The 66,564-nt window shown below is 32.7% G+C and overlaps 7 protein-coding genes and 1 non-coding gene across 9 annotated transcripts; 4 read left to right on the top strand and 4 right to left on the bottom strand.

The window, feature by feature from the left end:
- Positions 1–8,629: 8,629 nt before the first annotated feature.
- LOC131607826 (photosystem II core complex proteins psbY, chloroplastic) lies at positions 8,630–9,493 on the bottom strand. Its single transcript, XM_058879781.1, has one exon. The coding sequence runs from the start codon at positions 9,363–9,365 to the stop codon at positions 8,763–8,765; it is 603 nt and encodes a 200-aa protein (XP_058735764.1). The 5' UTR covers positions 9,366–9,493; the 3' UTR covers positions 8,630–8,762.
- A 6,670-nt stretch (positions 9,494–16,163) lies between these two features.
- On the top strand, positions 16,164–18,608 carry LOC131607824 (glycosyl hydrolase 5 family protein-like). The gene is made up of 3 exons (XM_058879780.1): positions 16,164–16,635; positions 17,171–17,418; positions 17,510–18,608. Exons 1-3 carry the CDS (start codon positions 16,213–16,215, stop codon positions 18,504–18,506), a joined length of 1,668 nt encoding a protein of 555 aa, XP_058735763.1. The 5' UTR covers positions 16,164–16,212; the 3' UTR covers positions 18,507–18,608.
- Positions 18,609–27,544: 8,936 nt separating this feature from the next.
- LOC131603282 (actin-related protein 3) lies at positions 27,545–33,140 on the bottom strand. Of its 2 annotated transcripts, XM_058875584.1 has the most exons (10): positions 32,639–33,140; positions 31,976–32,435; positions 31,386–31,532; positions 30,974–31,066; positions 30,617–30,736; positions 29,896–30,006; positions 29,200–29,325; positions 28,741–28,839; positions 27,965–28,076; positions 27,545–27,762 (listed from the first exon to the last, which is right to left on the bottom strand). In XM_058875584.1, exons 1-9 carry the CDS (start codon positions 32,686–32,688, stop codon positions 27,996–27,998), a joined length of 1,287 nt encoding a protein of 428 aa, XP_058731567.1. In that variant the 5' UTR covers positions 32,689–33,140; the 3' UTR covers positions 27,545–27,762; positions 27,965–27,995. The 2 variants fall into 2 exon arrangements, with proteins under 2 accessions (XP_058731567.1, XP_058731566.1); XM_058875583.1 differs by having other exon boundaries at positions 27,545–28,076; positions 32,639–33,139.
- Positions 33,141–39,365: 6,225 nt separating this feature from the next.
- LOC131603281 (uncharacterized) lies at positions 39,366–40,176 on the bottom strand. The gene is made up of 2 exons (XM_058875582.1): positions 39,963–40,176; positions 39,366–39,726 (listed from the first exon to the last, which is right to left on the bottom strand). Exons 1-2 carry the CDS (start codon positions 40,065–40,067, stop codon positions 39,640–39,642), a joined length of 192 nt encoding a protein of 63 aa, XP_058731565.1. The 5' UTR covers positions 40,068–40,176; the 3' UTR covers positions 39,366–39,639.
- A 6,234-nt stretch (positions 40,177–46,410) lies between these two features.
- On the top strand, positions 46,411–48,220 carry LOC131603278 (protein JINGUBANG). Its single transcript, XM_058875581.1, has one exon. It carries the CDS (start codon positions 46,787–46,789, stop codon positions 48,083–48,085), a length of 1,299 nt encoding a protein of 432 aa, XP_058731564.1. The 5' UTR covers positions 46,411–46,786; the 3' UTR covers positions 48,086–48,220.
- A 12,884-nt stretch (positions 48,221–61,104) lies between these two features.
- On the top strand, positions 61,105–62,337 carry LOC131603277 (uncharacterized). The gene is made up of 2 exons (XM_058875580.1): positions 61,105–61,219; positions 61,760–62,337. Exon 2 carries the CDS (start codon positions 61,768–61,770, stop codon positions 62,194–62,196), a length of 429 nt encoding a protein of 142 aa, XP_058731563.1. The 5' UTR covers positions 61,105–61,219; positions 61,760–61,767; the 3' UTR covers positions 62,197–62,337.
- LOC131608518 (small nucleolar RNA snoR137) lies at positions 61,506–61,646 on the top strand. Its single transcript, XR_009285773.1, has one exon. It is a non-coding gene; the product is annotated as a small nucleolar RNA snoR137 (small nucleolar RNA).
- A 532-nt stretch (positions 62,338–62,869) lies between the features above and the next one.
- Positions 62,870–66,246, bottom strand: LOC131603276 (protein SIEVE ELEMENT OCCLUSION B-like). The gene is made up of 7 exons (XM_058875579.1): positions 65,938–66,246; positions 65,778–65,864; positions 65,243–65,694; positions 64,957–65,066; positions 64,681–64,823; positions 63,802–64,293; positions 62,870–63,702 (listed from the first exon to the last, which is right to left on the bottom strand). Exons 1-7 carry the CDS (start codon positions 66,130–66,132, stop codon positions 63,085–63,087), a joined length of 2,097 nt encoding a protein of 698 aa, XP_058731562.1. The 5' UTR covers positions 66,133–66,246; the 3' UTR covers positions 62,870–63,084.
- Between the last annotated feature and the right edge of the window lie 318 nt (positions 66,247–66,564).

Genomic DNA, 66,564 nt, shown 5'->3' with positions numbered 1-66,564 from the left:
ATGTATTTTAATAAATTCAATATTTAATAGTTAAAAACTGTTCATGATGCATTCAGAATGAATTATGTCGCCAGAAATAACACTGTTGTTTAATATTTCATTAATCAAAGTAGTTTTTAAAAAAAATCTATTAAAATTTCAAAATAATGTGAAAATATTGTTCACGTATTTGTGAATAGTATATCGGTGTAGTGTATGGATTTGACGTATGAATATCATTTTTCAATATTATTAGACTTTAAATATGGTCAAATTAAAAGTTTATATATATATATATATATATATATATATATATATATATATATATATATATATATATATATATATATATATATATATATATATATATATTACCAAAAAAGAAAAAGTTCATATATTTATATATTTCATTCATACTTTTTTTTGAAGTTCTTTTCATTATTAAAAATATTTTTTAGTTTTTTTCAGCATCAACTTTTTAGCTTTATGATGGAGTAAGTTAGTAACTTATATGTTGTTTTTTTAATTTTGACAAAAAAACCAATATTTTAGTTTTAATAATTAATTAAGTTATGCTTTTTAATATATATATATTATTTAACTCTATTTTCTTATTTTTTTTAATTATTTTGAAAAAAATATAATTCTTCCTAATGTGAAAGCCGTTTGATTTACAAGTATTAATTGTTAATCCTACTAGCAAAAAAACATTTGAGCTATTCAAATCACATTTGTTGTTGTTTCCAATAACCTATTATATTTATTTATTTTCAATATTTTTATTATATTCCTTTTATTTTATTTTATTCTATTAATAAAAAGAAATTTTTTCCACTAACTTGTCAAAAAAAAATTCTAACTTTTTCCTGATAATTATATTATATTTTTTAATTATCATATTTTTATCAAATGTCACTAACTTAAATTTTTTTTTTCAATTATTTAATAAATCTAACATTTCTTCCAAAAACATTCTATAAAAATCCTTACTTTTTCTTACTAACTATATCATATTTTTATTAAGAAAAATTATATAAAAGTTTTTGCCAAAATAAACGCATCTTCTGGTTATGTTATTTTATTATTTCTTTTAAGAAAATAATTTTCCTTTATCTATTTATATTTGTGCCCTTAAAAACATTTTTTTATTATATTTTTTAATTATCTTATTTTTTTTAGACAAACATTATATATATATATATATATATATATATATATATATATATATATATATATATATATATATATATATATTTGTCTACTAATTTTTAATATTTATTCTATTTTAATTTTTGTAACATTCTTATTATTATTATAGAATTTTTTTTACAAGATATTAGTTTATATAAAAAACCATTTAACTCTTGTTCTTTAATGTAGTATTCATTATTATTTTGACTGAATATGTATAGAGCTTAAGATTATTTATTTGAATATGACTTTTATTTTCTTTTTGATTAATAATTATATTCTATAAAAATTTATATAAGAATGTGATTATTCATTATATATATTTCTATTAAAATTTTAATTTTATATTTATTAGTCATTGAAATTAACTTTCTCTATATCACTGAGTAAAATACAAGTTATTACTAATTATATCAATTTTAAATTAAATAATTTGGTAAAAGGGTTTTAACTTAATATATAAAATTATTAATTGTAAAATCAAAATAATATTTATTTATTTTTAAATAAGAAACTGACATTGTACATAGCGTCACAATTATGAAAAAACAGCAATGTTAAACAATTTTTCAAAATAAAAAGTTAATAATAAAACAAAGTTGAATGAAAATTGATGTAATAAACAAAATGGACATGAGAGTGAGTCTTAAATATTTAGAAAAGGGTTTAATGGTGATCCATTGACCTTGTAAAAATATTTTACACTGTCATTCAATAAAAATGTAATAAACTATCCTGTCATCTTAATAATTTAAATATAACAGAATAATTTGTTGAGATATATGATTGTGATTGGTTCACAATATAAAACTTTTTTATACTGTCAGTGTATCATTCATTTTATTTTAGTAAAATTGATCAAAATTTCATATATTCTTTTATCGAATTCATACTTTTTCGATTCTTCGAACTATAGAAATACTTTTTGAAAAAACTATTTTTTTCAACACCAAGTTTTTATTGTTAACATGATCCTAAAAATAATAGTATTAAGGTATGAGCCGTCCCACTTTCATTTTTGTCCCACCTACATAGATTATGAAAAGGTCAAACAAATTTTTTTTTATGAAAGACTTGTGTGGATAAAACTCAAAAGGGTTCTATTACAGTTTTAAATCTCAAAATTTTGAATAAAAATGATGTCTTAGAAAATTTTAATTTATTATAAATATAAACATTAATTGTATATATTACTTTATAGTTGAATTGATAAAAGAGAGACTTCAAACAATAAAAAAAACCATTTTTCAAATATATTTTAATAATTTTACTTTAAAAGTAGTTTTAGATTTAGGTTGTACAAGACTTTTTTTAGTGAAATTTTATTAAAAAGGAAAAATTATAAAAAGGATGGAATTACAACAAAAAAAATCCATCAAGAAAAAAATTTGAAGTTAAATATTCCTAATTTATTTTGTACAAAAACGTTTTTAATGTCCAAAGGGATGAAATTAAAAAATAAGAGAGGTCTACAATTAAAACATATATTTGCCATAAAATTGATGCAAGAATTACTCTGACGGTAAATATGTGAGATAAAAAACTGTCAAGAAGAAAATAAAGATTTATACATTTGTTCCAATTAATTTTGGATCGGTTTGTTTCAGTTTTAAAGAAATTTTTTTTATTTTTGAAAATAAATTTTACAAAATTGTTTTTTAAAATATTATAAGTTTTTTTATATTGAAACATTATTTTTGATATTCAATAACATAAACAAACATTATTGAAGTTCAAATCATAGTCAAAATTATAATTTTTTTGAAAAAGTGGTATTTCAAAAATGATTTTTATGAAAATCTATTTGAAATAGTTTCAAAATTAAGTGATTTTTTGAAATTTTGATATTTAAGAAATGCTTTAATAAAAAAATAAAATACTTAAAATAACATTTTTAGCATAACTATTCAAATTAAATTTTTATTTAAATTTTTTATGAAAGAAATTTTAAAATTTTTTTTATACAAAATTATATTACACTATAAAAATCATTTAAAAAAAAATCAAAATAAACTAGTCTTTTGACTTGACAAGAAATTAAAGAGGATTCAGACAAAACTTGAAACACCAAACTTGCTATTACATTTACATACTTATTATTGTAATTAATGATATAATAAAAAATAAATTGTGTTTTTTATTATTAAATCAATAGAAATATTATTTAAAAAAAGTTATCACAATTAAACTTTTTTTTAATTCGAATACACTTTTAAGTGTGCAGCTATGTTAAATCTTTTGAAATTTTTTATTTTTTATATTATAATTCTCTCAGTCTTAAAGAATCTTTACAATTGCGTGAAAATGATGCCTAAATTATACAAAAAAATAATCTTAAAAAAAATACAAATTGTCTATTAAATACAAATCATTAGATTATTAAAAAAAAAAAGCTACAATTACAAAATGACTTTTTGGCCTTTTCTGGGAATGAGTAGGGGGCAATTCCAAAGCTGGAAAAGAATCACCATCGATCACGGGATGTTAAGCACGAACGATCAAAAATTGCATTGTTGATGTGAAGTTACCGAACAAGAACACCAATGAGGTGAAATGCATAAACTGCACTCTTGTATACATGTTTCGTCAATCACCATTCATGTATTGCATCGTATAGGAACAGTAATATTGGTCCCAGGCTACTCTGCATCAATAGCATTTCATTTCAATACACCCAATCTTCAATCGGCACTCTTTCCAACATAACATATACAAATGCAAAATAAAATTGTCTTTTTGTGAGAGATTTTGAAAGGAGGGTAGGAGGGGGTTTTACATTTTAAATCAAGCAAATTATAACATATTTTTAAAAAAGAATTAAGTGTGATTAAATGTGTATCAATATATTTATTTTGAGAAACTCTAACCTCATCATTGGGTACTTCGACATCATGTGCTTTCAAAAATGTTTTAGGTTTTTGGAGGTATATCTCCAAAAATACTTTTTTATTTAATATTAATTTATTTCGTAGGTGTAATTACGGAACCTTCTCTTAACTAAATTATTTTGAAGTTTTTCTCAATACTTACTAGCTTAAACTACTTCGTATATGTAGTTTAGTTTCAAGAAAAATTTAAATTTTGACAAAAAAGGTATTTCCTAATATGTATCTCCGGAAGCAGGATTTTAAAAAACTAAGAAAAGACCTAATCTTTTATAAACAAATTTAGTTAAAAAGATTAGACCTTAAACTTAGAATATTCTTTTAAGTCTATCAGGTTGTCCTATTTAATTAAATATAAATAATTTCATTTTTATTATTATATTGTACTTTTTACTTTGAATTAAAACACAAAAATAATTAGGCTTTTAGTAAGCGCAAATAACTGAATGCAAACAAACATTTAGTATGATTGATCTTTTAGTTTCTTTTAGTTTGTATAAAAATAATTGAATTTACATATGTTCAAATGAATTAGGCTTTTAATTAGGCTATCAAGCTAATTAAGCATTCGAAGGGGTCAAACTCAGGCCTAAAAATAAATCTATCGCGGGCTATAGGCCAAACTTAGACTTTAATGTTTTTAACAGAGTAGATTTAGGTTTAGCAAAACTTAACCTGACCCAACATACTCTCACCCTAACCTTACAAATTGGCTGACTCGAATCAAGCGTATAAGTGAAATTTGGAAAATGATGACGCAGGCTTGATTCAAGTCAGGGTTTTGCCTAAATCGAATCAAAGGCAACTTGACTTGAATCACAAATATGGTTGATTTAAATTATGCATGAACAATTTTTTGGAAAATCACCTCTACTTATGTAATTCAAATCAGATAATTGCTTGACCCAAATCACACAATGAATATCATGATTCAAATCAAACATGCAAAATCCAGATTTTATCATCTTGGTTCAAGTCACTCTTTCACTTGATTTAAATCATAATTTTAGGATCCGAGTCAAATCAAATTGCTTGTTTTTCAACTATTTTGTTCCTTGTCTCTTGCAAATTTATAAATAATTTTATTTATCTCTTTATAAGAATTTATCCATTTTTTTCACAATCCTTAAAAACTCAAGAGGTTTTTCCTTTCACAAACACTTCCTCTATCAATTCAAACTTAAATAAAAACTTCATTAAGTGTTTAATTTGTGTGTTCTAGTTAAGTGTTGTGTTAGATTTTTCTGAACACCAATCATCTTCAACCTTTAGCCAAAATCTCATTGTTATGGTTATTCAACTCTAAGATTAAGAGTGATTGGTAGTTGCAAGATACATTATGGATTCTGGTGTTTTTTGAAGTATACTCTCATGGGGAAGATATATCTTCTATCTAACTTAGGGGGAGTTTAATATCTCAAAATATAACTATATTGTTTATTTTACCACCTCTCTAAATAGATGTGTTGTCATCGTCAAAAAGGGGGAGAACGTGTAACCTTATTTTGCAGGTAATATGACATATACTTTTGATGATGACAACCACCATGATGACAACACTGATGACAACTATGATAAGTCAAGCATGAACGATTAAGCGCTTAAATATGTAAACCTAATTATTATGATTTGATAAACTTGACTATCCAATGAAGGCTAATTAAATGGAAATAATCTAAAGCCTCATATCAAGAGATCTTAAGCAGTGCCAACATAAAGAGCAGCACATGGCAACAGCTTGTAGAAAATGAGTAACCTCCTAATTTAGTAAGTGAGTGAACATATGTAAAACAAAGAAACTTTTCCATAAAAGCACAAGGCTAAAACAGACACACACACTAAAATTATTTTTCAAAATAATTTACCGAAAGAAAATACTTTGAAATTTTTTTGGAAGTTGTATCATATGAATTTGGAGGAGTAAAATAAGGCATTAGCAAAATTTTGACATTTCTAATCGATTAGAGCATATGCCGAATCGATTAGAAATGCACAAACTTAAGGTCTGAGCTAGTTTGAATGTGCCTGGATTCTGTGAAACGACTAGATATCTTAATCTTCCATTTTGAGAGCTTACAAACATGTATTTGTATTATCTAATCGATTAGGAAATTTCTCTAATCGATTAGCTAAGGGTAAAATACGTTAAATGCAAATTTCTTTTTGAATCAACCTCATGATTGTAAATAGAGGTCTCTTTCGCATTTCAAAACATCCAGAATCGTGTTTTAACACTTTTATCTCTTATACTCTCTCTCTCTCTAAAGTTTTATTTAACTTTCTCTCACTAAATGTTTTAGCAAAATATGTTTGTAAGAAAACTTCATTTGTGAGGATATATCTGTAATTCTGGAACGGGTAGAATTATAAAATTCACCAAGAGAATTTCTTGTACACACTTTTATGAATGCTGTCCATTTAGGGATTTATTTGGGTTATAAACTCATCCTATAAAAAGCTTATATTTGGGGATTGTGCGATCAATCCTAGGTTTAGTTGAAGATTACCAGTGTTAAAATCTTCATAGGTTCTTGGTCAACCCGATTAAAACCAAGATAGGTTGAAACTCAGTCCAGTATTAAAAGCTTCATGGATTTGAGATCAACCCAGTTAAAATCTCATAGATTTTTGGTTGACCCGGCTTAAACCAAGGTATTGAGCTTAGTTTTTTTGGAACTTGAAGACTAAGCGCTCCAAGGTCCGTGTTCGTGGAAAGAAGACTAATTGTTTTAATCCACTGTTGGGAAGGAAGATTGGTCGTTTCACTCTCAACAATATAATGAAGAAAAGACACAAACACCCATATTCACCGTCTCATATTATTTGGTTGAAGATCAACAATCGTTTCCTTGTATAAGAGAGGTCGTGAGTCTTTCCTACTAAAAACTCTCAACTATTATTGGAAACTCTCAAGATTAATTATTGGGGAGAGGAGTAGGTTCTTATATATGTGACCGAACCTCTATAAATCTTGGTGTTCTTCTTCTTTCCTTAACTCTTTAAATTCCGCAATTTATTTTCTACTATTTATTTTATGCTGCCTAAGTTTTTCAAACTCTATTTTTAATTTGAAAACGTTTTAAAATTAATTTTTTTCAAACCACACAATTCAACCCCCTATTGTGTGAAGTCTCAAGTTCAACAATAAAGACATCACAATCATTAGAGTGGTTGTTAAAAAGACTAGAAAGTCTGATGGATTTGGAATGTATCTCAACCAATTGTTAGAGGGACTGGGTTTCGTGGTGTAGGAGTTGAATGAGAAGTCACTGATATAGTATTTTCCTCGGTCATAGGAAGAACCAGAGTCTCCCTTGCAAGATCGGGAACATTGATTTGCAGCGACCACAACGACAATGTTGCGTTGAACAGATGATCGAGTAGCCTTCGATGTTACCATTGTTTCACGAGTTTCATCAATGATCCGTGCATGGAGGAGATTGATGATTTAATAGGAAAAAGATCGGATGTTTAACGACTTTCAATTTAAAGAAATATTTTTCGTGGAGTTTCACAGAAATCGATTCGCATACACGACGCTACTGTTCGGTTTTGGAATCAGAAGTAGTTGACGATGAAGTGAAATAGAGTTCAAATATGGTGTATTTTGTTTCTGATACGGCAGAGTGGGGTTGACTTGTAAGATTAGCTCTCCAACGTCTTAGTCAGTCAGTGAATGAGAACTAGGTTGGCTGTGAGAGTGAATAGAATACTTGGATATGGCGCATGTAGAGCTTTATATAGTCTAGACAGTTATAAATGCTTTCGCTTAATCCAACGCTTCGTGTTGATCACTGTCTGATTAGATCCAGCAATGAAAAATTAGAATGAGGTTGGAATTATATGTTCTATGTTTGAGCGAAGTCGTGCCTGTTCCTCGCGTCTTTTCTCATATTGCTTGTAATTACACCTTTATGTATTGACCTTGTGATCGACCCAAAACAATATAAAATATTATTAGATGGAGATTTTGACATATCTGTATCTTATTCATTAATATTACAGATTAATGATTTATCAGCTCTTTGAAATTGACCTATAAGTCATTTAAATGCTTTGGCTGCCGATTTTATCACATTACTGGCTATCAATTGAGGTAACTAAAGGATGACATTTTAGTAGCATTCAGCTACATATCATGCGCCATTATGCTGGTCAGTTTCACTAAATTCTGTCAAAGCTTATTTTTTCTCTTCCAATGTGTCCCCAAAAAACATTGCAAAATTTGTACAATGCACAACTCTCATAACCTGAGCAACTTGAAGAAAACGACTATGTAATCCTTCAAATCAGTGTTCACATCGCAGAAAAATCAGTGTTCTCATACGTATCGCTGTATGGTATCTGATACCTTTGCAGTGTCAACACGCTAGAAAAATCAGACAAGGTGTCAAAATCAATCTAAGATTAATCTCATTGTTATTACCAAGCTGAATGCTGAATGAAGCAGAAACAAAAAAAGTATACAAGAGTTTTTGGAAAAGGAAAATCACAACTCTCTCACTTGAACACCAGAACTAACAATAGTTAATAATTTGCAAATCTAAGCACATGCATGTTCCAAACACAGAAGATCAAGAAAAAACAGATATAACATTATAGATACACGTTACAAGAGAATTGAATGGTATATATATCCAACAACAGAAACAAGAACAACAACAAACAACAAAAAAAACTAAATTTATTTCATTATAGGAAAAAGTTTCAGTCTGATCTCATTCTGTTGATTTGGTTAAGAGCAGGCTGCAAAATATTATAGAGAACCCAAAGAATAGCAGGTGCTACAACAAACAAAAGAAGCTGACCCCTATTATCACTACCAGCTTCAGCAATAGCAGCAATTTCACTAGCCATTGCATCTTGCGTTGACACAAATCCTGAAGCAGTTAATCCACCAAGACCCAAGCCAATAATAACCCCTTTGTTACGCATACGGTTGATTTGGTTAAGTGCTGGTTGAAGAATGTTGAACAGAACCCAAGCTATGGCAGGAATTATAGGTAACAGAAGTGCTAAACCACGGTTATCTGATGATGCTTCAGCTATGTCAGCTATTTGTTGTGCTGCAAAAGCAGGGTCACAGGCTCCGAGGGTTGAGAATATTGCTCCTGCAAGTGCTGTTCCTGCTATGGAAGATGATAGTTTGGTGTTTTCTGTTGAGGGAGTTGCTTTTGGAAGAAGGTTCTTGAGGGAAAGGAGTGAGGTGGGTTTTGTGATGAGTTTTGTTGGGTTGTGGAGCTTTGGTGAGGTTGTAGTGTTGAAGCACTTTGTGTTCATCATGGTCATTGCAATTATGGTTGACGCCATTGATTGATGAAGGAGTGGAAGTGTTTGTGGTTAGAGTGTGAATGATGTGTGGATTTTGCAGGTTAGGAGAAAATTTTGGTTTGGAATTATATTTGGTAAAGTAAAGTTGGAGAGATGAGAACCAATGGAATTGTGGTATTAAGATTCTTTTCTTATCCGAATTGATATGAGATTTGGACCTTATATTTTGAGTGCAACTCTTATCACTTCACTTTTGTGTGTTTTCTCTCAAAGAGATGTGATATGAAAACATAAATTGTGACACGGGAAATAGGACACATACACATTCATGTATTGTGATTGTAAAATGGAACACATTCATTGTTCACTAAAATGAATAGTGTTATTTGTTGTTTATTATAAAATGAGTGATGATCCGTTTTGGTCTCTCATAAAAACTATACAACTTAAACTAGTCCTTTACAAAAAAAGATTCGATTTAATCCCTTACAAAATTTAACTGGACTATATTAACTCTTCTATTAATATTTTTTTCAAACCGGTTTTTTTGCTACTTTTAAACAGTGACTGGACTGCAGTTTTTTCGCTATTTTTAAACGGTGACTGGACTGCCACGTTGATTTTATTTTTTAATACTAAATTAATTTTTATTTTTAAATTTATTTTTAAACAATTCTGATTTAATAATTTCAATTTCATTTTTAAACAATTTTGATTTTATAATATCTAAAAAGCCAAAATTGTTTATTATAAGGAATCCAACCCAAGTCTATCTTAAGTCTTTACCACTAGGCCAATATGCATTCATGACAAATAAATCCCAAAAAATTTTAAAATATTAAATAATTTTGAATTTAAAACAAAAATTATAAAATATGTAACAATGGGGTCTCGAACCTAAGTCTGATAAATGATAATCACTTTACAACTATACAAATTAATTTCTATTGTTAATATTCAAATAAATATTTACTTATTTTAAAATAATTCAAATTAAATAATTTAATAGTAATTCAATTAATTGTTAAAATATTTAATTAAATTAAATTAAATAATCAATTAATTTTTAAAATAATTTAGTTAATTCAAACTAAATAGTGATCAATTAAATATTTACTTATTTTAAACTAATTCAAATTGAACAATAATTAAATAATTTAATAGTAATTCAATTAATTGTTAAAATATTTAATCAATTTAATTAAATAATCAATTAATTTTTAAAATAATTTTGTTAATTCAAACTAAATAGTAATCAATTAATTTAATAGTAATTCAATTAAATATTAATTAATTTATTTATTTGATTAATTATATTTTGGAATTATATTTTATTAATTTTATTTTTAAATTTTTATATTATTTAAATTAATAAATATTTATTTGTTTGTTATTTAAAATAAGTAAATATTTTGTTCTTAATTATTAATTTAAGTATTCATTAATGAGAATATTAACAATATAAATTGATTTGTATAATTGTAAAGTGACTATCATTTAACCTTAACAGACTTGGGTTTAAGACTCCATTGCTACAAATTTTAACTTTTTTGTTTTAAATTCATAATCATTTAATATTATTAAAAATCATAGGAATTATTTTTATGAATGTACATTGGACTAGTGGTAAAGACTTAAGCTATTTTTTAAAGGTCTCGGGTACAATTCCATATAAAAAATAATTTTGGCTTTTTTGATTTTATTAATTCAGAATGGTTTAAAAATGAAATTATAATTAAAAATCAATTTAGTATTTAAAAAATGAAAAATAAAAAATAAAAGCAAACGTGGCAGTCCAATCATGGTTTAAAAGTATGAAAAAAATCGGCTTGAAAAAAATATTAACATAAGGACTAATATGATCCGGTTAAATTTTATAAGGGATTAAATTGAGTCCTTTTTTGTAAGGGACTAATTTGAATTGTGTAATTTTCGTGAGTGACCAAAATTGGTCTTCACTATTATAAAAATAGATAAAAATTCCTTTTGTAACACACGTACGTACTTAATTGTGTGATTAATTATTTTTATTATTTTATTTTATAAACAAAAGAGAATTCTTGAATAAAATAAATTAGCCACAGCCCACAACACCTATTGGCTATTACGATACAGTTCTCACAAGAAATTTTTAGTCTTTGAGCACTACAATAATTATTGGATTGTTTGACTGATAATAATTATTGGATTGTTTGACTGATAAGGTTTGAGATTTTTTTTTATCAAGTGTCATCACCATAAGCTATAAGCTTTACTTGGCATTTGATATCAACTCCCAATGTCACAAAAAAGTGAAAAACTCTTAACATTCAAAATTTGTTTAACTTATAGAATTTTCATCTTTAAAGATGCTTAATTAGTTGTTATCATCAAAATTAACTGGCAATTATACTTGCAAGTATATAGATATGCACAACATAAAATATTGTTTCTTTTAGTATAACTGGTAGAATTTTCTGAAGTCACCACCGAATATAACTACTTTTCCTCTAAATATTTGCTTAGGTGCATCTTATCATCATTCATAATAACCTTCAATGATTTGTGGATAGCCTCAAAACAAAATTTATCTGCTATTGGGGCATTTCGCATATAATTAGTTTTGTTAGTTGCAGAAACTCAACAAGTTTAGATTCATTCTCAATGTTACAAATGGAATAATATACAACTCCTTAATACTTTAAAATAACATACAATATATTAACTATATTGTAAGATATGAAATCTTTAATTAATAGAAGAAATTTACTTGTAAGCGAGCAAACAAATTTTGGGATATTTCATTCTGAACAATAAGATCATATTGTCTTTAGGCAAGGGGAATATGAATCCTTATTTGATGATTGAGAGAGATTTAAATAACTATTTTTACAATGTCCCCACCATGGGATACCCCTTTTCATTCAGCTTAAAACCTTATATAACTGATTTGTCCAAACTGATGTGCTCTTCCTAGAGGGCCTTCGGCTCTTGGGAATGAAGGGTCTTCTCTTCCTCAAGCTATGTCTCATCTACCAGGAGTCTTGAAGACGAGACCTCCAACATATGTTCCACTTCACGAGAACCTTTCTTCCCTTCTTCAAGAGATCACTCTAGTTGAGGCACCCGATTTTCCAAGGTCGTAAGAGACACGAGTATGTTCACCTCCTTAGGGAAAAGAGATATTTGGTCCAAGCGTTGACGCAACTCAGAAGACTTCCCTTTAAAGCCATAACTTTCAACTCGGCTAGTCCATAACGAGGCTTCAAAGTCTCCACCTCTTAAGAAAGAGCGCCAAGAACCATTAGCTCTTCACGAATGACCACTAACAGAGTCATGATGGAAGTTGCTCGCAGAAGGTAAAAATCCAACTTCGCCAATAATCCGGATTTACCTGCTTTGTAGAGTTTACGTACATGGTCATAGTCTTCAGTAGACACACATTCCTTTATCTATGGCATGGTCTGAGGCATCCGACCAGCCTTCACGGGGTTACCGAGAGAAGAGGATTCCCAAGATTTTGCGACAAGTGATTAGCAGGAGCAGACCCATACTCTTCCGACCTTTTAGAGGGACTCCCCAATTAATGACATTACCAAGGTCCTTTTTTTCTCGACCAAAGCAATTATATCATGGTTCTTCTTGCTCCGATGTTTAGAGGACAATTGAGTACGTATGTGGACTCCCTCTATAGGGGAAAGAATTTCCATCCGCTCTTACAGGAACGACAAAATCGACCAGAGCCGAGGAGCTTTTTCTCTTCTCCCTCTTAATCATATTTGAAAGGAAAGGAAAATTGACGAGATAAGCGCGACAAAAATCAACAAACAATCAAGTAAAACATGGAAAGGCCAAATACCATAGAGGTTTTCATTTCCTTAGAAACGTTGAACCAGCAATATCCCGACTACATATTTTATCAGCAAAGAACGAAAGCAAGGTCACCTTCATAGTTTTCTTTGCATCAGTAAGAGAGTCGTACAACGCATAATATAAACAAGTTGCATCTATAAAGTAGTCGAAGGACCAAAACCGTCTAACTTGGTCGGTACACTTGGCCGACCCCAATGAGGGAGGAGGAACAACACAGAATTCCGTATGAGCAGTGGGAGAAATAGTGGTATCTAAGAAATAGTCCAGCTTGAAGTTCTTCCAACTCTCTATGTAAGCGTGGAAGGTTTTGTCGGCAGCGTAACATATGGAAACTAAATCATGACCAAGTCTTTTCATTGAAGGGGGTTAACATGAAAAAGATGGAAGAATACGCTCCTCGAGGTTGAATCCATGTGCCTATGTTTTATTTAATTCACTACATCAATTAATTTTTTAGAAGTGATCACTTGTATTTTGATATTCTTCCATTTACACGAACTCATTACTTCTCCTTTAAGATTGAAGTTTCAATTTCTTCAACTTTTTTCCACAATCATGATACTTCTATAAGATGTCTCATGCTTCATTTGTTCATAAGAAATGACTTCATCGCTGATTTTCAATTTATTCATTACACTCATTAATTTAAAAAAATAACCATTTATCTTTTAATCTTCTTCCATCTAAATCAATTCATAACTTCTTGCTCCAAAATTGAAGTTTCACATGCTTTATCTTTTCTCAACCATCATGATATTTCTTTACGATGTGTCATGCCTTCTTTGATCTTGTAACCTTTGATATTTTTTTCAAAATGATAGAAGTTCAAATTCTATTGAATGTAGGAGCAAAGTTTGTAATCTTTTTTATTTGAATCTTTGAATGTTGTCCTTTGTACATTTGAATTATTTCAAGCACTTATTTGAGATCCAAAAAGTGATTTCATCAAAGCAATCCATTGTTAATAATGCTTCCATCAAGAACCAAGATGTCCGACAGAAAATCATCATATATATTCATGATTACGGAACAAGAACATTGAAAATCACTCACCTCAACACGTGTTTCTCAATTATAATCTTTTACTGGCCTCTCGTGTTTCCCTAAATTGAAAAATTAAGCTCTCAATGTGAATTATTATCGCAACAATCAAATGAACATACACAAGCATAATGATGAATTTAGCTCTCGATGTCAATTGTTATCGCAACAATCAAATGAACATACACACATTGTGATGAATTTAGGAGTGAAATGATAAGAAGATGATGATAATGTTGTAACTATGATAAGTTGTTAATCAAATTGTTTACAATGTGTGTGTGAGTGTTTGCGTGCGGCAATTATTTGTTGGTTAAGTGACAATCTTAACCAACTAAAAAGTTATTTATAAGTAGGAACTAACACGTGTTGTAGATTAAGTAACTAACATCAATTAGATTGGTAAAATTTTAAATTAAACAATTTCTGCGGATTAAAAAGAAATTAAAAAAAAAACTGTTTAATTTTCTTAACTATTTATCATTTCTTTTTTTAATATTGTTCGAAATGTATTACTTCAACTATATTCTAGTTGGAAATACTGTCCTTTAAGCCAGGTACGCAACCATAGAAATGCAAACAAAATATTTAGAGCTTGTTTGAATTACTTTTGCTTTTCAATTTCTAAAATTTGTTTTATAAATCAATTTTATAAAACTGTTTGTAAGAAGAGAATAATAAAAAATAAAAAAAAAAGTTGTTTGGTAAACTTATTTTTAAAACTGTTTTAGAAATATAAAATTAAAAAGATTTGTTTGTTGGTCTAAGTTTCATATACTTATTGTTAAAAAGACTAAAAAATTTATTTGGTCAATTGATTTTAAAAATCTATTTTTATATGATTAATAATTAAGTTTAAAGGTGCACATGAATATAAGTAAAAGTTAAATTCAGTGACTCAATAACTAAATTTTATTCATAGCAAAAAACTAAACAAAAATTTTATCTAATAAAAGTTATTTTAAAATATTTAAAAAATAATATTAACGGACATCTTAAAATATTATTACTTTTATTGATATTTCGGATAGATGCATATCATATAAGTATACAAATATTTTACTATTTAAAAATATTGTCGAATATATTTGAGATACGACGCTATTGAGGGTGATATAGACAACCTTAATTCAAGAATTGCAATTTACATTTTATAATAATTCACTTTTAATACCTTATTAGACATATAAAATGATATTTATTTTGACACATTTTTCATATTTTATATTGATATTTATTTTGAAATAAAGTACTTTTTTTAGTTTAAATTTTTAATTGTATGAATTTGTAACAATAGAATGGAAGACAATGCTTAGTAAAAATAAAACATTATTCGTTACCAGCTATTTAAAAAAAATATATTGTAAGCAAAGCCTTAATTGAGAAAAAAAATACTTGTTTATATTACATTTTTTCCATATTAATAAAAAGTACTAGTTTTAGCTTGTTTTCAATCATATAAAATCACAAAACTGAAATGGAAAACAGGTTGAAGCAGTTTTTGTTTTTTAGTTTTAAAAACACGAAAATTGAAAACTACTTTTAAATACAGTATTATAAAACATTACATTCAAACAAGTTTTTTTGAATTTTGAATTTTCAAATAATTATGATGCATTTGCATTTTTGTATAATACTACTCCGGCCTGATTTATAAGTAAAAATTCTCTTTTTAGATTCATTAAATAATGAATGTATGTAGTCTAAATAAAAGACCAAATACATTCATTTTTCTACCATATCATAAAACTTGTGTCTGTAATAATTATGATTTAAGTGAAAGTTGTACCAAAAGAAGTGAAAGACATATACAAGTAGAAGACTATATTACATATGCTTAAAAGGAAAAACAAAGAAACATACAAGAAAACGTCACCTGTCATTGATAATGCATGTTGCGTGTTGCCGCATATAGATACCCCAAATCTTATAACTTCTCTTTCTCTATATATATAAATGACAGTATCATAATTCATAAGAACATAAACACAAAATGTGTAGTTGGTGGCAGTGCATGATGGTTTTCATCAACTTTCTTTTGATCGGAGCAACCATATTGATGGTGGAGCCGGTGGCGGCATTGGAAGGTGTTCCACTTGTAACAAATTCTCGATGGATTGTTAACCAAAATGGACAGAGAGTGAAGCTTGCATGTGTGAATTGGGTGTCTCATTTAGATGCTGTTGTGGCTGAAGGGCTCAGTAAAAAGCCTGTGGATGAAATATCGAAAGGAATAAAGAGCATGGGCTTTAACTGTGTTAGGCTAACATGGCCTACTCTTCTTGCCACTGATGACACCATTTCTAATCTAAAGGTTAGACAATCATTGGAGAAACATGGTCTCAAAGATTCTATTGTTGGTTTTCAATCCAATAACCCTTCCATCCTTGATCTTTCACTCATCCAAGCTTTTCAGGTACTACTCCTTCAATTATTTATTGTTTCTTAATTTAGTTTATTAATTATTCTTTCACTCATTTTTTATTTGGTAAAAATCTAGTGATGTACATGGTTTCTAGTTGGATTCACACCTCGATTTAACCATTATCGTCACGGACTTAAAATTAATAGTGGTAAATAGAGAGGCATTATGATTATGGTGTCATTTGACTTTATTGAATATATAAGTGAAAAAACAATAGACTTGGAATTTAATCTCATAATTTAGTTTCCATTATTGATTTTTTTTCTATAACAAGACGTGTTTTATCTCATTCAAACTGCAATTGAAAATAGAATGTGTGTGTATAAATACTCTTTACTGATTTGGTTGCAATAGTAATGAAGTCTCTTTGAACCAACTGTCTCATTTATTAACCTCATAAATTCAGACTTTGTTAGAAGTTACCTAAAATAACTTACTTATCTTGATTAGAAAAAACTTTTTAAAGAAACACAATTCAAATTCAAATTCTGAGTTGATTGGGATAATCTATTGTGATGATTCCTAGGCAGTTGTAAAAAGCCTTGGGAACAATAATGTGATGGTGATTTTGGACAACCACCTAACAAATCCAGGATGGTGTTGTGGTAATACCGATGGCAACGGGTTTTTCGGCGACCAATTTTTCGACCCGAATCTATGGGTTCAGGGCCTAACCAAAATGGCCACTCTTTTCAAAGGAGTCCCTAATGTGGTAGGCATGAGCTTGAGGAATGAACTCAGAGGCCCAAAACAGAATGAAAACGATTGGTACAGGTAACAAATTTAAGACTAAACAATGTAAAGAAAAAAATGAAGAATGTTATGTTGATGATGATACTAAGTTATTGTTTATCATGAATTAAAGGTATATGGTACAAGGAGCAGAAGCAGTTCATGCAGCAAATCCAAATGTTCTTGTAATTTTATCTGGATTAAGCTTTGACACAGACTTATCCTTCATTGCCAAAAGGCCAGTGAACCTATCATTTAAAGGGAAACTAGTATTTGAAGCACATAGGTATTCATTCACTAATGGTCAAGAATGGGTAAATGAAAACCCAAATCAAGTATGTGGACGAGTAACTCAAAATTTGAAGGACACATCTGGTTACTTGGTGGATCAAGGATATCCATTGATTATGAGTGAGTTTGGAGTTGATTTGAGAGGTACTAATGTCAATGACAACCGTTATCTTAACTGCTTTATATCATATGTAGTTGAACTTGATTTGGATTGGGCCTTGTGGGCATTGCAAGGTAGTTACTACATTAGAGAAGGGGATATTGGACATGAAGAGTTTTTTGGTCTTCTCAATTTGAATTGGACACAAGTTAGAAATAGTGGCTTCTTGCATAGAATTACTTCCTTCCAACTTCCATTTCAAGGTCCAGGCATAATACAAGGAGATCCATACAAACTTATATTCCATCCTTTAACGGGACTTTGCGTCATCTCGAATTTTTCGGAAAAACATGTGTTGAAATTGGGTCAATGTTTTTCTTCAGATGGTTGGTACTACACGCCACAAAACATAGTATTAAGAAAAGGAACAAATAATTGCATAAAAGTGGTGAATGAAGGGAAGCCTGTAACACTTAGCACAAATTGCTCTGGTGATGACTCTAAATGGGACATGATCTCAGATTCCAAGTTGCATCTTTCATCAAAAACTAACGGTAGATCACATGTTTGTCTAGATGTGGATGGTGACAACAACATTGTGACCAATGCTTGTAAATGCTTGAACCAAGATAAATCATGTGACCCTGTAAGCCAATGGTTTAAAATTATTGATAGTGGGAAGAGGTCAATTCAGTCAACCTCTACATTATCCAAGACTTTTATGAAACCATTGATCTAACGTAAGTTTATTTTAAGTATGTTAGGGTAATTTTATTTACCATGTGAACTCAATAAAAGTTCCATCTACAATTATTTTAATGGAAGAGATGTTTTTAAAATATTTATTTTAGGTTTATAATAGTTTTATTTATTCAATATATATAGATTTCTTGAACATCATACAGATGGTCGAGTGGTAATTCATGTTGGTTTAATGCATGCGTTGCAAGTTTCATGGCCGGCCCAAGAGTAAACCTTCGCCTTGGACTTCAAAAAAAAAAAATTTTTAAAGGTATTTTAAGCCTCAAAAAATTAAAATTCAGTATATTTCTCTAAAAATGAAAATGTGTATAGATGCTTGTTAAGCTTAGTTGGTAAGAAAATGATGTTTTATTAATTGTTTTTGAAATATATATATATATATATATATATATATATATATATATATATATATATATATATATATATATATATATATATATATATATATATATATATATATATATATATATATATATATATATATATATATATATATATTCTTTTATTTAAAAAAAAAATAAAAATAAAATATGATATATAAACAAAAAATTATATTTCTCATAATTTAAATTTAAATAAATATTGATAATTATAAATTTTATTTTTAATTTTATAAAAATTCATTTTTACTTGTGTTACTCTTGCTTATTTAAAAGCTTTAAAAAATACAAAGATTTTTGTTTAATCAACATAATATGTGAGAGTGGACAACATGACTCACCGTATAAAAAGGATTTCATATTCAATTTTATATTTGAAAGATAATTCAACCTTGATAATAAAAATATATAAATATTTAACTACCAAAATTAACATTAGTTTCCTAGTAGATACTAAAAAATGTAGTCGTAAAAAATCTTATAACTTCTTCTAAAAATCAAATATTTAATTATAGTGGATGAAAAAAATCTCATTTTAATAGTCGTCTTAGGCCTCACATTATGTTGGGCCGGACCCTGTAATTATGTGTCATATTAATAATTTAATATTCATTGACCAAACATATCTTCTTATTTATCTAAAAAAATATATAGTTCCCTAGTCAAGTTTTGAGGAATTATGAAATGTCAAATAGTGTAATATTTGATAAAGCTTATCAAAAAATTTGTTGAAAAATCAGTGTGAAGAACAAAATAAATTTGTGAGAAAGGGAGTTTCTTTATCAAACAAGAAATCGTTCAATTCAAGAAGAAATAAAGAGAAGAGTTAAAGAGAGAGAGAGAGAGAGAGTTGGTTATAGTGGTTATTCAATTCACTTTCTCAAAGAGTGTTACTCCATCCGTCTCACAATATGTGTCCTCTTTCTTATTTTTATTTGTCTCAAATTATTTGTCCTTGAAGTTTAATAGTGATTGCTTGACCTTGAAGTTTCAATTCTTTAGCAAACCCTTCAAGCCGCAATGCTTCTTTTACAGCTTCAATAAGGACAACATGTTCAGCTTCAGTGATTGATAAAGCTACAACCTTTTGAAGTATCGTTTTCCAACTGATTGTTGTACCAAACATAGTAAAAACATATCTAGAAAAAGAGTTTATGGTATCCATACACCCTAAATAGTCAGAGTCAGCAATTCCTTCAACTTAAACTATGTTATCATTACCTTTGGCACCACCCTAAATCAGAACTCTACTCAACAATCCTTTTAGGCATCTTAGAATCCATTTCAAGGCTTGCTAGTGCGCCTTTCCAAGGTTGGTCGTGTACCTGCTTACATGGCTCATTGCATATGGTACGTTATTCCTATAGGCTCTTTGGACTCCAGTATCAGGACTTTGAGTTATACTAAGCTTGAATTGTTGAGTTGTTGATGTTATAACGGGCTTTGAATTAGACATACCAAACCTGTCAAAAATCTTCCTTAGATATGACTCTTGAACTTGCAGTATTTGAGCGCCATTAACTATAAGCTTGTGGTATCTTTCTGGTGCCGCTCCCGATGTTAGGCTGGATGGTACATTTCAAATCTTCAGCCTGGTCTTCATGAAATATGCCTTTTGACCCCGTCATTATTCCGTTCGAGAACCATAAATGGATGGATGCTTTAGCTCCGCTTAGGAACCAGAAATGAAGATAGTTGGGTAGTTGTCGATCTTGAACGGTGACTCTGATCTCCTTTACGGTGGCGCGGGATGGAATTGCATGGTTAGCACTTCAATGTTCAATTTAGGTAAAGTTTCAAGATGAGTATAGTAAAATTGGAGATCAGAAATCGAAACTTTGGATCATGTACAATGGATTTGAGATGAATTGAGTTTTGATCAATTCAACCTTTAGGTAATCTAAAACATATATATTTCGGATGGATTTGATTTATTGTATTATATAGTGCGTCCGGATTTTAAAATTCTTTCAAATTTTTATAAGAACAAATATTAAATGTGCAATAATTAACCCTTAATGTCTTTTTATTATATTGCAACTACATGTATTTTAATCTAAAAAGAAAGTGGAATTAAGTTGGGCCAATATCCTAAATAAATGGATCGAATACTTGAGACCCTAAATATTACAATTTGGAACTAGCCCCTGTTCCTTCTTTAGACAACATCAACAACAACCGGAAGACTCAAATTTTATTTTGAGCAAATTTCCCACTATAATAGCTCAAAAACTAACCAATAATAATACTCTAAAATTAAAACTAACCAATAATAACCATATATTCCTGTAAATAGTCAAAATCTGAGCAATGGCTATCCACAAACATAGGAAGAACTTTGAATTATTTTGCATATATATAACGAACCCTTTCCAACATCTCTTCCACCCACAAACAAAACCCACCTCTACATTGAACAACATCAACAACAACAACCGAGACAAACAAACACATACACAAATGGCACGTTCACGGCATGTTGTTGTTCTTGCCCTAATAATGTTGGCCATGATTGGCCTTTCAAGTGCTGTAGATCCACCAATGCCTTCCGAAGATGACTACGAAGAAGATGACTCAGACTTTCTCATTGGAACCAGAAGCGGTGACCCTCCTTCAGCAAACGGCGGTATCGTCGCCGCACCCATCGGTGGACCAGTGCCACCGGGTGCATTCGATACTCCTCCACCAAGTGGTGGTGCATCTTCCATTCAATTCTCCGCCGTCGGTACGGCTGTCGCCGCCGCTGTCGCCGGAATCTTTTACTTCTGATCGTGTATATGATCATTGAGTATTACTTATGGGTTCCTTAACTTTGTTGTGGTCAGTCGTGCATGGTGTTTGCTTAGTGGATCTCGTCATTTATAAAAATGTGTCATGTGTTTGTCGTGATGATTGTTCAATTTTATAAGAGCATGGAGCTTTCCTTGAATGGTTAAGTGAGTCATGTATTACTTATTATGATTTTGTGTAATATTTATTATTTAATGAACTTCAATCTATAAATTTATGAGGTAGGATGTGTGAAATGTGAAAAGAGACAGATATCACTCTTTTCTTTTTCATAAGCACTCCACTTTTTTCTCTTTATACTAGCCGAGTTAATGAATATTTATATACTATAGAAATTGTTGAGATGCGGTGAAATTTTTTTTTTAACGCATTAGTTTATTGAAACGTATTAGTTTAATTTGACAATTACAACATTAAACATTATGGAGTAATAAAAAAAAGGTTGAAGGAGATGCATATTGTAAAAAAAATTCAATCCATATAAAATCATTTAAAACTACCAATATAATTTGCCGAAATATATCTGGTTATTAGTTAATAGTATAAAATTAATTTAATAAAATATTTAAATTTTTAATTTTTTTATTAGATTTTTGATTATGGAACCAAACGGAATCTAAATCATGCAAATGCAACAATTTTTTTCTTTATCTTTTTCCTTTTCTTAATACTCTCACGCAAAAAATAAATAAATAAAAATGTCAAATTAACTTCTCTATGAAATTATAACTCGGGAATGATATTCCTGATAATATTATTTTCGGGAATTTTATTCCCGTCTACATGTTCTGTCAGTGCACTACCTTTAAATTCTTTTTATAAAATACATTTAATTTAAATTTTAAAAGAAAAAATAAATAAATTAAAATATTTGAAAGTGAGAAGTTATAGGTAGTTAGTTCTTATTCACAAGGAAATAAAAGATTTTCACCGAGAATAAAAAGTGATGAAACTATGTTCAAAATAAGTTCCTCGGTTCCTGAACATGATTTTTATTAAAACTTGAAATAAATATTGGAAAAGAAAATATTCTAGCCTATATTCCTAGAAATAAATTTGTAATCCGGGAAACAAATCGTCCCCTTAAAATTAGATTCTTTACCTTTTAACTTTCTTAAATTATTCTAAATTGTTTATAATAAATTGTCATTATTTTATCAGATTTATTCTTATTTTCTTAATAAATAATAATTAAATACTAATTAAATAGTTTATGTTGTTTTACATATCAATTAACTCAATAATTAATTTTAGTAAATATTATAAATTCAATAAGATGTTTAATCGGATTTATTATTTTGTATAAATAATTGACTTTTTAATTACATGAAAATGAGACTTTCAACTCATTATTAGGGCCAAATACCTAGTTTTAAAAAAAATAATGGGACCTTCAACCAATTCCGTTAAGATGGATTTGCTAATATAGTACATTTTCTTCAAAATACAAATTAAACATTTTGGCAGAAATGTCAATGTAATCAATACAATTTATTATATAGAGATGGTAATCAAAATTGGACCAGATCGCGTGTAGAATCAGAAATCGAAACTCTAACATATCTATTTAGACTTAAAAATTGGATACAAAAAATCAGAATTTAACCAAAAAATCGGTCAAAACCAAAAAAACATATGTTTAAGTAATTTTTAAGGTCAGATAAAATTTTATCTTTAATTTATAAAAATATGATTAAAAAATTTCGTTTTGAATTAAAATTTTGCTTGATTTAATTTTCTTCTTCCTTTTTTAATCATTGAATGGAGAAATCAAACAGAAAAGCTAAAATAAAAATTATTCTCAATTTTTTTTATCATTCTCTAATCTATTTATTTGATAAATAAAAATGAGTTTTGTATATTAACAATACAAAATACACGATATCTAATTAATTTACTATTATTATTATTATTATTATTATTATTATTATTATTATTATTATTATTATTATTATTATTATTATTATTATTATTATTATTATTATTATTATTATATTAAAATGAAATGAGACGAAAAACATCATATTATAAATTTATTCAATACAGTTTCATACATTTTTAATATTTAAATATGACAAAAAACATCATATAATATTTAATAAAATCCTTTCATATATCATAATATTTATTAACATTAGCAAGATTTTCAAAAAAACACATAATTTTTATAAATTTTATAAAGCAACATTGAAATGAAAAATTAAGAAAATATTTGTTAGTAGTTGTATCTTAGTTTTCCCTTTTTACTAATATTTGTAATAAACCTATGCAGATTATCACGGATAAGGATATAATCCTTGTTGAAGTGGTTAGAAGTCATCTTTAAGAATTTTGTTTGGAGTGGAGACTTAAATGTTAGAAAATTAGTAACTATGTCTTGAAAAACTATATGCACCCCTATTGACTGTGGTGGATTAGGCCTCAGATCTCTTTCCCACTTAAATGAAGCATCTATGTTGAAGCTTTGCCATGACATGTTCAACTCTGAAAATCAATGGGCTACATTCCTTAGAAGTAGAATCATTAGAGGCAACAAGTGTATCAAATATCACATGTATTCCTCCATTTGGTTAGGTATCAAATCATATTTTTAAACTTTATTGTCCAACTCTTCCTGGCTCTTTGGCAATGGAAGCAAAATCAATTTTTGGACTCATGATTGGTCAGAGTTAGGAAGTTTAATGAACCACTTTAAATTACCTCAATCCTTTGGTCCTATACTACAAGGAAAAGTGGCAGATTTTATCTTCAACCACCAATGGTTTTTTTTCTTCTGAATTGCTAGCTTTATTTCCTGGGCTCAATGTTGCTACAATTAGCATTGTAATTCCCATTGAACCAAAAGAGGACAAGTTAATATGGAATCATTCAACTACAGGGCCTCTAACACTTCAGAATGCCTACTCCTTCACTACTAAATCACATCAACCTCACCAATGGGCCAAGCTTATCTGGAATGCTGCCATACCTCCCTCCAACTCATCACTTTTATGGAGAATCATTCATAGGAAGATGCCTACATATGAGAAACTTGCCATCAGAGGTTGTCAGCTGCCTTCAATGTGTTCATTGTGCAACAAGAACTCTAAGTCCTCTAGACATCTATTTCTTGATTGCATTTTTGCCAAAAATTTGTGGAACTGACTGTAGAATATTCTGAACCAATCCATTGATTTCACCTTTGCAATAACCATTGTAAATGTTAGCAAAAAAGGTTGGAGTCCTCAATGTGCTCTAGTCATTACTGCAGTTGTGATGGCTATTTATAAAGCCATATGGTACTGCAGGAATCAGCTCAGAATCAAAGGTAAACTTGTGTCTCACCATGCAATTATTTCCTCCATCACTACTTCTGTTGCTCTGACAATAAATCATACCAAGCTTGCTACAGGGCCTTCTATTACTGATTTCAGTATCCTCAAAGCCTTTAGTGTTCAAACATGTCATCCTAAGGCTCCTTAAATCTTAGAAGTCATATGGTGCCCTCCGTTTGGTCATTGGCTGAAATGTAACACAGATGGTTCGGCTTTAGGCAGCCCTAGTTTATCTGCTTGTGCTGGCATTTTCAGGAATAATATTGGAGACTGTGTTGGATGTTTTGCTTCTAATCTTGGCATCCAAAATTCATTCTATGTTGAGCTTATGGCTATCATATTGCCAATAGAAAAGGCCAAGAATAACAATTGGAACTCAATATGGATTGAATCGGATTCCAAAATTGTTGTCATGGCCTTTTCTAATCCTATGTTGGTGCCTTGGCAATTAAGCAACAGATAGTGTAACTGCATTACTATATCCAAAACCATGCATTTCTGGATTTCCCACACCTATAGAGAAGGCAATCGATGTACCGACGCTTTAGCTAATATAGGCCTCTCTATTGAAGGATTCCTCTTGTGGAATTCTCCTCCTTTGGTTATTAGAAAGGAAATCACTTTGAACAATTTAAGAATGCCCAATTTTAGGTTTGCTTAACAGCTTTTGTTTTCCTTCCTTTGGCTTCATTGTGAGTCTGGCATTGCCCATCTTTTTTTCTTTTCATATTAATATATGAGATTTATATAAAAAAAAACTAAGACTCAATCCATACAAATTATATCGAGTTGGGTGAAGTAAAATAATCACTCACGGTATTATTGGATCAATTTGAATAAAACCATCAATTTATGGATTGGATTGACTTGAATAAATAATGTGTCACATTTTTTACCTAGTAGCGCAATTTTCTTAAGCATCAAATGTCTAAATGCATCATAAAGCTCATCATAAATATTTGTAAAAAACAAAATTACATTACAATAATATCTAGAATAAAATACTTGAAACTTTAAAGAATTAAATTGAGACACCCTAAATAAGTTAAAATTATTACTCATAAAATAAACAAATTTAAAAGGTTGTAATTGAAGCAACCAAAATTAAAGTCATCATTCGTCAAATAAGAAGAAAAAAAAGTAGAAAAAATAGTTACCCATTTACTCATGATTTTGTGGGTTGGTGGTGAGATTATCCAAAACCCAATTATTTTGAATGGTTTTTCATTTTTTAAAATCATGTTCACTTAAAATCTGTCATTTCAAATTTTAAACCTGGCACCACCCATATTTGCATACTGCCAAAAATGACCCTGATAAAAAAAGAACAAAATGGCTGAACGAAATTTCTGGTAATTCATTCAAAATTTTCAGAAACATGTATTTTAAAAATTTTGGAAAAAAATACAAGAGATTTTACCCTAAATTTTGAAATTTCCATTAAAAATGCACACATTTTAAAATTGCTTGTAAAATTTTCATTAGTTTTTACCAAAAATTTCAAAATTTCCAATATAATTTTAAAATATCCGATAAAAACTCGTGGAAATTTCAAATTTTCTGGTGTAGTTTTGAAATTTCCAAAAAAAACTCATGTAAATTCCGAAACTCGATATTTTTTTCAAAAATTTTGGTATAGTTTTAAAATTTCCAATAAAAACTCATACTTTTTTAAATTTGATAACTTTAAACAATGGTATATGGTAAAAGCATGCAAAATAGAGGGTGTTAAGTATAAGTCAGAAGATGGCAAGTTAACTTCTCGTTCGCATAATAACCCAATCCAATTATTTATTTTTTGTCATTTTGAATGAGTTTGTCCAATCTAACCTATTTATTTTTTGTCATTTTGAATAGCTATACCTAATTTATTAAATTTACCCAACTCATATACACAGTTAGATCAGATACACCTCTAAATAAATAGATTCAGTAATTAGTGAGTTTGGATCGAATATCACCGTTCATCCCATACATATGAACACCTCAATTCTCAATTCTTGTAAGAAGAAAAAAAACTTAAAATTATTTGGTTTAAATAAATATTAGCACAATTCAAATGCTAATATTATAATTAATATTGTTATTCCTAATTTAACCTTGAATTAAGTTATGATATATGTTTCCAATTTGAAATAGTATATTCCTAAATTGGCATGTTTCCAAGTTCATTTTCCAAAGGCGTGACTTATATATTGCCAAAGTTTCAAGGGTCATGAAAGAAGTTACTGTTTAACAAAATATACTAAGTCAGTGACAAAATGAGAAGCAATGTTATTTTTTCATCATTTAAATGCAATTAACCAACTTTTTCAAGAGGTGTCCATTTTATTTTATTTTTGCATAAATACAACAGCGGAGGGATTGTTATATATTAAAAAAAATATATGTTACGAGAATAGTTTCAAACTACAAGAGTGTATCTCTGCCTCATATGAAGAAGAAAAAACTATATATATCAGATCATTAATAGTTCTGAAGTGTGCCTTACATACTTAGAAAAATGCAAAAAATATGTGTAAATTAACATAAACAGAAAATCTGCACTAGTGCTTATTAGTATTACAATTCAATTCCAACGAATTTAATTTCCGGCCTAGAGAAGTTACTTAATGTTATGAGTCCCAACAACAAATGAAAAAATGCAACATTACCAAACTCTAAGCTGAACACTAAAAATTGCCATTCAGCTCAGCCAACATTTTGTCAAAAATAAAATTCTACCTACCAATAAGTACATCATCTGGACCTGCAGGCAACCGTATTAACCATATGATGACATGAAATTGGCTTCCTAGGAATTAAAACTGGAAATGCATTTTTTTTCACTGAATATACATATTTTACACTCACTTCTCCCATCCAAAATATAGATCGGAAGATAGACGGTGAGGAGAATTGAGAATCAAAACAACCAGACATTAATTCTTTTATATAACAAGAGAACATACAGCATCTGTGATCAGCTAATTCATCCTTTCTCTAATACATCCCCTTGAAAACAGGATTTGTGCGGCAAATGCTTGCTCCATATTCTTCATATTCTGCCTTTGTATGACAAGCCTGCACATTGAGCCAGAAATTCTACACAGATTAGCTTTGCATCTGGAATGGTCGTGGGAACCTCTATTTTAGGAAGTTAAACAAGAAGAAATTATGGACTCTCTCTCCCTAAGAGAACAATTTTATCATTAAAAAGACATATCAGTCTACAAGGAGGACGACCAAAAAACCTAGTAATCTTATGTTTTAGTGAAATACCAAATCAGGCCTTTAAATCCTGAGGAATGCTAGCAACACTCTCTAAAACACTCACTTTCTTATAGGTTGAAACATTGTGTGGGTCCCACACTTTGGAAATAGGTCTCACATAAAGTGGTAGGACTCACACATATTTCAACCAATAAAAGAGTGATTGTTTGAGAGTGTTGAAAAGAGTGTCCTTAGCATTTCTCTTAAATCATTGATCAAATTAGTCCTTTATGTATTTTCTGGAAAATTGTATCAGAGAAATTACTCTGATCATATTTTTAATTTCAGATATCATTAAAGAACTTCGTAAGTTTTTTAGGATCGAATTGTCCGACCCTATAATTTTAGAGACTCAATTCGCGATTCTACACAGATTTCAGTATCATGTTTCCAAACTAAAATTATCCAAGAACTAGTGGAACACTGGAACTAATAAGCTATATAACCCATAAAAAAGTAAACGAAAACAGCATACCGTAAAAAATTCTGGCGTTGATGCTAGCACAGATCCTCCAAACCAAACTGCAAACCTTTGGATAGGATGGCTGAGTACATTGACCTCCACGGGATGTGACTGTGGAATCCATACAATAAAAAAAAGAGCCAGTAAATGCCAGGTCAAACCAATACATATATAGCTTCTGGACTATTCGTAAACATTGCCAATGTGAGAGTTACTTCCAAACATGTGTGAATATGGAGAGGGACTTGGGTAGACCTTGACTCGTGAGTTAAGTAAAGTAAGCCAACCAATCAACAATGAACACACCATTATTATAAATTATGTGAAATGAATATTTATGTAATTATTCAATATAAAACAATGATGTGTCAATGGTTGACTGGTTTTACTCCATATAGCTTGTGCAAATAAGATTAAACAAGAATTTCCTATGCAATCGTCAATTTAAGTGAAAAATATCCATTAACTCACTTTTATCTCCCCATTTAGGCGTGCTTCAGCTGCAAGGACACGAGCATCCACAATTTTCTTTATATCACGTTGTAATCTCCTATGAAAATCCTTGAACATCGTTGATCCCCCTGATAACACTATATTCTGAAATGAAAAAGACAAATGGGCAAATGGTTAAGGTTAAGAGTTCAATCATTAAGGACACATAGAGTGGAGGCCTTGAATTTAATAAGATCCCAAATTAAATATCTGGGCTTGTCTGTGGACTGATATAGCACATGGAGCTGATGTACTTCACTTAAGATTGAACATTAGAAGTTCTCTAATACTCCCTCTGTCCCACAATGAGTGGTCTAGTTGATCATTTCACACAGATTAAGAAAAGTGTATGAATGAAAGAGAGAGAATAATTCTTTTACTAAAGCACTCCTTATCAAGTATTGAAAATGATGAAAGTAGTATGAAGATAGAATTGGAAAAAATGCATTGTAAATTGAAAAGGGTCATTCATTTTGAGACAATTTTATTTTACAAATGGGTCACTCATTGTGGGACGGAAGGAGTACTAAGGTAAAGCTGATTACTCACTAAATTTAAAATTTGAAGGATATCATGTTAAAACAGCATACTGAAATATTTGGGCCTCAAAAGTAGGCATTTTCATGGCTTATTTTATATAAAATGTTACCAATAAATTGAGATGACGTGCTTAACCTTATACAGTGATCTCCTTGTGTCAATTGGTGCAGACTGAATGCACTTGTCTATTACGACTGGCAAAGGAGTGGTAAAGTCGCTGCTATACATCTCAGGATTAAAGAAAACCTACAAAAGTAGTAGGGAAAACACATAAGTCTCTTTAAATCACCAATCCTATAGATAAAATGACCCAAACCTGTACATTACTTCAATTATTACACCAAGGGTACACAATTACACTAAGGAATACTACATTTTCCTGATTTCTTCTAGAGTTGAAGGAATAAACTTAAGGAGTACCAAGATCAATAGCAAAGTGGTATCATCAAGTATCTTAGGACTAGGAGACTACATAATCAGTAATCCCAGGTTCATATCCCAGACAGGATCTGCATTACCTGCACTTCCCCATCCCCTATTAGATTTTAGAAATCTTTCATAACTCAAAAAGGAAAAGCAACAAAATTTGACCTTATTAACAGAAGATATCTGGGCAAGCCAAATGAATAATGTCACTTTAAGTTTTTAGCATTTTCTTTTGTAGTCCTCATTAATTTCATGACAGGAAATGAGAACTAGTCAGGCATATGTTTATTTAATTCATCAGTTCATAATGTAGGTTCGGGTATTATAATTCAGAACCATCTGATAGATCTAGTACAGAGGATAGAGAAAGTCTAAAAAGCCTAAGAACAAACCAGAGGATAGAGAAAGTCTAAAAAGCCTAAGAACAAACCTCAGGTCCAAGAAAGCGTTCATAGCCAATATCACAGGAATACGGAGCCCCAGTCTTTGGTTTTACGCCTCTCCATTGCTTGATATACTTGGCTGGTTCTTTGTCATGCTTATTAAATTCCTAAGAGAAATAGAATAATTATTATAAAGCAAAATTATCAAATCCAACAGATAACTTAACATCCCTTTTTTAACATATAAATAAAAAATCAAATTAAAGTGGTGAGGAAGTTTAGACATTAGCAAAAAAAATGTTGGGATTAACAAAAACCAAGGAAAAAAAACTAATGCTAGCATCACACCACAAACTACTCAAATGATTGTGCCAAAGCAATATAAGCGCTGAACTCAAGACAACCTTCACTATGTCAGAGCAGGTGTAGCAATGCATTTCTTTCACTTTCCGAGCCACTTCAAAAGAGTCTTCTGGAGGTATATTCTCTCCTCTTTCCTGCATAAATCAATGCCAACATGAGACAGAGCATGAATCAGGATTAACAACTTGCGGATCAAGAATCAAATCACTTTTATTTGTTAACAAAGTAACATAAATAATCTATCCAAAAAAAAGTAACATAAATAATATTATCATAAATACATCAAATCCTACTCATCCATGATTGGCATTTACCCGGGCATGGTTTCGTTATCTAGTCTAACTGGTAAACTGTGATAACCTTCAACATTATCAAGTATACATTAACATATTTTTTTAACTCAGGACAAGTGGTGGCCCAATAACCTTCTAATTTTATACAAAGATTACTTACCCGCATTAGCTGCTGGACAAAAAGAGTAACATCCTTTCCAGCAATAGGAACTGACTTGATGCTACTTCCAATAACATAACCATCCGCAACTGGTACAACATGTGTAGCCCCATCTCCGATATCAACTACAACTCCTGTCATCTCACACTAAAAAAATTCTAGTTCAGCCTAAAAAATTCAAGAAACAATATTTTTTATAAAATATGTTGAACCAACATTACATTCTATATTCAACAGATGATAAATCCACTACAACAAGTTCTTACTCAACAGAGTGGTTCACATTCAGTTTCAAGCAAGATATCCAAAAGCATCAAACCACGGGAGCAGATAAATCATCTTATACATTTTGTGTTTAGATAGCTAGCAAGTTGTACAGGAGACTTTCCACAAGTTTAAATAAATAAACCCCCTTTAAGACTAACAGTTTAGTTCCATTCTATCATTCCAATTCTATCAACATAATATAACAGTGAAAAACATATTTCCACTAGGCAAGGTTTCATAAATCAGAGTGTCATAATATCCCATCATAATTCTATCAACATAATACACAAACACAATAATTTTCATAGGTACCAACTACATACCTTAGACGTTGTATAGCCAGCAGCCAGAGCAAGCACGGAGTTCACAGCAATGTAAAGTCCAGGCACATTAAAAGTCTCAAACATAATTTCTCCAGTATACTCGCGACTCTCTGGCGCTGTCAATGGACTCTCTGTCAAGAGAAAATAATGATCCTCAGGATCACACCTCAAATAATTGAATATACACTGCTGCCAGTATCGTTCCATGGCATCCCAATTCTCAACCTGACCATGTTTAATTGGGTAGCTGAGATTATAAGTACTGCTAGACCGAGCCTTAGAAAGTGCATCATCTCCAATAAAGAAATCAAGATCAGCCATAACACCAGCATTATGCTGCGCAATCCAATTTCCCTTAGAAGAACTCCTCGATTGATTCAGAAACGACTCATTAATTGCAACTACTGTTGGAACAATAAAACAAGGTTCAACATTACCAGCAAACCCCATCTTGGTATACCTGCAACACAACACAAACACCATTTTTTACACATTCAACCTAAACTCAATTCAGTTCCATTATTATCACACACAATTTCAATCACAAAAGCATTAAAACCTAATTCAGACATTTCAACAAACACGTGGTGTCCCAATTTTGATACTAATAAAAAAAGAGATAAAACCCAATTGGGATATTAAAAATGGAGTGTGAAAAAGTACCCGGAGCCATTGTCGATGACTACAGCAGGACGAGAAGCAGCTGGGTCCATGAGAAAAAGCTGAAAAGTCGTAAAAATTAAAAGTGGATCTGTAAGAGTGTAATTCAGATCCAGTAGCAAGAATTAGGCAAAAAATCATGATCGTGAAGACAACAACAATGAAGAAGATGAAGATATTGATGTTGGTGAGGAAGACTTTGATCCCAAGTGAAAGAAGCGAGTGGGAAGATAAAAGTGGTTGATGAAAGCTCTATCAGTACCCATTTGTTTTGAACTATAATACAATTAACAAGATTAGAGGAGGTTACATAGGTCCCATTAATTTGAGAATTGTTCTGTTTTGTATTCCTAAGATGCTTTCTTCCTTCCCAATCAAACAATGAATAATGGACCCTTTTTTTCTTTCTTTTCGATGTTGTTGTCTCTTGTTCTTCTTTCTTCTTTCTTTCCTTTACTGTTATTGTTAGGAGTATTATGGTTTTCTTTTTTAGAATATATTTTTTGTTTTGGGTTTGTCTGTCCGTAAAGCCCAACAAGACAACCTAACCTTTCTTTTTTGGAATGATGACGGTGAGTTTAGGTGAATTTGTCTTTTCGAGTGTGAAAGGGTGGGGTTGATTGATCTTAGACCGTTTGATTTATATAGCTTCACCTGAGTAGAGTACTGTTCAGATCCACCAAACAGGGATATCATTCTAAGGCTTCTTTTAACTTCATGTATGGGATAATTTGGATACATTGTTTAATGATTTTTAACCGATAATAAGTTACTTTTTTTTTTTTTTAATTTAGTGATATCCAATTATTGGTGTGGAGGTGAAAATTTAACTTAGGAAAATTGATTTGCTTCGGTAAGTCATATCCACATCATTAGGATTTTTTTACACTAATGCCATAAAGTTGAAAAAAAAAAACTAAATTATCATCTTTTAAAATGAAATTATCAAATGTCACATTTTATACATGTGCTCCACCATCTAATGATTGAACATGTGAAGTTCAAATAAATGAAGCTTACGCTCGACTAATAATTGAACGAGCGGATGAAGGCAAAAACAATTTATTGCACGCTCGACCAATGGATAGTCGAGCACGTGCATGGAATGCGAGATCTAGGTAATTTTATTCAAAAGGTGGAAATTTCTTTTCAACTTTGTGGTATTAGTGTAAAAAATCCCACATCATTATCATACTAAGAGATATTCTCGATAGACCGCAGGAACCAATTAATGTCAGAACTAACCCTCGAACCAGATTCGGTGGTCCAGTGGTGAAAACCAAAAAACAACTTGCTTCACCACACTAAGGCCTTATTTCATCACCTTACTATACATTTTAGGTTCCGTAACGGACCAAGTTTGGGGCAAGTAATGAGCACCAACATACCACTTAAGGGATTTTTGAGTGTTTTTTAAATAAAAAAAATTGATCTCTAAGAGAAACTATCTCAGTGAACGGATCTTGATTAAATTATTAATCACAAACCAAATATAAGAAGGATTATCGAAATACCTCTTGAAACGTGTTGTAGCTTTGATCACCAGCGCGGAAAATTTCATCGTCTCTACGAAGTCCACGCGAGTGCAAAGTGGAAAGCAGCGCTAGCCTTTTTTTTAGAATGACAAAACTAAAAACTAGGATTTGTAATGATTTAATAAAACCGTAATTCTCTTATTTTGGATTTTTCCAAAGATAATCCCAATCTTATTTATATTTAATTAAACTCTTTTAATAAAATAAAATAAAATAATTATATTATATTATATTTAATTAATTGTTAATCTCATTTATTTAATTAAATCGTATTTAATTAAATTATATATTTAAATACTATTAACAAATAATTAAATTAAATCTTGTTTAATTTAATCTTTGATTCCATTATTAGTAGTCTATGTGTATGACCCTGTAGATTCTTGTAACACTGGCAATAATATTAAATTACCTATTTAATACTATAAATAATCAGCTCTATTTAGCAACACATCTCTGCTACCCAAGTGACAAGAATGTTGTGTGGTCTGACTTAACATTTTTATGATAATGATCATGTGTACAATTACCTTTTTGTCTTTATATCTATATTAAGTGTCACCCTAGTAAAGTTTAGTATTTTATTTATTGATTTCTAAGTATACTAAATAACAACAAATAAACTCGACATCTTAAATTGAATTATTTGAACATGACCATACATTTTACAATCATACCCGATCAAGGGACTCATAGATATTACTCATGTATATGTAGGAGGATAAAATCTTGTTTAGGTCTCTTCCTTAGCAAGATTTGTGGAGTACTCATCAACCATCTTTATGGTCATCTTGTTACGGACAACGTTTGATTGACAATAAAGCACTTGACTCAACTTCTTGGATCCTTAATGGTTTCATGTCGAAGAGTGGTATACATCATTATCACTATAAGAATAACTTATGGCACTTACATAACATATTATGTAGTATTATCATGGTGGACCAATCCAATATAAATATTACTCCTAATATTTATACCTATGTAAAGACTTAGTAACTAATAACCATGATCTGTGAGATACTATCATCAATCTACTCACACAATAGTCTCTATGCATCATTGTTGTCATATGTGACAGTAAAGCTTGACTACATACATATACTTTAAGAATAATATATAATCTTGAGACGTCATTAAACAGAACATTATTCTTAATGTATCATTAAACAGACTAATTATTCGAATGACTTTATTATCTCATATACAAGTAATAATTTAAATATAATGCCTAATATTATATATATTAACAAATAATATATTAAGGTCATGATACAAAACATGTATAGGCAATATTGATTGGCTATTATGGTTTAGTCCAACAATCATGGGGACGTTCTAAGTTCAATAATGAGGAAAACGAGGCATGGTTAAGATATGTTGATGACCTAATTGATGAGACAAGAAACGTCAAGAGACGTCGCCCATATTCAAGAATTTTCCGCTAAATAAAGTGCAGTCAGAAGATATAACTACATTGTAGTTCGAAGAGAGATGCAATAAGGTGATTTAATGTTATGACGAGTCATTGTGCCAGTCCAATAAGGAAATTTGTAACCTAAATGAGATGGACTGCATTGTATATATCAGAATTTTCCATATAACTCCAATGTGTTTCGAGGAGAGATGTAAAAAGGTGATTTAATGTTATGACAAGTCGTCATGTTCGTCCAATAAGGAAAGTTGTAACCTAAGTGGGATGGATCGTATTGTATATATTAGAAGTTGCCTTGTAGAGTCAACAAACTCGAAGAGTTAGATAGTTGGCCCATTCCTAGAACTTGAAATTTATTCAATTTGAGATATTATTATATTTGATTGGTAGGAAGGCGGGTCGCCTATTTATAAAACTCTTGTAAGACGATTTTGATATTTGTAGCAGGCTATTATGGTTTGGCTTGCTATCAAATTTAAATGATGGACTTTCACATGAAGATCCTTGTCCTCTTACTAGATAATTAATTTGTTGGACTTCTACAAGAAGATCAGTGTTGCCTTACGGAATAATTAAATTGATGGACTTCCAGATGAAGATCCTTATTGCCTCATAGAGAAATTGAAATGTTGGACTTCCACTATAAGATCGTTTTCGCCTTACATAGAAATTAAATTGTTGGACTTCCGCGTGAAGATCTTTGTTAGTCTATAGGATAATTAAATTCTTGGACTTCCACAAAATGATCATTGTCACCCTACAAAATAATTAAACTGTTGAACTTCCACATGAAGATCTTTACCGCTTCGGCTAATTCTCGCTAGAAAGACTCGACTATGACTTATCTAGAAGACTCAACTCAATGTTGCCTGAGAGACAACTAAGTCTCATCAGAGGGACTCTAGTTTAAGTAAAGTTAAGAGACTCCAAATAAATACATGAAAATATAATTAGTATTTATTTAATTAACTTTTTAAGATACAATAATAAAAATGAGAGAAGAAAATTATTATAGAGAAAATATTTACGAAAATTAAAATAAAAATGAAATATTACTTCGATTTATTTTATTATATGAAAAATGCTTCCTTTTATTTTTGTTAAGAAGTATTATACTCGTGAAAAACGGTTCCTTGTATATACAAATTATGAAGTTAAAAACATTGATTTGCAAGTTTTGCGCCTTATATTAAGTTAAAATACATTGATTTGTACTTGACACATTAGCAACTAACTTTGTAATTATCATTGTCAATTAAGTTTTAATACAATTCCCATCTCAAGTCGGGAGATTAAAGTCGAGTACTCTAAAAAAGATAGGTAATAAAAAAATCAAGTAGTCCTGGCTTGAAATTGACATCAAAGATTTTGTCAAAGGAAACACTTTAGCTAGGACATCATCCTGTTTAATTGGAAGCTAAGGAATCTAGATTAATATTCCCGGAATTGAATTATTTTCTAATGAAGTGGCAATCAAGGTTTGCCTTTTATTTGTCATAGGATCTGTAGCAAACTGTATAGCTACAAATAATAACATAGCAGACTTGGACTTTTTTTGGGTCAAAACAGACTTGAACTTAAATGTCATTAGATAAATTCATATAAACTTTACCAAACAGTTTTACGTGTATGAATGTAAACAGTTTCACATGTATTATAAACTCAAACAAATCAGTCTAAATAAATCCTATAATTATCAGCCATTAATCACGTCCTGCAGCGAACTGGTAAATAATGTTAGGTCAGAAGCCATATCACCACTGAAATATTCCGTGGATTTTGTGGCACATCTGTGCCAAAAAGTTGAACCATACACCTTATATTCTTTTTCCATATTTGATTCCACTAATAAGATATAAAGCTTACTGCATACATAATCGATAAACAACCCAGTAATAACATTAACAATATAAGTAGTAAATCTGACCGTCCAATTTGCTGCTCAAGACAACAAATCCCACCCGCATGAAGTTCGAATCCTAGTGTCAGTGCGGAGTATATCCAGTTTAATTAAACTGCCAAAAGGGGGGTATACTTAGCTGCTAATGACAACTTTTTGTGTTTGCCGATCCCCAAAAGTTGTTTAAAATATAAACAATATCATATCTAAAAGTTGATGACAAAAAGTAGGAAGATAGAAAACATTGACTGACAATTGAAAAATGCATCATACCACAGGCCACATCGTGTGTGAACAGGGAAATGGAAGGATAGAAGTTACTAGTACTACAAAATGACTGCAAACAGAGGCAACATAGGAAGGTCAGAACATTCACTGCAAAACGAAGTGCTCTGCTCAACAAGAAAAGGGCCAATTTTCACCATAAAATAAGTGGCTGGCAATAAGAGCAGCAAACACCCTGTGGGCTTGAGATTGAAGGAAATGGGCAACGGGTGTTTTGTCTGAGATAAAGACCTAAATGGTTCCTAATCCTCAAAGGAGTTCAAAAAATGACATACTGAGAAAAAAGAGGGGGGGAGAATCAGACTTTTGCCACTTACTGGCACAGCAGAGCTATCCTCCCTGACTTGGCTGTGATTTCTATCACTACCCACACAACATAAAAATACAACGCTGAGTTTCCTACAGCAGTCAGGTCGTCAGGACACTTTTCTAAAGTATGATGTCCGCTCTATGCTGCCATTGAGTACTCTCTTTAGAATTTCTAGTATTTTGAACAGCTAAAGCCCAATAGGAGATTTTCTACTTCTATAAGCACTTGCCTATGATTCCAATAATATCTCTCAATACCTTTAGAATGAATCCAGCATGCAAATCATTATGCAGTCACCTACATATTGCAGCTACTGTTAGTATTGTTACATTGTGATTCATCAATATAACCATAGTAAAGGGTTGTGACAGAAACTGATACTGAGCTGGTAATTTGCACAATACAAACACTTTTTTAGTAGTAATTCTAGCCAATGATTCACAACCATAATATTACCCACACAGACATTACAATAATGATAGGAAGATTACAAGGACATAACAAGAACACAAACACACCAAGATTCAAGAGTTTGGTTCTCTCCCCTTCCCAAATGTAGAGTTCGGTCTCTCCCACTAACAACTCAATAACTCCCGAGACAACCCACTATGTCTTGCTCTATTACTATTTATTGAACATTACAGCCTACATAACTAACACAGATAATTAATTAATTATTTAAACATAACTGACAGAAAGATAAAACATAAGTGACCTAAAATAAACTACTTGACAGCAGTATTATCAGATATCCGCCATGGCTGCCCTATGGCAGATATACATGTTGATTATTGGGTACACCGCAAAAATAAATATCAGCCCGTATTGCGGATTTTTCCGCCATAATCCGCTATAACAGTGCGTTAAAGTGCCCGGTATGGCAGTATTTTGGCTCTCCGCCATCCGCCATGGACACCACTGCTTGACAGAATAGAAAATGCTACACTCGGTGTCAGCTCCTAGTAATTCTGAATAGGCTGCCACAGTCAATACATATGTGCTTTGAAACTAATTCTCCTTGCAGGAGTCACGACAACTTCTTTCTAAGGAGGCCTATCAGTCTTATAGTCAAGATGATGTACTATTTAAATACAGTACAAACACTGAGAAGTGTAGGCAAAGCTTATTTTCAAAAAAGCAGCAACAAGTAATAGGCATCATAGCCAGATCAATAGCCCACAAATGCAGAGACTTACATTCTAGCCACTTACCTACTAAGTTGGATTCCAAATCTCATGCTTTCAAAGAAAAATAAAGGTTCTGGATCGACAAAATCAGGCCATATAAACCGTTAAAATTTAGTTCATAACCGGTGAGAAGCACTAATACACAAACAAAGCTAGTATTGTTCTTATCTTACAATTACCGGCAAGTACCCTTTATGGAACAAAATAATATGTAGAAAAAGCAGGAGAAATATCCACTCAATTAAATTTAAAATGCTCTTCCAGTACACGATTTTATTCGAGCATATAACACTGCATTGATAGCAAGAGAAATTACAAAGCAAAGGATAGAAAAATTACAACATGATTCATTTCAATAAGAATCCCTCTGATTGGCTTGCTGTCGCAGTAACTCTTCTCTGACCCTTCTGATCTCCGCTTCCTTCTCCAACCTCTCTTGCTGCATCACATTACGACAGATAAATAATAAATAACATTAAATATTGCTCAAATGTTCATAATGAATACGAATACATCAAATGAAATCTAGGGTTTTCACTTTTTCCCCTTTTCCGAGGGAAGGTAAAATTAGAACAACAAAATAGTGAAATTGAATAATGAAATTGAGAGAAGGTGAATAACAGGAATTGAATTTTGATTTAAAAGATGAAGAGCGAGAAGAAAAGGGGAAAGAACCTTTTCGTCTTGATGAAGAGCGATCCAGACATGGACCTTGTCCATGGATTGCCAGAAAACGAAAGCTGCCAAGGACATGCCGAAGTACGTTGCTACTTTCACCATCTTGGATCCTTTTCTGCTTTCTTCGTTGCTTCGATTCAGTTTCAGAAGAAACAATTTCCTTTTCTTTTCCACTGCTTTGTTAAGATTGGAAGGGAAGACGAATTGTGAAACAGTTTCCTTGGGCTTGAACTTTCAGTAAGGCCCATTTAAAAGGAGAACTCCTTATTCACCCTATATTTTTCCAGTGCACCGCGTGAAATTTCAAAAATACTCCTGGAAATCGGAAATATAGTTTTGGTTCGCACCCTCACACATAATTCATTCATTTTTGAGATTCACCCCATTTTACGTTAAAATTTATTCCGGAAATGCACTTCCGATAAAAAAATCAAAAATGTATTTCCGATTTATAATCATATCTAAGTTTGGGTTGTATGCTCTTTCCTTTTTCACCTTCAATTTTTATCACACTTTTTCTTACTTTCTTTCTTAAAACAATTTGGTGTTTTTGTTTTACTAACAAGTCATTAGTAATGTAAAAACACTAGCATGAGTTTGGTTTCACGTCCTTTCTCGTTAAAATCTCAGCAGAAAACCATTTTACCAAAATATTTTACTCTTTTTTAGGATCGCACCAAAACATTATTAAAAGGTTAGTTGTTGCGTTGTGATGTTTGTGATGCGGGTTTTGAACATTCGATGTTGCATTGTTAAACGTGAATCGGAGCGGTTTGTCGAGCGACTCGTCGTTGTTTTGATTTGAACCAAGTGACGTGATGATGCTGATGGAAGTGTTGCATGAAGCTTGAAGTGGAAAAAGGTGTTGTTGTGCCCCCCTTGTTGTCTTTGATGCTATGATATTGATGATGGGAGATGGTACTTAGTGATGATATACAAAAGCATATCCAAGCCATGTTGTATGCATAGAAACCAGAAATACATTTTTCGGTTTTATATCGGAAGTGTATTTCCGGTTTTACGTAAATGCAACTTAAAAAAAGGTGTGCTTCGGAAATTGTTCCGGGATCGGGATTCTTATAAGGCCATGACCTACCAACAGGCTAGACCCCACACAGGCAGAGGGATCTACCCTACCATAAACCCTACATGCACAAAGGGACCTATCCGACTATAGACCTTAGGGGTGGCCGGGTATGCAAGTCGGGTGTGGTTACAAGTCAAGCCCACTGAGCTACATAACCGGGTACCAAAGGCATCATAAGCATGTAGTTCAGCCGAGAACTGCATATAAGCAGAGGACATGTACTTAATCGGAAGCCAATTATACATCCCATAAGTCCCCGGACCGGGTAGCGTTAACCGACCAGACATAGACGCATAACTCCTTAGGTGGTGGTTACAAACCATTCATGAGGTGGTTACAAGCGTTACAAGGTCATTAGGATACGGTTACGGACGTTACAAGTGATTAATGGACGGTTACATGGGCATTAATCACGACTATTTTGTATGCGCTAAAGGCCTACACTATAAATAGGCCTCAAGATCTCAGACAAAGGATCCAAGTCTTTCATTCCTCATGACTTCTCTCTGCAACATACTCAGAAGAAACTCCATATATCACTTCATAAAGACCGCCAAAGGGGCTCCCGCAAGATGGATAAGCCAGACACCATCTTGGGTCAATACCAGTCACTATGGTGATACCCGAATCCCCAAAGTCAGTCACAAATCATCCTCTCCCTAGGCTTCCCTCGTTTCTGAGGGCAAGCTCTACCTAATCTAGTTTTTTATGCAAGAACAGAAATATATTTCCTGTTTTATATGGGCAAAATCGGAATTACCAAGGATATAGTTGGAAATATGGGGTGGAATAAGAATTTCTCTTTAAATGAACCTAACTCGGCCCATTATTTTTATATGGATTAAATAAACTGTTTTGGGCATAGCTATTTGCACCGCCATTTTTACTTGTGAATAACATTAATTTAGTCTTAAATTAACACTCCCTCCAACTTAATCTTCAAACTATATAAATACAAAAATAACTCTAAAATATATAAAAATTATTTAATTAGATATGTAAACTATTTGAAAGTTTACTAATTCAATTCATGCACTATAATAAGTTTATCATGCCTAAAAGAAAAAGACTCATAGGAAGCAATGTTAAATTCATTAGGGATGCTTGAGTACTATAGTGGCCCCGCACGAAGGAATATTGGGCGAGCATCAGCATCACGCTTAGGTCGTCCATGACTTATTGTAAGACGCCTGAATTGGGTTTGGGTTATCCAGCGTAATTTGCACGGTCCACCAATCCAAGGAACGTGGGTGGTGACGTGGCCATCTACATCAACGTGATATATGGGTCAGTTAAGAAGGAAAACCAAGCCCACCATGATTATAGGAGAAAATGGTTCTCCCTTATGCCATGCTTCTAAATGGAGTGGAAGAATAAACACTCCTGGGTCTAATAATCCAACCCCAAATGCTCTCTATAAATACTTTAATTTTAGAGTTGAAAATTAGGGACCATTAGTTCATTATTCACATAAAAATCACATCTACATGAAATACCTTAATGAACCCTAGATCTACCCCATCAAGGTCGGGGATCTTTAAATTATCACAATCTCACACCACTCCTCTAATATCTTCCTTTGAGAATTTAGCTATAAGGCTATCATTATCCTTTGTACCAATCTTCTTCAATTCAAATTCTCTAAGAGTTGGTTTATTCACATTACAGTCTCTAAACACCTCAAAAAAATATTAATTTTTTTCCTGTTTTATCTCTTGAACTCTTACTAGTTTCGAGCTTTGTGTCTCTATACACAGGATCTCATTATTTTTTCTTCTAATCGCCACACACTGGTGAAAGAATTTTGAATTAGCGTCACCCTTTCGTAACCATCTCAGTCATGAGTTTTTCCATAGTATTCTTTGTACTAACCTTATTAGGAGACAACAATACTACTTCTCATTTGCGTTCCATTTGGTTCACTGTCATTTTTACTCCTTCAATTTTGTCATCTATATTTTCCATATGAATGTTGATTCACTATTTAAGATTGCTCTTGATCAAGTTAAATCTATTTTTCAAAAATATATGCCTCATCCTTTCACATCCAACGATTTCTAGGTTTCTTCCACAAATTTATGATACCCTTCTAACTCTTTCAGCACTCAAACATACGAAAAAGGCTTCGGCCCCAATTCACCTCTTTATCACAAATCATCAGGGGGCAATGATTAGAGAGTCTTTTTTTCAAGCACCACTGAAAAAAATTCGGCCATTGACGCATCCATCCCTCATAAAGGAGGAATTTGTCAGTTCCACTTATAGATGACCCATCCAAGTTAGAACAAGTAAAACGCCTCCCTCTTAACGGTAAATCCACTAGACCAGCCTTTGAAATAAATTCCTGAAATCATGTCATATCTTCTCTTATGAGAAAAATTCCTACTATTTTCCTTTCCGATTCAGATCTTATCGCATCGAAGTCTCCTATCATGCACCACCTTTCCTCCAGATTTGATTTTAGTAACTCGTTTAAATCATTCCAAAACCTCTTTTTTCCACTAGAATCTTATGGGGCATTTACATTCACAATGGTTACTTGTATCCCCTCTGGCCCCCAATATCCTTCCACTCATATGAAGTGCTCACCCCTAATTTTGACTTTTTTCTTGAATGTTCTAGTATTCCACAATTTTAACAACCCCATGATCTCCCTTCTACTATCCTGAAGCTAACCCCATAATTATTATCTCCCCGCATTGTTTCACACATCGACCCTTCCACCTCATCCATAATTATTATCTTACCAGAGACACCTCTTTCCTTTTAACCGCCCCACCTAAACCTCTAATGTTCTAACTCACTATATTCATATCTTCACTAATACTCCAATTCAACTTCACTCCTTACGCACAACTTCACCCTCTAATTCTACCCTCCTCTCTTATATTTTTCGAAGCCTTTTTGTCTATAGCTTCGTTGATAGATAATTTTCCCACCGCTTCTTTTTTATCCCCAGAACTGCGAACCTCGATTTACTTACCAAACTCTCACACTCCTTGTGATATATCCTTTATCTTTCCATGTGAAGCCCATGACTTTAGCTCACTCCCACTAAGGTTAGGATGAGAGCAAGATGATTTTACCTTTTTTTCCTTCCATTGTCTCCCTAGAGATTCGACCCTCGGAAATTTCTTATTTCTTCTCACTTAAGATCTTATTTCTTCTTTCTCTCCCTTCTTTGAAACATGGGTCTAGTGTTGAATCTGTCTTGATATTATTTTCACTTACTTGATTTCCTTTTCCTACTTCTTCTCGAGCCTCTGTATATTCTTCCCCTTCAAGAATCTTCCTATAAGTTGTATTATGAAACCTAACATTCTCCGTTGCATCTTCTACTGCCACATCACCTTCTACGATCACTACCTGCCAAACTTCGTTTTTTAATCTTGTAATTAATGCAAACTCGATACTCGGTTGATCTTGAATTTAAAACGTGCAAGGCTCTGTTATTACCTGTTGACTCATCCCACCTCCTTCCCCACTTATAGAATTTTCATTTCCTTTTTCCACCAATAGACGATCCTTTTTACCACCTACCTCCTTCTGTTGGACTTCCTTATTCGAGTCATAAAAGTCCAGTTGGCTTATATTTCTAACTAATTCCATCTCGACCAACAATTGCATTTAAGGCTCAAATGTAGGAAACTGAGTCAAATTAGATATTCCCACTTTCCCTTATTGGTTGCCCTATTGTTTTCCTTATTTGCAGGGCTCGCCGAATTTTCCTTTTCCATATTCTCTCCTTGAGTCACGTTGTTATTCTCTTTCTTGTTATTGGAGATGAAACAGCTTACGTCTTCCACCGTCAAATCCCTTTCTTATTTTTTTCTAAGGAACGCAAAGGCCTAATAATTATCCATTTCACACAAAAATTCCTTTTGATCTCTACTAGAGCATTGTCCTCTGGTAACATGTCATAATATCCTTGTATTTGTCGTTCTTGTCATCTACTCGACTAGTTTCTCTCTTCTTTTTGTGACTCGCGTAGATATATCCATATTTCTTAGTATGTTTCTCTCACGCACTCTCTCTATTCTTTCTCGTCATTGTGGAGTGTGATGAGCCAACCCAATATAGCGTGATTGTAATGGTCCATTTAAATTCCTAAAATGACAAAACTACAACCTATTTAAAATGAAGAAAGTAGGTAAGGAAAGAACAAAGTTATGGTCATCAAAGTAATATCTAGCCAATTGATTGGACTTAACTAGATTCCATCAATGGAACTTGAGTTTAAGTACAAATTTCAACAATTAGAGAATCTATTCTCCGACATAAACTCTTGAATTAAAACCAAAACTTACCAAAAACTTATTACGACTAGTAGTAGTATACTAAGAAATATTTTGTTAGTAAAATCCCGCCTAAACAATTTTTAAGCACATTTAAGCGCCAAATTACTACTAAAATAGAATACACATTTAAGTGTCAAATTTTAAGTTAAATCCCGCCTAAACAATTTTTAAGCACATTATTTTTTTCTCTCTTTTCAACAAATATTAATATATTAATATTAATTAGTATTTAATATTAATTACTCCACCACTAATTTCTATGTACTTCAACTATTTAATCAACAAAAATCCTTTAAAAAAACTATGGCATGCAATAGGTTTTTAGAATTTGGCAAAGAATAAAATTACTAGTTATTTTTCATGATAAGAAAATACCGTGGGACCGAATAAATGTATTTTTTTTTTTAAGTTGTAGCCAATGCAGTTGCAACTTGCAAGATTATTTCTCAAAAGGCAACCTCCTATTGGCTTCTAAAGTCCCACACAATACTTGCGATATCTTCGATGATTGAATACAGCTAGCCTGACTGATGAAACCGAGAACAACCAGTTAACCGCAAAAACCGTTAATTTATTTTGGAAAAATGCAAGTGTGCAAAATATATGAACAAAAAATGGCAACTTGGATACTGCCTACGATTTCACCCCAAAATAAATAATAAACAAAAACTAGTAAGTGCAAATATCTAAGTGAATCCAGCAAATGCGTATTCTACTCACACGGCACTTCTCTATTAATTTTTGAGTTTCCAACAAATCATCAACCTTTCACATAAAAAAAAAGAAAAATAAAAACAATAAAATGATTTTTTTTTAATTGGCAAATTATGTAATTAGCTTTAGGTGCTTTTTTTCTTTTACCAATATTTATTTGGTGCGTAGCCTAACTCCACTCGTATCTCATACATGTTGAATTAACACACTAGTTTTTAACTTTTAACCTGCTCTAAGTTTTTGACTTAGAATAGCCAAATCACTCTTACAAATTACTACTACTTGTTTAGATACTTTACGGTACTAGTTAAAATTATGATATTTACACCAAAAGTCTTTATATGGTGTAGTATCCTACTCATTATAAACGAGACAAATGTAGTGGAGGATACATCACCAGCAAATTACAAACAAGCCAAAACTGAGCTTTTCCCATCTGTCAAGTAGGCTTTTGAATAATCATCCGGCAAGTTTAATAAATGCTCACTCCATCTCTGTCTCAACCAAATAACAATACAAAGAGAGAAAGATACCCTCGCCCGTCGCATTAAGAAAATAATTAACCTCGGACCCATCGCTCACTTCTTGTCCCCTTATCTGGCTTCTCTCATAACCCCACTCAATTAATCTAAACTTTATTCATCATCTCATTTCACTTTCTAAAAACTATCTATATTTTCTTCCTCGCACCATATCCATATTCTACTCTCATTCAATTCAACATGCGGTTACTTTCATGGCTAGAAACTTGCACCTCCGCCAACTGCGCCACCGCCACCCACAACTCCACCGTCGAACTCCTCCCGTCAAGAAAACATCAACATGCATTTGACTCAAGTACTTCATCTTCTTCGTTATTAACCTCCGATGACAGCACTTCCAGTACTCTTCATAGCAACTACTCCATACAAACACTCCCCTCCGTCCCTTCTCTGCAGAAACTCTCTTCTAACAATCTCAGCAACTTCTCCATCTCTTATCACTGTCTCACCTCCCTCACACCCCACCCTTCTCGCCCTATCACCTCCCTCGCTCTCCAAAACAACCTCCTCTACGCCGCAACAGAAAACCAAATCGACGTCTACGATCGTCACACGTGTACCAATCTCCAGACGTTTAACTCCGAAGCAACTTCCGGCTCCACTAAAACCATCACTTTCTCTAAAGACATGGTTTTCACCACTCACCAAGACTGCAAAATCCGCGTCTGGAAAAACAATCAACACCGCAAGTTAACCACTCTCCCCACCGTCAACGACCGTCTCCGCCGCTTCCTCCTCCCGAAAAACTACGTCACTGTCCGTCGCCATAATAAACGTCTCTGGATAGAACACGCTGACACCGTCACAGACCTCGCCGTCTCTAACGGCGTTATCTACTCCGTTTCGTGGGATAAAACGCTTAAGATATGGAGAGTCTCCGATCTTCGTTGCGTTGAATCAGTCAAAGCTCACGAAGATGCGGTCAACGCGGTTGCAGTTTCTAACGATGGAACCGTCTACACTGGATCATCCGATAGACGAATACGCGTTTGGGCGAAACCAGTTGGAGAAAAAAGACACGTTCTTGTTGCTACCCTAGAGAAGCATAAATCAGCGGTTAATGCTTTGGCGCTAAACGACGACGGTTCGGTGTTGTTTTCGGGTGCATGCGACCGTTCGATATTGGTGTGGGAGAGAGAGGATAGTGCGAATCATATGGTTGTGATTGGGGCTCTGAGAGGGCATCAGAACGCGATACTGTGTTTGATCAACGTCTCTGATTTGTTACTAAGTGGGTCCGCTGATCGGACGGTTAGGATTTGGAAACGAGCTTATGATGGGTCGTTTTGCTGTGTTGGTGTGCTTGATGGGCACCAGAAACCTGTGAAGTCGTTGGCGGCAATTCCGGATGGGGATGATGAAAGTTCAACGAACGGTGTCGTTTCTGTTTTTAGTGGTTCGTTAGATGGTGAGATAAAGGTTTGGCAACTTTCTATTGGGTGTCTGGCTGATCAGGATCAAGATTTTATGATTTCGTAGATTGCTTGTAAAATTAAAGTCACGATAAGGAAAGTAAAAGCTTGATAATAAAAATAGTAGTTACATGATCACATGTATTTATACTTTTTGTGGTATAGGGCAAAGGATCTATAAAATTATAAAGTTCTATTCCAATTTTAGCTGTGAGATTCAATATTTAAAAAAGTTATTTAGGAATGAATCAAGTTTTATAAGAGACATGTGTAACTTTTATTCTTTGGATTAAGGTAACAGGGAGTTTATTTTTTTAATTTATTTATAAAAAAATTTAATCATCATCTTCAACATTTAGTTGAGTCATTTCCACCCGGTTTAAAATTCGGAATCACCATCTTGTGTTCATCATCTTCAATTATATCTCATGAAAAAAATTGAAAATCACAAAATCAATTAATTAATTCACAAAATATATACCGTTGAAACTGAAATTTCATCACGATTTCAAATATGTGTTCAAAATTTCAAAACAAACTGTGAATTTGACAAATCGAAGAAAAAAAGTTGCGTGAAACTCAAACGCAAACACGCTCGATCCGACTTGGTTATGAAGTTTTATGAAAAACTAATTATAGAATCGAGTTCATGGTGAAATTCTACTTTTAATGGTGTACTCATTTGCTAGAACTAGTTAAGAATCATGATTTTGCCATTTTTGTGTTCTTGAGTTCATGAGAGTTCTTGCACAAAAAATCGAAAATCATCAAATCAACGAATTAATTCATAAATTATATACCGTTGGAATCGAAATTTCACCACGATTTCAAATATGTATTCAGAATTGTAAAACAAGCCGTGAAAATCGAAGCAAAAAAGTTGTGTGAAAGTCGAACACAAACACACTTGATTCGGCTTGATTATGAGGTTTTATGAAAAACTAACTATATAATCAAGTTCGTGGTGAAATTTCGCTGGTGTATTCATTTGCTCGAAACAGTTAAGAATCATGATTTTGTTTTTTTTTTGTGTTCTTGAGTTCATGAGAGTTCTTAACATATTTTTTGAATCGCAATAAAAATGAAAAGGAAAATAAATATTTATGGATATACAAGATGAAAATGAAAAATCTGGATTTAGAGGTAGAAGTTGAAGATTAAAGATAAAGATTGAAAATTTTGATCTATCAGGTACACGGAGGTACACAGTAATGATGTGCACTATATAATCCTACCTGGTATTGACTAAGTCAAAATCAGGAAATTCTAAGACAATACTGCTTTTTGATTAGTCAAATTTAGGAATTCACCAAAAAAGTTTTTTTTTGATGACTTCACCTTAGAATTGTCCTATTGAAAATTACTAAGTGATGCAAATGGAGAAAGGAGAAAACTATTGTATAGTATTTCGCTCTATTGAATTTTACATATTTAATATAGATTCAACATCCATTATATAAGATTGGACAAGGAGAATATAAGAAAAATATTATGATCTAACATATTTTATTACTCAAGAGTGAGATCAAACTCGGCTAAACTACAAAATGAATTTTCTATCTTATTTATACATTGCTCTATTCTTAGTTGTTCATCAAGAAGATCAAGGGGTTTAAATCGGCCAAAAAAATTCAAGATGTTTAGCCGTTTTGAAGTCTCAAGAAGTTCAATCTTTTTCATCATGTTTTGTGTTTCCTCTTTCAAATGATGTAAAGCTTACAATAAGCACAAAAACTGCAACATGAATACTAGACTCGTAACCACATAAACAAAAGATTACAATCAACTCTTCAAAATTATACTCTAACCTCTAATAGAGTCAATGTACCATCCATTTTTAAATTGAGTGTTTTAAACAAACCTCACCATCTCCCTTTCACACCAAACCTCATTTTCATTTTGTTTGAAACAAACATTTTATTGGTTTTTAAGAGCAACCTTCTAAATGTTAGACTTCAGGGTTCAATGATGTAGTAGAGCAAGACAACAACACAGCCATGGGAAAATTTTCTTTCGCTGCTGCTTACGTGTTTGTTAAAATTTCTCAATTAGACATCTTTTGTATTGAGTAGGGGAGAAGCAAAATTTTGCAATGGTTTCTACTCAAATAGGGGATTTATATTGTCCATTTCGAGGGTTCCATTGCTGTCCTGATGGTAAGGATGGGAGTAAGGGTATTTTTTGTATGGTGTCTTCTCTAAAGATGTTACACATATATAGTGACAAACAGAAAAATGTCACACGTAATACGATTGAGAATGATCGAGATTTATTTACGGCAGTGAAAGAGTCTTTGAGGGTGGTTGAGCAATGTTTATGTAGAAGGTGTATGAGCTTTCATGCCATGAGTCGACGTGTCATCATCCTAATGGTCTGATTCGTGTCACTCAAGGAACAGGGAAGGTCGAAAGTCTCGTTGTAGGGGTATTGTTAAACCATCCACAACAACAGACTCAGATAACCTCTAAATTACTAAGGAGGTTGTATTGGATACAGAGTTGTTAGAGAGAGTCCTTGTAGTACCTATCTTCATTGTGAAAAGTATACCTCTTAGTTGTCGTTTTGTTTTCTCTCAAGCATTGAAAGATGATTTTTATAAGGTGGTTGTTGATCCAGAATTTATAAGTGATTGGGTTTGATTGTTACCTCTTCCTCTTTATACTTTACAAGTGGTTAAGCCTCAAAATAAGTGGGATCACAAGTTTGGAAATCAGAAGTTCTTGCAACAATGCCATATTTTGGAGTATTTGGCTACTTGGAGAGATACAAATGGTTTTGTCAAGTTAGTTAATAGTGTAACAGGTAGCTCTGAGTAAGATAACGTGGGTCGTTGGGGAGCTCGTATTGAAAAGGAAGATGAAAATATGAGCTCTAATGTCAAGCAATGCCTCTGCAAGGTTGCAGATAGCCATTTCACAATGGATGTGAAGGTGATGAGGTCATCCAGAGTGGCCCCCAATATGGACATACAACAAAGACTTTGGAGGCTAAGCACCCGTACATACCACTTCCCCTCATGCCACTCACCTTGTTCTCCGAAGCTCCCCTAGTGGTTGATGTTGATACTAACTTCAAGTGCATTAAATCCTTTCTCGAAGGGACGTCATGTGGTAGAGATGGTTTATGTGCTCATCATATATTAGACGAACTGGGTGGAGAAGGTTCTGTTGTGGCATGAGTTTGGCAGAATTTGTTGCCTTTGCACCCTTGACGTCGTTATTAAAGCTTGATGGCGGGATATGACCAATTGCCATGGGTTCTATTTAGAGGAGGTTAGTATCCAATATTGCTATGAAAGTGGTCAATAAAGTTGTGGCACATTATTTCAATGACTTTCAGTTTGGGGTTGGGGTGTAGGGTGGCGCTGAGGCCATTTTGCATAATGCCAACAGGGTGTTAAGCAAGCGACACAGTGATGATTCTTTTGTTATGTTCATGGTAGATTTCTTGAATTCTTTCAACATGGTAGATCGATCAGCCTTATTACACGAGGTGAGGGTGTGATGGTCATCTATTTCTTTGTGGGCTGATTTTCGTTATGGCCAAACAGCAAGGTTGTACCTTTAAGATAGACATATAATGTCAGCTAGTGGAGTGCAACAAGGTGACCTGTTAGGGTCGTTCATTTTTTCTCTTGTGTCACACCTACTCATTCATCAAGTTATAGACAATTGTAAGCTTTTTCTTTATGATTGGTATCTTGGTGATGGGACTATTATAGGATATTCACATAAGGTGGCTAAAGCCCTTGACATGATTTGGGAGATAGGTATAAGTTTAGGTCTCACATTGAATATTGGCAAGACTGAGATCTTTTGGCCTTCATGTGATGGTAGTTAGTAAACTTCGTGAGGATTTTTTTTCGTCGGACATTGAGAGGCTGATGTTGGGGATGAAGTTGCTCGAATTTTCATTTTTTATGGAACTTTTTTTTATTTCCTTAATGCTTCTTTTTTTCTTCATGTAGAATAACAAATTGAAACTTTTAGGGAAATTATGCAAGCTGTCAAAGAACAAAAAAAACTTTTTTTTTTCTAATGTGATTATGGTGGGATTGATAAAACTTTAATGTGGAACATATTTTCAACTACTTTGTGTTCTAAACATGATATTGTATTGAATGTAGCATCAAGAAAAATTGCAAGTTTACAGTTACCAGGAGGAAGAACAACACATTCCAAATTAAAGATTCTAGTTCTTTGTCTAGAATCATCTATTTTTAACATTGACAAAAAAATATGACCTTTATAAGCACTTGCAACTAACGAAGCTCTTTATATGGGATGCGACTCCTATGGCAAATACATTTTGTTTTGAAGCTCTTAACAAGTTTTTGAAGGACATCATGATTGGTGACAAAGTTGCATGTAAGAGTACTTTTGGAGAAAAAGTTATAGTTTTTGTCAATGATTTCAGATAAATTATACTTGTTATACCAAGAGGTAGTAAGTATGATATTGTGCATGCAACTATAAATAATTTTTATATTTAGGAATATTGCAGGGTTCTAAATCTAATAAAAAATGTTTGATTACAAAGTGGTTCAAATTCAAGCCTTTATAAAGATATTTATTTGTTCTCAAAATGGATTTTACAAGTAGGTGATGGAAATTTTTTTGAACCAAATGATGGGTATTGTTGAAATTAGTATTTTCCTTAAGAGTTACTAATAACAGATTTTATTTACCCAATTGAAGCGATTGTTACGAGTACTTACCCAAATCTCCTTCAAAACTACAAAAATCTTTATTTCCTGCAAAGTAGGACCATTTCAACATCAACTATTAAAATAATGGATGAGATAAATGAATTCATCACAAATTTTCTTCAAGATAACTATTATTTTTTCATACCTTTATTTTTAAAAGTATCATTATATATATATATTAGTACTTCATTTTTTCATGAAGGTGAGTAAAAGGAGTTTTTGAGTAGTGATTTTATAGAAAAATCAAAAGCTATTGATAACGATGCGTTCGAGCAATTGACACTATAATTCTTGAGTTGCCTAAAAATTTCATGTTTGGCAAACCAGTCGATGAAATTGAAGATTTGCGCAACTATAATGTTGATAAGGAATTTGGACCAATCAGAAGAACTTTGTAATGGTACAAGATTGAAAGTTACTAGGCTAGCCAACCATGTCATAGAAGCAAATATAATTTTAGGTACAAATATTAGAAACACAATTTATATCCTCACAATGTCTCTGTGTTATTATCATTCTCCTTGCCCATTAAAACTTATGAGAAGACGATTCCCTATTATATTTTCATTTGTCATGACAATAAATAAATATAAGGTTTAATCATTAGACTACATGGATTTATACTTGCCAAAAGATATTTTTAGTCACAACATACTCTATGTCGCGATTTCAAGAGTAAAAAATTAAGTTGAATTACAATTTTTTATTCGTTCGTGACAAACACAAAACAACATTATCTAGGTTCAATTTTATTTTGTGTTTTTTGTAATCTATGACATTTCAGCCGTAACTAACACTTCTATTTAAAAATACAACTAATACCCACTTCCATTTTGTAGTGAAACCAATTTTGTATCGACTTCCACAGTGAGATATTATTTCTTTGTTCCAATATTACTTTTGTTATCGTTTTAAAATGTCACAATTGACTCCATGATTTACATTTTCTATAGATCGTAACATGTGTCAAACAACTCTAAATAAATCCTACTATAACATTAAAATGATGAAAATTACAATTGTTTTTTTATATGTTTCATTTAAAAAATAATGCTCAACGCATTATATTTGAGATGTAAACATCATTCATAAGATAATATTAAATTTAATAGGATGCATCTGTGAGGTTCCGCTTAGACTAGAATGATCTTAAGCTCTTTCGAGGATCTTTTGTATGATTCTCAAGAGAGTCGGTGCAGGTAGGGTAAATAACATTGAAGATTGTTTCCAGGCCAAAGGAAACTTCTAAATAGATCAGGGTAATATATTTAGTGATTTTTTGCTCCTTCATCATATTATATGGTCATATGGCGATTAACCTTTAGCCCGCCAGGGGTCACCCTATCCATCATGTATCTGTTGAACATGTGACTTTACACATAAGAGGGGGGTGAATTGTGGGGGTTCAAAAAACGTTATTTGAAACAATTTTTTTTTTGTAAATCAGAGTTTAAAAACATTTTCAAGAAAATGTTTGGATATGTAGCAGAAAATCAGAGTTAAGAAAATATGCAGAAAGTAAAGAGACAAGGGAAAAGAGACAACATTAGTGATTTATAGAGGTTCAATCTAAATGTTGTGATGTGACCTACTCCTCTCCCTAAAAATTGATCTTGAGAGTTTCCAATAATGCTTATGAGATTTTAGAAGGCTAACCTCACGAACCCCCTTATACAAGGAATAATGAAGTTTCAGGTTTTTACTAACCAAACATCGAACAATGGACTGAAGCAGTTAGTTTTCCTTTCATACAGAGATTTTATACAAACTTATATCTAACCAAGGTGAAGTTTTCCTTATGTTTTTACAAAACAATGATCACTCATACACGACCAGGCTAGCTTTCGCGCTTCCTCTCTTTAACACTCTAAAGTTTCAAGTCTTTTACTGAATACACCAATCACATAAGCACTTCACTTTAACTTCTTGGAGACGAGGATTGAGATATCTTCAAGTCAGACACCGTCATCAGAGGATATCACATTGAACATTAAACCTTAACTATTCAACTTTATTTGAGGAAGAGCTTTGATCAAACTATGTTATACATCTCTGACTGCTTGAAACAATATTAGTAATTACTTATCTTTATGATTTGTTGTCATCAATGTCAAGTCACATCTTTATGGGTTATCATTAAAGTTATGTTGTATCTTCATGAGTTGTCATCATAAAAAATATGATGTTAACATGCCTACACAAGACTTGCTTGTCTTTGATCACTTCCTGATTAAACTTACAAGCACGTAGTTCCACAATATCCGTGTACGAAGTACCCTTTCCCATTTAGGGGAGTAGGCATTATACGAGGATGGGGGATCAGGAGATTGCTAGAAAATGTTATGTGTAAAGCTTGAAGCTGAAGAAATTAGAATAGTAGATTGAACATAATGGACTCTAAAGCAAAACCGTCAGGGGAAGCACCCACATAAGAGGGTCTCACCGTTCTAGTGGAGAAAAATATGAAATCTAATGAAGAAGAATCACTGTTAGGAAGCAACAGTTGTAGGAGTGGACCTCATTTATTTAGTTGGTATACTTTTGTTGGCTGGAGATTTTGATTGAAGAAAGTATTCTTTGAAGAATTAGAGTTCGAAGAAGAATGGCTTCTGATGGCCATTTTCGAGAAATAAATGGCTACTGATGGCCATGTTTGAGGATGTTGTTTAAGTTGAAGTAAAGATAATGGAAATTGGAGTTGATTCGAAGAAAATTGTCTTTAAGACTTAAGCGTTTTTACGGAATACGAAGGGTACTGAAGCTTGGCGTGTTTTCGTAACATTCTCGATTTTGATCACGTTGCCACGTATCGAAGGAGAATTCAGGCGGGAGGATTTGAAATTCGAAACATTCTGTATAACCGAATAGGGACAGATGGCGCCTCAGGGATTCGAAGTGCATGCATGCGAGCAACGTGGCATTTCGTTAGTGTAGGACCGTTAGGGTCGAAATTAGTATAAATAAGGGTCTTAATGTTAGGATTCGAGGTGTTCATTTTGTACAAATCACTCACAAATTACTCAAGTATCAAGTGTTAAGAGAACGAGTTCGCTGAGAAATGTACGTATGACACCACCATTTTAAATACATTTGTATTCATCTTTATGCAAGTATTTTTTCAGTATTTTCTATCTTTCGTTACATTTCAGCTATTTACATTCTTGCAACTTTATCTTTCGTTTAGGTTTACTTCGAAGCATTTACATTCTGCAATTTACATTCCTGTACTTTAAGTTTCTTACAAGTTTATCTTTACTCCATCTTTCGCCAGAGTTATATTTACGTGTATAACAAGGTGATTATCAGTCTTTATATTTTGTCTATTTATTTCTTATATCGAGGCCAAATAACCAACAAATATGAACCAATTTATCACAAATGACAAACTTTTTGACTATGTCCTAGGATCAATCTAGTCGATCCTGCGAGTAACCAAAGTATATTCTATAGTTTGGAAGACTAGCGGTTGTTTACCGGAAATCACCGTAAACAACTTTATGTTTAACTGGATCCTAGTCTTGCTCGTGCTTGTATGAATAATGATGTTTCCAGGGGGTACTCTTTTCCCGTGTTATTTGGGTGGCACATGGTTTTATGTAAGACCTTCACTTAATTTATGTAAGCGTTTGTTGTAACACCCCAAATCTACCCCTCAATTAATAAGAGCAAACAGAGTATAAAACATCGAAACAAGCAACTAATTTGAGGCGTCACATATTCGACTTAAACAAAACTACAATTCATGCTCAAAGTACATGGATACATAACACTTATATAGGAGGAAACTCATAATTCATCGAACATTTAAATCCAAACAACTTCATCATATTGCAGCGGAATCCAAATAACAACACAATATCCAAATCTTATATTCTTGTCAACATGGCACAATAGGTCCAAAACGTCTCCACAAGACATAACATCAAAGTTCCAGAAAGACAATCAACATAAAACAAGACACAAGCAAGTATCGCAAACATCCCCCCGAGTGCTACGTATCAGAGCATTGACACACCGACTCGAGCTATAAGGTATACGGCTGCTCCATGTCGTTACCTGCACGTTACCAACGGAGGGTAACATTCAAACATAAGGGGTGAGATATCATTCATTATAAAGAAACGTATGATAATATTCAAAGCAAAAGAAAAGATCATACATTGGTCACCACTTCTCATCACAATACTCAATACAATGATTTCACATCACATAATCAACTTAAGAAACGGCAACAATGTCATCAATTCAACTATGACAATATATATACAATTCATAAGTAAGGTTCCAACACAATCACAACAAACATCTCATCATCAAGTCACCACGTCTTAACAATCATATCTTCATCAAATCACAATATCATAATCAATTAAGACTCTAATGCAATTCACATGTGACCCGACTTATGCAAATGCATGTGGTACCATTTGGAGTAAAACTCCCACGTCTCAAGATTTGCCATTGGGCACACCGTCGCTAATTGCCATTAAGGCCACCGTCACTTTTTACCATTAAGGCCACCGTCTCTTTATGCAATGGATGTGACTCAATAAATGCAACATCCATACAAACATGACATTCACAATACATCACAAATATCGACTAAACATCATTACTTTTATAGTAATTCACCACTTCCCAATCACGTCGCTACGTAGCATCATCATACAACACACACCACTTCACCACACAAATCATAACATCAAACAGATTCATTTAAAGAAAGATTCTAAAAGGTTTATAAGCATTCCTAAATCATATTCATTGGAAAGATCTCAATTATAGCTTCGCCTAGGTTCAAACGACACTTAAAAAGGAGTTACGGTTCAAAAGTTACATCATTTCAAAGTTTGGAAAAGTTTTGCAAAACAGGGTTCGCGGCGCCGACAAGGTCCGCGGCGCGAACTGAGTGAACCAAATAATCCTAACTTTCTGCCAAGCAGTTCGCGGCGCCAACAAGGTTCACGGCGCGAACTGAGTGAATCAAATAATCCCTAAGTTTCTGCCAAGCAGTTCGCGCCGCCAACAAGGGTTCGCGGCGTGAACTGAGCAAATCCAATTTTCTCAAGTTTTTGCCAAGAGGTTCGCGGCGCGAACTGGCGGTTTTCAGAAAACCCCAAACACAGAAAACAACATATGAAACTCATCCTAAAACCCCTAAACTCAATCCAATCAAGTTGGAAAACACCAAGCATCACGAATAACAATAGAATACATGTTATAAACACAATTATAACATCTATTATAGGTCTTCTAACATCATAACATCAACAATCATACTTGAATTCACAATTTCATAGGAGTATAATATAAACCTTAACAATCTCTATTCAATCTCTACACAATCATGGATAACAACATACAATCAAAACCCCACCCAAAACATCATCATACATCCCTTTAGCATGAAAGAATCCCACCCTTACCTTAGGTTTTGGATTGAAGCCAACTCTATCTTCAACCTTGAGATTCTCCTCTTCTCTCCTCCCTTCTCTTCTTTCACCAAAAACCCCAAATGAACTTCTAATTTCTATTTCCTCTAAAACCCTTATTTTAGTTAAACCCTTACTATCTTAAATTACTAATGGGCTCTAACTAGCACCCCTCACTTACTAATACCAACTTAGGCCCAATAATCAACAACACTTACTATCTTATATTATTTACTAATAATTCCCAAATAAAACAACATAAAATCAATTAAACATATAATTAACACATAGTTGCACAATTAATTCACATAACTCACATAAATAAATAATTAAAGAAAAACGATCGTTACATTTGTACTATTTTAATCTTACGTGCAGGTATTGTTGGAGCAAGGGAATGTTATCAATGTCACCATTTAAGGCGATTACATGCTCGATCCTCACATAGAAATCCCTGTTGTCGCTCGAGGCAATTACATGTTGGATCCTTGTATGTGAATCCCTGCCGCCCCTCGAGACGATGACATGTTGATACTCACGTAGGAATCCTTTTCACCCTCGAAGGCGATTACATACTGGATCTTCACGCATGACTCATTGCTTCCCCTTGAGGCGATTACATGTTGGATCCTCAAATAACAATCCTTGCCACCCCTTGAGGCAATTTCATGATGGACCCTAACGTAGGATTCCTTGCCATCCCTTGAGGCAATTACATGCTAGACCGTCGTGAAGAAATTATTGTCTCCTTTAAAAAATAACGGGAAGATAAAAATAGAAATACAAAATGAGCGAACCAACCAAAGTGGACATGTTAAATCCTTCCTATTTAGAACTTGGTTCCTGGATCACATCTTCTTCGTGTCAAATACTAGAGAGATCAATATATTGCTAAAAGGCCTAAATTATTACCCCACAAGAATATATGGATGCAAAGTTCAATAGTTTAACACATTTGTTACATTTTTCCATTGAATCCTGAAAAAGGATCTGAATAAGCACAAATTTTACTGATAAAGATCCATGAGTCACTATTTACAGTATCAAAAAGGAAAAGGAAATCCAAGAACAATCTAACAAAGCATACCGGTAAAATCGATCAAAAAACCTAGAAGGTATACTTCACACTAGTACAAACTCTTGCAAAAATATTTGTCGAAAAAAGGTGAAAAGGAAGAAGTCTCACATTTTTATAAGGGTAGGGACAGGGGTAAGGACAACCTATCCCCATCTGACTATCTCAATTGTTTCAAGAAAAGGGAAAAATCTCACGAGTCTCACACACATGTATGAAATAAGGCCAAACTTAACTTCCAAGAAGGACCATCACTAGTTGTATTTAATGCAACACGCATTTTGACTAAGTAGCGCTCCAGTCTCTCCCGTCAAATTGACGTTCCATTTTTTTCCAGTGCTTGACGTTGGAATTTCCCTAGTTTACGCGAAAGTTGCATCTCTGACATTCTGGTGCGTGTCACAGGTTTAACTACCCATGCAAGGCGATGCCGCACAACAAAGTCCCGTCCGATGGACTCCTCAAAGTCTCGTAAGAGGGACCTAAGAAAGTCACGTTAGAGGGGATCAACAAAATCTCGCTCAAGGAACTCAACAAAGTCTCGCCTGAAGGAATCGACTAAACCTTGCTAGAAGAGTATATACCAATTCTCATATAAGGATATGGGTAAGCTCCTCGACCAAACTTATGTACAAGGCTCGAAAGTGAAAGGTTTAAGCTCTCGAACCAATACGAGCCCCTGTGCTTGAGGGACCGTGTTGAAATAATTGAAGGAGACTTGAGGGAGAGGGTGATAGGCGTACACTTTGTCCTTCCTGAGTCGTCCATGTATTAGTTCGAGCCCCATTCATCTGGTTCGATCGCCCATTGTTTGGACTCATCGCCCGACTTCCCATAAGGGAAATGTGTGATGGGTCAATTTTCGATATACAGGAAGTTCTGGGGGTAACTTATTTTCTTAAATTTTTGGGTACCAACCATCCACTACGCGAGGGTTGCTATATTACAAGGAGAATTGGCTCATTCGATACAAGATCCTTGGGGAGCTATAAAATCCTTGGCTATTATCATACTAAAAAGAGATCGATCTCTAACACAAAGAAACCCCATATACAAAGCTTGTCACTTCATTGTGTGAGATAACTCTAATCTTCAACAAATCCTTAAAATTTCTGATGACCCTTACCCAATTGGAGTTGTCACGCTATTTGTACTTTTATCCCATATATTATTTAAATTGGAAGATGAAATTTTGGCTTTAAATAACTTTAGCTCAAGTTTTCAAATTCAATTTTGTACTTTTAATTCTTTTTTTTCCGCGGTGAGATGAATTTAACTTCCAAAAACCTTAACTCAAAATTTTCAATTTATAAATATGACTTATGAAATACTTAGTTCAAAATTTTTGGTTCACATTTTCTTTGGCTTATCACCACCGATATAGTCCGGTTCGTAGGTCAGTCCTGACATCAAGTGGGTTTAGCTCTCTCCCGATTGCAGTTATGTGGAATCGAACCGTGATTCTTCCTAAGAAATCCAACGCCAATTACTACATTATTTTAATTTTTTGTGAGATGCAATTTTTTTTAAAGTTTAGTTAATTCACGTAGGGATGACAGGCAGACCCAAATATGCGGGATCCACCGGCATCCGAACCCGATTCAACGAGTGAAAACCCGAATTCCAAAAATATGTACCATTTCAAAAAAATCTTTTTATACCAAAAATTAATTTAAGATATGAACTGACGGAGAATCCTAAATATAATGATAAAAATTTATACAACAAAAAGAATATAAAAAGTATTTTTTAAATGGTTTCATGGGTAAGAAATAAGTGTTAGGGTACAATTATAAATGTTTATTCATTATGGGCCTAGGAACCCATTTTTCATATTTTACCTTTTCAAAGCCCATATACCCACCAGTTCAGTTTAGGTTTAGTTCCGTTACACTATAAAATCAGAGCCAGCGCAAGGTTCATCATCATCATCTAAGGCGATAAACCTAGCCGCGAGACGAAATCAGAGTCTCTTCGAGATTCATAGTATGTTTCACTTTCAAATTCTCTCGTTCTTTTTTTTCTTCTTCAGTGAAATACACTCTTTTCATTTTATTCATCGCTTTTGATAGGCGTTGCGTTCTTCGTTAGTTTTTCATGCCGAAGTACGTGTCAACGAAAGCGTATATCAAATTCAACACCGACCTCTTTCTTAATTATTTGTTAATTAACGAAAAAACAACACCTGCGAATTTTCACTATCGCAGTTTGTTTCATAGTCGTGTTGTTATATTTCATAATATAATTTAAATTCAATTTTGTTTTATGAATTGTTGCTTCACAATGGTGAAACCTCTTCTTTCAAGTAAGAGGATTTCAAGTTTCCCGAAGCATAAATCAAACCTAAAAAACCAGTCTTAAACAACGTTGTGTAATTTTAACTACACTATGTTACCTGTCTACTGGTACATTCCAAATCATTTGATTCAAACCTCTATAATTAAGCTCAATTTTTGTTTTAATTAATTTAACTGCAATGTTTAATTAAATAATAAAATCTAACGATTTATTTGTTTTTTTTACCAGTAATTGAAATGGAACCATCAAGTAGTCCAAAAGCACCGTTAATACCTGAAATTAAATTGAAATCTAATCAGAAAAAGAAGATTCCTTCTCCAAAAGAGTTGATATCTTATTATGAATCTCAAGGAATGGATTCAAATGAAGCTTCTTTGAAGGTTATTGAGGATTTGCAGAAAGCTTTATTTGGAGTGATTTCATCTGGTAGAGGTAAAAATGAAAGGGTTTTGAATGAATCTTCTAGAAAGATGGATTCGGTTAACAATAGACTTGCGGTACTTGACATGAAGTTGGATTCTAAGCCGGGTTATGTCGAGACATTTGCAATTGGTGTTGTTTCTGGTGCGGCTCTTAATGGAATTGGGGCTATTTTGCCTCATATTCTTTCGCCTATTGCTCAAATTTGGAATTCTGTTACGTCGGTTACTAAATCTACTCCTTAATGACATTTTTGATTCATTTTTTGTTGTATGTATGTACACTATTATTCAATTTAATGTATGCTTAAATATTGTATTTTAGTTTTGTAAATAAATTATTGAACTATTAGTTTTGTAAATAAACTATTTCTTTTACATGTCTCACATGCCTCTGTTCTACTTGTGATGTTTAGACATTGAAGTGTAGTTTACATCATACTTGGTTTATCACGCATACATTTAAAATCTAAATATCAATTTAAAATAGATTTTGAATCTTGATACCATTTTCAATGATGGCAGTCATTGAGATAAGCTTATCCTTGATAGGAATTTGCTGGAGTTGACTCTATTCAAATTCAGCGCCTGCTTGATTTGCATCCGACATCCTCCATCTATTTTCAGCAATGTTTCAAACAACCTGCATCAACATGAATTTTGAAGTGCACCTTTGCATACAAAAATGGGGATATTATAAGATGTTTTTCTTAATAACAAACCATATGCACCCTTATTTCAACACTTCAATTCATTTAGGTTTAGTTCTTTTTTCTTCTTTCATTAATTATGCTTTTTAGTGTGTTATTCATCGCTTTTGATATGCGTTGCGTTCTTTATTAGTTTTTCACGCTGAAGTACGTGTCAACGAAAGCGTGTATCAATTTCAACACCAACCTCTTTCTTAATTATTTGTTAATTAAAAAAACAACGTCTGCGAATTTTCACTATCGCAGTTTGTTTCTCGGCCGTGTTGTTATACTTACATAATTTATTTTGATAAGTAGATATCAATATCATTTCTCACCCTTGAAATTTAAATGCCAAACATAATACAACACATAAAATCTCCATGTTATTTTCTATACTTATTATTCAAAGATGCAATGTTATTTTTTCACCCATAGTAACGATTCATTCGTTGCAGCAGCGATACATGTAGAACTTCTCCATTGGTTTACCACATTCAGCACACACAATCTTATCTGGAACTGTGCCATCAACTCCTGGCAGTATCAATCTATTACAATGGTGTGGCTGTTGGATTCCTTGTATATACTCATCCATTGCAGGCAAAACTCCTTTCTCATTCACATTATCCTTCCACTCATCAAACTCATTAACACACTTCAAAAACGAGTCGCCTTTGCCTTGGGTCATTTTTATTGTTCCTTGACTTATCACAGCCCAACCTTGATCACTGCTATCATAGCTTAGGATTCTCATTATTTCCATCATTATTTGGTCAGTTTCCACTGTCTTGTTTTGTTGTAATTTGGAGTGCCACATGCTTTCTAGCCTAACCCAAAAGAACCAAATTATCGTTGGGTCGGCTAGGATGTTGCTTAGATTTTCTTCATATATGGACTTGTTGATTTTTCTAACTTTTTGTCCAGGGTTGGCTTTTCCTACATACATCATTTCGAGTGGAATTCGTAGAGTTCTTGCCATGGATTTTGCCGCGCTTGTGAATTTACGGATCCAATCCATATCGTCCCCTCCATACAAACATATGTACTTTCCTGCTGATACCTGAAACAAGTAAGCATTCAAATTGATGATCATAACATAAAACATTGATGATATGCATGCATATATTCATATATAACGATAGAAAAAACTAGGCCTAACCCAATCAAAGAGCAATGGATCGATTGTATCGGCCAATAGTGCAAGTCCCCATGTTTCTTCTTTCCAAAGAGCTTCCTCCCTTAAGCTAGAAAAAGGATAAGCCATGCTTCCCCAAATCCACATCATATGTATTGCATTCAGGTTCACAACCTTACCTTGTGGATCCAACACCACAAGCATTGGCTTTGTGTTGAAAAGCCATACCTCCTTAATGTACCTAATGGTTGCTGCCTCCAAAAGTGAAGGGTCATAAACTGAGTACCATGGCATCATTGATTGCAGCCTCTCGAACTTCTGCTTTGATTCGGTCCACGCAGTTCCCTTTTCCACAACCGGAATCCAAACGAGTTCGTATTGACTCTCTATCCTCGTTGAATCTAGACGCGACTCTTGATACATTTGTTCAAAAATCACTAGCTCTTGGTCAGATATATTGTGCAGGTCTGTTATGTAGAGCAGCACAATTTTCTTCCTCAATGCCTCAATGCTAACCTGAAAATAGATAAAATACCTTGAGTTGAACAGAAAAATAATTATACGATTATAAATTATAGATTAGTTGATTCAAATTGTCACTGTAAGATTGCATTGTTGTCATTCTTAGCAAGTCTTCATCAGGGCCGTCTTAAAGTTTTTAGAGGCTTTATGTAGGTTAGTCACAGATGAAATGTGACAACAAATTGGAGTCCTATTTGCCACAGTTTAACATTAACAAATATTAAATGAAGCAATTTTTAGCCACGGTTTAACCGTGTCAACTTTTGAGGCCGCCCGCCTAGCACGCTCTCAAAGACAAAGACGACCCAGATCTTCATTAAAGATCATTCTAATGCATATATACTATGCGTTAAATGCAGAAATAACATAATCTATGCTAACCCTTTGCTTTGTGGAACCATCAAACACTGGCAATGGATCACCCTTGCAGTGAATCAAAGCTTTGAGAACCTTAATGTTATCTTGGTGTGAAGTCTCAAAAAGGTGCTGAAGTGTTTCAAATACTTCTCTCTGTTTATTGTCATCTGCATTATATCACAACGTAACAAAGCATGTAGATTAAAGAAATTTTATCTAAATAAAAGCAAAACAGTGCTTCTTCATCATCTTCGTCATTAATACGCGTGCAGAGTTTCTAAAACGAGTAATCTTCCTTACCTAAATGTTGACGACAAATTGTTAGCAGCTTTTGAAGGTGACCATACAAGCTTTCTAGCTTATGAGTCAAACTTGAAAGCTCCCATGTCTCAATTGTTGATGTCATATATCTAAAATCAACACAAGATAGTTAAAGTTATATAATAAGCACTCCTGTGATACACACTTAATTAAGATTTTTATCAAAACAAACCCGCGATCACTAAATTAGCAACACAAAAAGAAGAAGATACTTGCTTTAGGTGCAAGAAAGAAATTAAGAAGAGTTACTAAGATATAGATATACCCTTGACCCAAGCCAACAATGCCTAAAATATGTGATGCACATGCCACAATACTTCTAATGGTCCAATAAACAGCACTAGGAATAAGAGTGGAAGCAGTCAATGTTTCAGGTGCTTCATGATCAATATACTCAGAAGGAAGCTCATGAAACTCAACAATGCAATTAGCAACCTCCAACATTGCCTTGAGAAGGTTGTTGACAGATTCAAATTTAGGCCCCAAGTCATCAACTTGATTCAGTGTTTCATGAATGTGCTTCAACAATGCAACCGACTTAGCAAGACGGTTGGTGGCGTGAAGTTGAGCAACAAGCCAAAATTCTCCTAAGTTGGCTGCAAATGCTGCTAATGCTATCACCACTTTGGCATCCCATGAATAGCTTGATAGCATTCCAAGTATTCCTATGGTTGTTGCATGAGCATCTCCTCCACTCATCAAACACTTGCAAGATATCTGGCACAAACATGCATCAAGAGATTAATAACTTGATTTTGACATATTCATGCTAATGCACGGTTACGGGAAGAAAACCAAACCTCGCACGAAATTTTGTTAATTGAGTGATATGAAATCTCCAGCATTTCAAACAAGTCAGATTCCTTAGTATTATTATCCTTCATGTCCTGAACAAAACCGGTTAGTTAACAACGAAAATGCGAAATGGTACTAGCTAGGTTAATATATACATACACACACCTGAACAAATTCGGGGTTAAGAGAAGCCGCGCGATGAAAAATGTCTTGAACAATATTAAGTAGAGGTCTAGCATCCACATGTTCTTCAATAGGAGCATGAGTTGCGCGAATTTGTTTCGTCATAACCGTGTCATCTGAAGCCGAAAAAATGTGGCGGATAGCTCTAGATTGCATCTTCCTTGGCACCATTTCCATCTCTTTGATCAGATGACAATGGTATCACTGGTTCAATTGGTGTAAGTTGTCTTTTCTATGCAGAATGCAATATATAGTTTGATATATTGGAGCCAAATTCTGGTGAATTTCTACCTTGCTTGTGTTTGGGTCCAAACAATAAATAAAAATTATCAGTATACAAATTTAATTTCTTAAAAGAGTGATCATGACATAATAATTATTGCAAGAAAGGTATAAATAAAATGTCTGCAACTTTTGTGATGGGAAAGAATCATTACTTTATCACACGTGTCAATACTAAATAGGATGTTTTTATGCCATATTTTTCCTTTATCATAAGACAAATTACATGGTAGAGATTCCTCTGCTACCCTTTTAATCCATCCACCATGCCATATAGTAGTACTAAGACTAGATAGTATTTTTTTTTTAAAAGCATTTCATTACAAT

Source organism: Vicia villosa, linkage group LG5 (genome assembly GCF_029867415.1).
Source record: "Vicia villosa cultivar HV-30 ecotype Madison, WI linkage group LG5, Vvil1.0, whole genome shotgun sequence".
Taxonomy (NCBI): Eukaryota; Viridiplantae; Streptophyta; class Magnoliopsida; order Fabales; family Fabaceae; genus Vicia; species Vicia villosa.
The sequence above is the reverse complement of the archived record's forward strand: the minus strand, read 5'-3'. Positions and strand labels throughout refer to the sequence as shown.

What these genes read in the sequence shown, in the direction of transcription:
- LOC131607826 (XM_058879781.1), bottom strand. Translation starts at nt 9,365, where the DNA reads ATGGCGTCAACCATAATTGCAATGACCATGATGAACACAAAGTGCTTC.
- LOC131607824 (XM_058879780.1), top strand. Translation starts at nt 16,213, where the DNA reads ATGTGTAGTTGGTGGCAGTGCATGATGGTTTTCATCAACTTTCTTTTG. An exon ending in CACTCATCCAAGCTTTTCAG is followed by an intron (nt 16,636 to 17,170) that starts GTACTACTCCTT and finishes GATGATTCCTAG; the next exon opens with GCAGTTGTAAAAAGCCTTGG. An exon ending in AATGAAAACGATTGGTACAG is followed by an intron (nt 17,419 to 17,509) that starts GTAACAAATTTA and finishes CATGAATTAAAG; the next exon opens with GTATATGGTACAAGGAGCAG.
- LOC131603282 (XM_058875584.1), bottom strand. Translation starts at nt 32,688, where the DNA reads ATGGACCCAGCTGCTTCTCGTCCTGCTGTAGTCATCGACAATGGCTCC. An exon ending in GTCATCGACAATGGCTCCGG is followed by an intron (nt 32,436 to 32,638) that starts GTACTTTTTCAC and finishes GTTGTGTTGCAG; the next exon opens with GTATACCAAGATGGGGTTTG. An exon ending in AACGCTTTCTTGGACCTGAG is followed by an intron (nt 30,007 to 30,616) that starts GTTTGTTCTTAG and finishes CTACTTTTGTAG; the next exon opens with GTTTTCTTTAATCCTGAGAT.
- LOC131603281 (XM_058875582.1), bottom strand. Translation starts at nt 40,067, where the DNA reads ATGGTGAAAGTAGCAACGTACTTCGGCATGTCCTTGGCAGCTTTCGTT. An exon ending in CTCTTCATCAAGACGAAAAG is followed by an intron (nt 39,727 to 39,962) that starts GTTCTTTCCCCT and finishes AATGTGATGCAG; the next exon opens with CAAGAGAGGTTGGAGAAGGA.
- LOC131603278 (XM_058875581.1), top strand. Translation starts at nt 46,787, where the DNA reads ATGCGGTTACTTTCATGGCTAGAAACTTGCACCTCCGCCAACTGCGCC.
- LOC131603277 (XM_058875580.1), top strand. Translation starts at nt 61,768, where the DNA reads ATGGAACCATCAAGTAGTCCAAAAGCACCGTTAATACCTGAAATTAAA.
- LOC131603276 (XM_058875579.1), bottom strand. Translation starts at nt 66,132, where the DNA reads ATGGAAATGGTGCCAAGGAAGATGCAATCTAGAGCTATCCGCCACATT. An exon ending in AATTTGTCGTCAACATTTAG is followed by an intron (nt 64,824 to 64,956) that starts GTAAGGAAGATT and finishes GATATAATGCAG; the next exon opens with ATGACAATAAACAGAGAGAA. An exon ending in ATCCATTGCTCTTTGATTGG is followed by an intron (nt 63,703 to 63,801) that starts GTTAGGCCTAGT and finishes TACTTGTTTCAG; the next exon opens with GTATCAGCAGGAAAGTACAT.